We start from the raw sequence: 72,089 nt of genomic DNA on the forward strand, positions 1-72,089 counted from the left end.
ATCCACTCTGTGTGAGTCAGTGCACTTACACCATGGAGTGGATGGAGCAGATCTGCTTTTTCACAGGCTGGTATAACATTAATCTCACTGCTAAGTAACTATGTCAGTACAGATAAGACCATTAACATCACCATTAGAAAATAAATAAAACCAACTAAAATCCTAAGGGGTACTAAAATTAATCAAATAAAAGGGGGTTCAGTGCTGGCTTTTTTAAGCCGGCGATTGGCTACATATAAAACTAGGATTAGGGACTATTATAGCAAACTACAGCAATAATATTAGCTTCTATATACCAGTAGCTTACTCTGTGTTTTGCTTTAATGTGAATGAATGTTGTATGGTTTTGTGAGACGTGTGTATGAGTAAATAGGCCACATTGTAAAAATAAGCCCAAAATATCTAGGGCTGTATCTGGCATAAAATGCATGGTAGTTTAGAAAAAACAGGACAGGGCTTGATTGATGAAATGCTGCCTAGACACCACCTGCTTTGTACCCCCAAGTTTGAGTTAGTAATTTGATCAGCTAAATAGGGTCATCATTAGTCATCCACCAGTATTTATAATCTAAAATCCCTACTGGTTAGGGGAGTATTGCAGCAAATCATGTGTTTAGCCAAGCAGTGCAGGTAGAACTAGCTCTCAATGTGATTTGCCCCAACTCAGTGTATGTGTGAGTGAAAGTCTGTGCTGTGTCTGAATGTTTACCTAAAAAAATCCCAGTGAAGAGCTTTAGGGAACAAATAGGGAATGATTGCAGCAAATCATATGGTTAGCAAAGCAGTGGGATTTAATCCTCCTTAAGCCTATGATCACCATCTGATTTGCTCCAATAAAATAAAACTAGCTAGCTATGTGTGAATGAAATGTAATTCTATGTGTGTGTATGAATGTTTAGCTCCTTGTACCTCTCAGTCATTACTGAAGAGGAAAGGTCCCATGACGGTTTGTCACTCAGTGCTGGACCAGCTAGGGAACTATTGCAGTAAATGAGAGGGTGAGCCATTTGCTGCAATAGGTGTGTGAATGGACAGTAACAAGAGTTGAAGCCTTGACGTGGCGTTACTGCTCATATGGGTAACCATGTGCCAATTCAACCATTTGTGACACTGGAATTGTGGAATGTCTGAGTGACTTGTAAATGTATTTAGACTCTTGAACTAGTCTCTCATTTTCTAATCTACTAATCTTATGTGTAAGCTTTGTTTTTATTGAAAAGGAAATATACAGTTTGCATAGGTATTCATTTACCACATTCTGTAAAGTTGCAGCAATAACAGGTTTAAGCACTTGGATAAGCAAATACCAGCAGGGGGTTGAACTGCTGCCAGAGGTACTGGGCTTCCTACATAATGTGGGGTTCATTGGTTTGTGGTGGGTGAGGATGAGGGGGATGTATTTAAGGATCAAGGCATTTCCAGGTGGAGTGAAGCTCTACAATTCCTATTATTAAACTTAATTGTAGGGCAATTATTGAAGGATAAGGAACCTAAATTCTCTGAGGTGCGAAAATCTCTGGTACCCCTATTTCAATCACTAAGGTCTCTTCTTCTGTCTCCCTATTTCAATCTATAAGGTTTCCCCTGGACTGGTGACCCTTTTCAGAAAGAAATTGTAGTGGCACATGTTACTTTCTGTAGCAGCTACAAGCCACAACTTTCCTTTACTTTCCCACATTTAGACTTGTGTCTTCACAGTAGAGTAAAATCAGTCTTTCCTGATAAAAAGCAGCCCCATAGCAAGGGCAATTTCCATCATGGTTGCAGTCTGCTTACAGGGAGTTGAACTAAACAGAGTATTTCTGATTGGTCTGTCATTGATAACATGAGCCATGGATAAAACGTTACCCGTTCTTTGCCACTGGAAGATTTGGGACATTTTAACACCTCTTTCCTCTGCAAGAACACGTGTGAGATGGACCTTATTGAAAAGATCAAATACAACAGTCTGCTTTTCTTGTCATACTTTCATTACTAGATTCATATTAGGGGTGGATGGATCACTACAGTAGTTAAAGGGGTTGTTCACCTTTAACTTTTAGTACTATGTAAAGAGGGATGTTCTGAGACAATTTGCAATAGGTTTTGAGTTTGAGTTATTTAGCGTTTTATTTGGCATATCTCCCGTTTGCAATTTTAGCAATCTGGTTGCTAGGGTGCAAATCATCCTAGTAACCATGCATTGATTTCAATAAGAGAATAAGAGAGACCTGAATAGAAAGATGAGTAATAAAAAAGTACAAATAACAACTAGAAAGGGAAGTTTGAGAACAAACTTCATGTTGGTTTGAAAAACATGGTCACTGAATGAAATCTGATTGGCTGTTGGGGGCTTCACCCAATTTTTTTCACACCTAAAACTGCTGGGCCCTAGTGACCAACCATGAAGAGTGTAGGGACGCTGGCGTTTATACTGTGAGAATGGCAGCAGGTTAAATTTCCCCATAAAAAGTCAATAGGTAAAATCTGATTGAGTGTTGGTGGCTCCTCCCACTTTTGGATAACCAACAAATATCATCTTTTCATTCTGGATGACCCCATGACTATGCGATTCACGTTTGGTGAGTGTAGCCTCAAAGCTGTAAGACTGGCAGCAATAGAAAACCCCCATTGCAAGTGAACAAGTTGGTTGTTGTTGGCTCCTCCCATTTTTGGGCATCCAACAAATGTCGATGTTTCATTTGGTGTGACCCCATGATTATGGTAGTTAAGTTTGGTGAGGGTGGCTTCTAAGCTGTAAGAGTGACAGCAGTTTGAAAATCTTCCCTGTGAAAGTCAATGGACAAATTGGGGTGTTTGGAGTGTCGCCCCAAAAATAAAGAGGACTGGATCACTTAGGAAAGCACAAGCAACCTGCTCCACTGAATGACAAAGAAGTGCGGAGAGTTTGGGAGTTGTACCCCTAAACCTGTAGGAGGAGAAGTGTTTAGAACAGGGGTGTCCAAACTTTTAACGAGGGCCAGATTTGATGAGGTGAAAATGTGTGGGGGCCGACCAGTTTAGCCTGACATTCTTTGACTCGAACCATTAAGTTTATTTTCATGAAGCTGCTGGATCCAGGCAAAATTAAATGTGAAGCTACTATGATATGTTAGTGCCCTACTGCACTGATCTCCTTCTTTCCCCATAGCCAGCAGGCCCGGACTGGCAATCTATGGGTTCTGCAAATACCAGAGGGGCTGCTATATGGTTCCATAGAAAGTTACCAAATAGTGGGCTGGTAGGGGGCTATTTGGGCTGGTAGGGGGATGTTTGGGCCTCTGTGTACTTGGAATGGCAGGGCCTATTTTGACTCCCAGTCCAGGCCTGATAGCCAGCCCCCACCCACTCTCTGTAATCTTGTAATTTTTTATTCAACTGTTCATTCTCTCTCCGTTACACACTCACCTTCTGTAACTCCCCCTCCCTCTCAGAAACCAGGCATGAAAAAAAAGCTACACTACTAAAAAACCCTTTCTATCCCCTGACTCAACCCCCCCCCCTCGATAGTTTTACAACTCTAGTCTCCGTTACACACAAGCTCCTCTCCTTCTGGAGCAGCCAGCTGCCAGCACCCCCCTCCCTCTCAGAAACTAAAGGTGGACTCCTTAACTGTGACTTACTTCCCTGCTGCCGCACATTCATTTCTATGTGATCAGAGACACTTGTTAGATAAGCAGGATCAAGCTGCAGCAGCACATTTTCAACACTTCTCACGTGTCTCAGTGATAACATAGAAATGAATGTGCGGCAGCAGGGAAGTAAGTCACAGTCAAGGACTCCACCTTTAGTTTCTGAGAGGGAGGGGGAGAGACAGAAGTTTAGTGTGTAACGGAGAGAGAACGGAGAGCTTTAAAAACTCACGGAGGCTGGCTGCTGCAGTGGGAATGGGGAGGAGGTCGAATCCCAGTCGGCAGCAAGTATTCTCAAGTGCAGCAGGTGCGCGTGTGACCTGCTGCGACGTTCTGCTCCTCTTCCGGCTCCCTCTCTGGCACTGCAGCAGACTTCCTCTTCACCGCTGGCCACTTCCACTGCACCGACTGGGGAGGGGGGTGGTGTGAAATGCTGCGGCCTGCGGGCCAATTAAAAATGAGTCGCGGGCCGCAGTTGGCCCGCGGGCCGTAGTTTGGACACCCCTGGTTTAGAATATGGGCGGAGCTAATAATAAGAATTAGATGAAGAAGTAGAAGAATAAGCTGAAGTCAAAGTACAGTATATTAATATGTAGCCTTACAGAGCATTTGTTTTTAGATGGGGTCAGTGACCCTCGTTTGAAGAAGAAGGCAAATAATTAAAAAAAAACGATAAAAAAATAAAAATAATGAAGACCAATTGAAAAGTTGCTTAGAATTACCCATTCTATAACATACTAAAAGTTAACGTAAAGGTGAACAACCCCATTAAATAACTCTTGCTGAGATATGTTATTGCTATTTCATTCCAATGTATTAAATCCCCAGCTCTTTATATCATACACCAATACTCTCATCTCTGACCTGAAAACTCTTTCAATCCAAAAAAACCCTGTGGATTTTAAAAATCTGGTTGTATCAAAATATTTCTACAATGCTAAAAGACCATCTCATATCTGGACAGTATAGATAAGCTGTGTGGATGTAAAAAGACTTAGTTTTCAATAATGTTAAAAAAAAGTTGGGCCCTAAACCCTTAATAGGTTGTGCAGGCAACGAGGAGAGTGGGGGACACACACTCAGATTCGGAGAGATTAATCACCCAGCGACAAATCTCCTCTTCTTTGGGCGACTAATTTTGCCGGCGGGATGGCATTCAGAGCAATTCGTTTTTCGAAGTCGCCCGCAGTTTCCTCGTGAGGCAACTTCGGGGCTAATTTATGAGATATTTTAGACCCTAGCAGCCAGATTGCTGACATTGCAAACTGCAGAGCTGCTGAATAAAAAGCTAAATAACTCAAAAACCACAAATAATAATAAATGAAAATCAACTGCAAATTGTCTCAGGATATCCCTCTCTACATCATACTAAAGGGATTTTAAAGGGGAACAACCCCTATAAGTTAGAACTACCACAAATTTGCTTGGGGCTTCTGGGGCCCAACAAGTGGATCTTTGCCCTGGGCCTTAAAGTAACCCTGGGTGTCACCATCCATGCTTGGGGAGGTGGTCTGGGCAAAACGATATGCATACCTCCCAACATTTCAAAAACAGAAAAAGGGACAAAAAGATTTGCCCATGCCCGTATTTGCAGGTTGAGCTGTCAAAATCAGGACTGTCCCGCGAAAAACGGGGCAATTGGGAGGTATTGGATATGTTTATTTTGAAAGCCTTTTAATACTCTTTCATACCTCCCAACTTTCCCGTTTTTAGAGGGACAGTCCCTCTTTTGACAGCTCAACCCGCAGTCCCTCATTTGTACGTTTTTCTCTGCACTGAACAGCCAGAAAAAGAAACAGTGTCTAACTTAATTGGCTTTTGGCAGAGAGCCCAGAACAGCCACCAGCTGCACTTGGAAACTTTTGTAACAATTACAGATAAGCAAATAAGTAATTGTAACAATATAAGATAACAGGTCTCTTGGGAAAAGTTAGACTCACAGCTTAAAGGTCAATTCACCTTCATTAGCAAAACTTTAATAACTGGGGGAAAAAACACAGAAATGTGTTAAAACTTTCATAACCTTCCAAATTTTGTAAAATGAATATTGTAATTAGGGGGTGTGGCCACAAAAATGGGCGTGGTCCAAAAATGTTTGCCACGCTACTCGCGCAAACTTTTGTGTCCCTCTTTTTGATTCCAAAATGCTGGGAGGTATGCTCTTTGGGTCTCCCTTCTTTTAGCCCTGGACTTGGTGCATGTGCAATTGTGCACTACTGTAAGGATCCCATTATGGGGAATCTTCTCTCACTGTTTTACCCCTTAAAGACAATAACTATGACCTTTAATATAATCTTACCAAAACTGCCGAAACAAAAACAAACTTACACCCCCCCAAACAGATAAGAGAATACTCCTTCTAAATTCATTATTGTGTGATTAGCTTAAGGCAGGAAGAATCTATATATATGAGATACGTTATCCAGAACCCCATTATACAGAAAGCTCCGAATTATGGAAAGGCCGTCTCCCATAGACTCCATTTTACCCAAATAATCCAATTTTGAAGAATTTCCTTTTTCTCTGTTATTATAAAACAGTACCTTCAAGTTTAAATATCATTTTAGTAGACATAGGGGCAGATTTACTAAGGGTCGAAGTGAATTTGAGGGAAATTTCAAAGTAATTGTTTGGATACTTCTACCATCGAATAGGATACTATGACTTCGAATTTACTTCGACTTTGATTCGAAGTAAAAATCGTTTGAATATTCGACCATTCGATAATCAAAGTACTGTCTCTTTAAAAAAACGTAGACTTCAATACTTTGCCAAATTAAACCTGCCGAAGTGCTATGTTAGCCTATGGGGACCTTCTACAACCATTTTCTAAGTCTTTAGAGGTCGAAGGGAAATCCTTCTATCGATCGCTAAAATCGTTCGAATCATTCGATTTGAATGATTTCATCGTTCAATTGAACGATTTCATCGTTCAATTGAACGATTTTTATTCGACCGCAGTATTGCCAAATTTGTTGAAAAACTTCTGATTTCGACATTAGAAGTTTTTTTTAATTCGATGGTCGAATTTCGAAGTTTTTTGTACTTCGGAATTCGACCCCGTAAAGTATGAAGATCCAAATTACAGATAGATTCCTTATCTGTAAAACCCCAGGTCCCGAGCATTCTGGATACCAGTTCCCATAGCTGTAGTATAATTCTTATGTGTTCAACTACTAATTTCTATAATCAATTTTGTCTAAACAAGAATATCTTGTCGTTTGTCTATTTGTATTTTATCAGCAGTGAGTTGTGTCAACCACAAGAGGGAGACATTTAACTTCCTGCACAAACCCAATATACATCCAGCTATAGAGGCAAGATCTGTTTTTAAGCTGCTCAATTTATTAAAGTGTGTGAGTCTATTTAAACAGAAAAAAGTATATAAATCAACCATGAGCTAAAATAATGATTAAGACAATAGTGAAGGCAGACTGGAAATAACAAAATGCTAAAACGCTTTACATCCCAGTGACCCAATTACTAAACTTTGAGTTGGCAGGTATTGTGCAGAATGTATGTCAGTTCAGTAAATCTTGTTTAAATGCCCACATAAACCATGGGTAATTAACAGTCTGTAAACATTAGCTGACAATATGCTTGGCCAAATGTGCGTCTTTATGATTTGTTCATCAGGGCCGCCATTAGAAATCATGGGGCCCCGTACACCAAAATTTTCGGGGCCCCCTGGGCCCTGCCCACCCCGGCCCCCAAGCCCCACCCCAGATCCCGCCCACTCTACATCACAGTTAAAAGACCACACAGACATCCGCGCTAAAAAAGGTAACCCCCCCACAAACAAGTTACAAAAAGCTATTGGTGACCAGGGCCCCCCTATAAGTAAAAAAAAAAACATTGGCGCCAGGGCCTTCCTTACAAGTTAAGAAAACAACTGGGGCCCCAAAGAATATTTTTAAAAAAAACATTGGTGGCAGGGGCCTATAGAGTATTAAAATAATATATTGGTGGCCAGTGGATTAAAAAGAAAAGACTTTAACTGGCACACAGGATTTTTAGCTGCAGGGCAAGCCCTTGCAATTTTTTAATGCAGTGCTATGGAATTTTGAGGTAGCTGAAGCCTCTATCGTGCACCAGGTGACAAGTACAGGAAGGGTGGTGTTGGTGTGCGGTTAACCGAAATTTCTTGGATTAAAAAAACACACATTGGTGTTCAGAGGAATTTAACTCATGGCTTCAGGACTTCAACTTCGCCTCCTTTTGTAATTTTGGGTCTTTTCGCCACTTTGGGACTTCAAGTTTGGCTGTTTTCGTGACTTTGGGCCTTTTCGCCGCTTTGGGACTTCGGCTCCGAAATTTTCATGGCTTCAGGTCTTTTCGCCGCTTCAGGACTTCTGCTTTGGCTGTTTTCGTGACTTCGGGTCTTTTCGCTGCTTCTGGACTTCAATTTTGGCTGTTTTCGTGACTTTGGGTCTCTTTTACTGTTTCGGGACTTCGGCTCCGACTATTTTCATGGCTTCAGGTCTTTTCGCCACTTCAGGACTTCTGTTTCGGCTGTTTTCGTGACTTCGGGTCTTTTCGCTGCTTCGGGACTTCAATTTCGGCTGTTTTTGTGACTTTGGGTCTCTTTTACTGTTTCGGGACTTTGGCTCCGACTATTTTCATGGCTTCAGGTCTTTTCGCCACTTCAGGACTTCAGTTTCGGCTGTTTTCGTGACTTCGGGTCTTTTCGCTGCTTCGGGACTTCAATTTCGGCTGTTTTCGTGACTTCGGGTCTTTTCACCGCTTCGGGACTTCGGGTTCTACTATTTTCATGGCTTCGGGCTTTTCGCCGCTCCGGGACTTCGGCTGTTCGACTTTTCACCACTTCCACATTTGAGACTTCGGCTTTTATGCACTTCAGCATTTCGGGACTTTGGCTTTTCGCCACTTGCGCATTCAGGACATTGGCTTTTCTGCACTTCAGCATTCGGGACTTCGGCTTTTCGCCACGTCCGCATTCGAGACTTCAGAAGGAGGCAGCATGGCTTCGGCGCTGTCAAGGGGGCCCGGCTCTTTCAAAAGTTCAGCACTGCCCAGGCCCGGTACACTTGTATTATAAATGAATAAATATAGCCTTACACATGCATAAGGCATATTCTGTATGTTTAATGTTTGTTGCTATCAGCACAAGTGATTTCCCACGTGCTACATTGTGCAGACCTTGTATTTGTTCATAGAGAATGAGTTCTGTGCGTAAGTGAATTGGGTGCATTGGGTCACTGTGCTAAGGTGTCAGTTCTTTGCTGGCCATGCTATGTCTCTTCTCACTATAAAGTCTGTGAAATTAGCTGAGGAACCTTCCTACCATAGTAGTACCCTCTTAGTACAGAATTGTGTCCATCAATAAGCAATGTATTCACAGCTTGTTTCTGGCTCTAACACAGAATAGCCCCTGTGCCCTTGTGCCCTTGTGCACCTAATGGTTCAACTGACCGCAGTTTAGCCTGTGCTTAACAACTGCCAGGTAATGCTGCTCCTGTATGTGTGGGATGGGGACAACTCGGGCGAAGTGACTGTCGCTAGCGAAAATTCACCAGAAATCTCATCTGCAGGGACAGAGAAAGAGACAATTGCTAGTGCATTTTTGCGCCCTGTCACCAAGCGAATTTTTGCTCAGTCGTACGATCATTACGCCACAAATTTACTAAAGTGCGAATTTTTGCCAGAGTTTCCTTCACCACCTTAGACCAGGCAAACTGATAAGATGAAGCAACATCTTCCTCATTCTTATGTCAGTGACATCATATCCTGTATGCGCTAGCATTTTTTAATTTTTTCATTGTCTTAAAAAGTTCTAAATATTAAAGATTTTTGTGTTAACATAGTGTTGACGAGCGCCAATTTTGATGCGAGCAAATTTTCGGACGCGCATACAAAAAATTTGGAGGCCAGCGAAATTGCGCCAGCGAATTTTCGTGGGAGATTCACAAATTTTATTCGCCAGTGGTGAAACGCGGAATTCGCCCATCATTACTAACGAAGTTTCGCTAGGCAGAATTGAACACTAGCACAAGATCGCTAAGAATGCTCGAGCTGACGAATTACTGCAAGTGAAACTTCGCCAGCGTTCGGCTGCTGAGACGCAACTTTGCAGTGAACTTTCTAGTGAATTGGCTTAGTGGTAACGAATTTTAACCTGGCAGAGCATTCACTGGCGAAAAGTCGCTCTTTATTGAATTCCCCCCTTTGTGTTCATTTAGAAGCAGGGTGAGACTGGAGGGTCCGAGGCCCACCAGGGCTTCCTCCACAGGGTCCCCCCCTCCACTCCCATCCCCCCCTCCACTCCCATCCCCCCCTCCACTCCCATCCCCCAGATCCAAATTTTAACTGATATCCAGTGATGGGCGAATAAATTTGCCTGGCATGAATTCGTTCCAAATTTCCATGCTTCACCCCCGGTGAAGAAATTTGTGAAACACCCGCAAAAATTCGCTGGCGTTAAAAAATTTGGGACACACGTCTGAAAACTCCCGTGCGTCAAAATCTCCAGGCGTCAAATGCTTTTCATTGACTTTAAACACCAACTTTTGGTGGGCGTCAATTTTCGAGTTTCACAATTTTTTTCGCCGTTTCGCGGATTTCACAGGAAATTCGCCCATCACTACTAATATCTGGACTCAGAAAGGTCTGCTCATTAAGAATGGCTGTGAGGGAATGTGCTTTATGTTGCTTCATACAGTGCCTGGTGGTGCACTAAGAGCCCACGGATGCACCTGAAACACAGAACATCTCTCATCCAATGTGTTTGCTTGTCTGATATTTCTACTGTGGAACTGAACAATTCCAAAGGCAGATGGGTCAGCCCATTAGTATGCAGGCCATGTGTTGCTCTCTATTGGGATTCATTCCAAGTGGGAATTACCCAGATTTCAATTAATAAACCATTTGTGCTTTATTCACTTACAAGTTGGCTAGAAGATTCAGCTGGAAAGCTTTCTGAGCGCCTGAATTGTTCTGACTGTCTAATTACGCTTTTCTTGTGTCTTTTTAACTAGACGTCAGCAGTTGATTGTGGAGTGTCCTGTTGTCTAAACTAACAATGTTCGCTCTGTTTGTGCCAGGCCCGCCATTAGAAATCACGGGGCCCCGTACAAAAATATTTTCGGGGCACCCTGGGCCCCTCCCACCCTGTTGATCAAGACCTGCCCCAGACTCCGCCCACTCCACATCACAGTTAAAAGACCACACAGACATCAGTGCTAAAAAAGGAACCTCCACACACACAAATTATAAAAAGCTATTGATGGTCAGAGCCCTCTTATAAGTTTTAAAAAAAAAACATTGGCGCTAGGGCCCCCCCATAAAAGTTTTTTTTAAAAAAGCACTTGCGCCAGGGACCCCTTACAAGTTAAAAAAAATCGGGGTCCCAAAAAAATATTTTTTAAAAAAAACATTGGTGCCAGGCCCCCCCTTACAAGTTAAAAAAAATTGGGGCCCCAAAAAATATTTTTTAAAAAAAAAATTGGTGGCATGGGCCTACAGAATATTAAAATAATACATTGGTGGCCAGGGGATTAAAAAAAAAAATATTGGGGGCAAAACAATACTATTGGGTTTATTTAATGTTTACATTGGTTGTTCACCTTGAAGATGAACCACCCCTTTAAGGTGTGGAGATCCAAATTATAAAAGACCCCTTATCCAAAAAAAACCCAGGTCCTGAGAATTCTGGATAATAGGCCAGTTCAGTTGTTTTTAGATTGTTCCCCAGAATTCAATTACTTTCCATCATTTATTTTTGACTGTTTTTCCAAAATCTAAGTTGAATGTTCGTGTCTCTGGTGTTTCAGTCTGGCAGCTCAGTAATTCAGGCGCAGACTCTAAACTGTTAAAATTTTGCAACATTTAATTTATACATTTCTCAGCAATATCTCTGGAGTATTAGCAACTATTGTATCAAGTCTAACAGCTGCCTGTAATGAAACCCAGAGATTCTGCTCAGCAGGGACAAAGATAAGAAATGTATCAACTAAATGTATTACAGTTTACAGGGTCGGCGACCCCCCTCCCAGAACTGCTTCAGAAGGTGAAAAATGACACTTTACACTTCAATATTATAAAAACGGTGACACATAGAAAATAGAAAGTAATTGGAAAAAGTCACTATTTCTGGTGATCTATCTGAAAACAACCAGTTGTTTGAAGGTGAACCACCCCTTTAAGGTGTGGTGATCCAAATAAAAGATCCCTTATCCAGAAAACCCCAGGTCCCAAGCATTTTGGATAACAGGTCCCATACCTGGACTATGTTTTGGTTGTTGAGCATGTAAGTGCTTTGGAAGTGTCTCCAAACCCAGCCTGCCAATAAGGTTTACTGATATGCATGTTTTATTTGTACTGTTTATAGCATAGTTCTTCTTTTCTAATGCCTTTACCTGAAAAGCCTCATCCAGATTTTTGAAGGTTTAGCAAATAAAACCCTAAAGGTTATTTGTCTATTATATTTTGACACAGTAATCTACAATTTCCCCACAACAAATGTTAATATAGAATGTTGATCTATTTGTGCAGTTTTAATGCAATATTGTGTTACTGTACCCTGCAATGTCCCAAGGAACCCCCTGAATTGTGATTTAAAGTCTGCACTTCTGACATTGCAGGTTTAGCCTCTCATCCATGGCAAATCCTTAAAATGTTGACACAGTAAATAGAAACATGAATTATAGGTAGAGTAGAAGCCCTATGAATAAAACAGGGAGATGGATAGATATTAGTGATGGGCGAATTTGGGGCGTTTCGCAGATAAATATGCGAATTTCCCAGTGAAATTCGCAAAAGGGTGAAACATTTGCAAAACGGCGCGGGCGTCTCGTTTTTGATGCCGGCGTTCGTTTTCACTGCGTTTTTGCGAATTTATTCACTGCAAATTCTCACCTGGCGAATAAATTCGCCCATCACTTATAGATATAAAGACAGTTTAGGACAAGTGGGAAATGATATATATATATATATATGGTGTGCAGACTGTCCAGCATAAGTAGGAGGAATTCCTCATGAGAGAGAGAATAGGAAATAAGCAGCTAATGAAGAATTGAGTGACATCGCCGGTGTATATTTTCATTGCCAGAGACCAACCAATATCCAAATTAGGGATGCACCGAATCCAGGATTCGGTCAAGTTTTGGCCTTTTTTTAGCAGGATTTGGATTCGGCTGAATCTTTCTGCCCGGCTGAACCGAATCTGAATCCTAATTTGCATATGCAAATTAGGTACGGGGAAGGAAATCACGTGACTTTGTCACAAAACAAGGAAGTTACAAATGTTTTCCCCTTCCCACCCATAATTTGCATAAACAAATTAGGATTCAGATTGGGTTCGGTATTCGGCCAAATCTTTCACGATGGATTTGGGGGTTCGGCCGAATCCAAAATAGTGGATTCTGTGCATCCTTAATTCAAATTCATTGCTGCTGCCTGTCAATTTTCTTGTCTTCATGATTGAAAACCACTGCTTTATCAATGACGGCAAAACAGATTCTGCACGGAAACGTTACATCTGGAAAAGTTTTATTGCTCTATACATAATAAATATAGGATCAAATATACCAAACATTATTTTGGTAAATCCCAGTTACCAAAGTGCTTGTTCAAGACATAACCGTGAAAAGGCTATGAAAAGAGCCCAACATTATTACAATATATTTTACAAACCATTAAGATAATTACAAAACATGTGCTATTATTTATTTACAAAATATAGATTTTTTTTTTAGAACTAGAAATAGAAATAATGAGATGGGACAGTAGGGGCACGTATCTTATATACTGTATGTAACATTTGCACACTGCATCCACTTAAAGTCACAGTACCAATGTCCGCTGTTATCTGAGCTTAATGGAAACATATAAAACAACAACAGGAGCTGGAACGAATATATTATGTCAGAGCTACATCTTTATCTGGAAGGCCTGGCACTTATTTTTCAATAAAATTATTTTCATGAATTGTATTTCTGTTTCTTTGATTTATTTCAAATTATTTGTGCACGCACTGAATTATGGAGCAAAAAAGTTGTACAGTATTGGGACTGTTATCCAGAATGCTTGGGACTTGGGGGCTTCCGGATAACAGATCTTTCTGTAATTTGGATCTTCCTATCTTGTCTACTAGGAAATCGTGTTAACATTAAATAAACCCAATAGGCTGGTTTTGCTTCCAATAAGGATTAATTATATCTTAGTTTGGATCAAGTACAAGGTACAAGTCAGATTTTATCTCAACATTTTCTACACTTATTTATTATTACTTTTTCCGAAAATTAGCTTTGCAGGAAAAAATTCGATTTTCACAATTTTTTCAGGTTTTTCACCCAGAAATGTCAATTTCTTACGCTTTTTTTGCCTGAAAACTTCGGGGTATTGCATGATACCCAGTGCACATAAAAAATTCATTGGGACTTCTCCCGTTGACTTATATGCAGCCTCGACAGGTGCTGGATTTGCTAATTCAGACTTTTCCATCCTCTGGGTTTAATAAATTCCGAAAAATTTGTGATTTTTTAAAAGTCAGATTTTATGGAAAAAAAAAATCACAAATTTTTCGAGATTTATGCATTCGGGGGTTTAGTAAATAACCCCCTAAGTGTAAAACATGTTTTGTATTAGAATAACAAATTCAATATTTTCTAACTGTGTAATAGGAAGGCTTTAACTGAACTGTGATACTGTATATAGCGAGTTCAAAGCTGTAGAGAGTTTACAGAGCTCCATAGACAAATGACATGAAAAAAAAACCACCGCCTTTGTATCCGAAAAATATGAGGATAATAATAAATTGACTTGGGTTGGAGTGGAGATTAAATTGTTATCAGAAAGATGCCAGGGGATGCTGGGAGTACTAGTACAACAGTAGCATAAATAAGTGTGGAAAGGAGGTACCAGTACACAGATACTGTTAATCACACAGTATGTTTGAGCTATACAGCCATATTGGTTAAACACTTGAGAAAGTGCCTGTGTAGCCTGAAACATGTTGTGTTCCTGCATCGTTAGGACCCCCATCTAACGCTCGCCCTTTCTGACCAATGTCCAATTGCCGTTATTAACAGACAGTTGCCCTTCGTTCCTCCAAACATACTGAATGGCGTACAGCAGCCTTAATTAAATATAGCCTTTAATATGCTATTGCTATTTCATTCCAACTGCAGCTGTTTATATTATGCACCAATAAATTGATCTCTGACCTGAAAATTCTTTCAATAAAAAATTTAAAAAATGCATTAAAAAATCTGATAATATCAAAATAATTCTACAATAATGAGTGTCCATGATTGTTTGATGTTTTATCATCAGCAGAGCACCCATTTTTTTCTCATTATCGACTTCTCGTCCGAGCTAAGTACCACCCTGTTCAGTGCTCACTGTCAGTAAGGTTGCTCTGACTGTCTCTAATGGAGTTGTGTCTCACGCTAGATTGGTTCTCTTGTTTTGCCGTGCTTGAGAGATCAATGGCTCTCTCTTCTGAAATGTCCATTGAGTTGCTCTGTTGCTGTGGGCTTCTGTGGGATTCAGAATGTCGGCTTGTGAAATCATCTCCCTTGGAACGCTCTATTGCAGGGTCATCGGCGTCCGCTTTCCTGGTTATGTCAACAGACTTTGTGTGCATCCCTGTGAAGACATAGACATGTACCTACTTAGGGTTAAAGTTGCCGGTTTCATTCACACAAAAGGAAAAAAGTGGCATCTGCGCAACAAAATCTTTCAGTTATATAATACAGGACAAAATGAAAAATTTGCCAAAATCAATTTGCTGTAGTCAGTCAAATTTGCTTCTATTGGTTTGATGGTAATTTCTCAGTATGAAAAATCCTGGTGTATATACGTATATGTAATTGGAAAAAGAAGTGCTCCTTATAGGATCCAAATGTTTGGTTGAAGATCAACAATATTTGGCGGAATTGCACCAGATCTCATCACTTGTATCTTTTAATAAGGTATACATATCACCTTATCCATGCAAACTCTGTAACTGGACATATATATGTTGACTACCACTAATAATGTGCAGTTACACAGACATTGTGTCCATGGAGCAGACATTGGTTTTCACAGCACAAGATTGATTATAGCAAATGTCTCATTATTGGCTCTGTGCTTTACACCACCGGGGAAGAGGAGTGTGTATGTCAAAACTTTGAAATCGTCTTTAATGTAAAAAAAGTGCTTACCGAGAAGCCATGGAGCACAGGAACCTACAAGTCCATTCTTGGCTGAGTTGACGATGGATTCAGGTAGTGGAATGGAGTGTCTCACCATTGCTCCATAGAGACCATATTCTGCCATAACACTGCTTCTCCCCCAGCACTTCTCACGCTTCCTCCACTTAGCTCTTCTGTTCTGGAACCAGACCTGCAACAAGAAGCCCAGAATGATAATTAGCCTTTATTTCTATATGAGATAAAGCTATACTGAATGTAACCACAATGTAACCTACATCAGTGGTCCCCAACCAGTAGCTCACAAGCAACATGTTGCTCACCAACCCCTTGGATGTTGCTCCCAGTGGCCTCAAAGCAGGTGCTTATTTTTGAATTCCAGGCTTGGAGGCAAGTTTTGGTTGTATAGAAACCAAGTGTACTGACAAACAGAACCTCCTGTAGTCTACCAGTCCATATAGGGACTACCAAACAGCCAATAACAGTCCTTATTTGACATTCCCATGGACTTTTTCATGCTTGTGTTGCTCCCCAATTCTTTTTTACATTTAAATGTGGCTCAGGTTGGGGACCTGCATGAACCACAACATATGCCGTGTATTCTGTTCATTGAACTACCAGGTTGAAAGAATTGCATATGGCTTTATATTATAATTGTTGTATAAATCACTCTACAGGACTCAGAGTTAACAGATATGCTTTTTATATATTCTTTGTACCAAAGTGATGCCAAAAAATCCTCAAAATGCTCATAATACACTTTGTTTGTTTATGTGTTAAGGCATAATGCTTTATGGGACTGTTCTCCTAGGAGAATTAAAATTCTGTTTATGTACATGCTGATATCAGTGCTTTACTTAAAACGTTAATTTCTATGGATGATATTGGAATTGTATCATTCCATACAATGCAAATTAATAGTGTGACATGGCATGGGGGGAAGAATCAAATGGGAGCGTTGTCTTCAAAATTAAACAAACTTTAATTAATGAAATCATAATCAGCATGGCCACAGTCCTAAGCTAACTGATGATTGCCTTACTTATTAAAGAAAAAGTCAGTCTACCTGTATTCTGTCCTCAGGGAGCTCTGTCTTTAGTGCTAACATTTCTCTGGCATAAACGTCCGGATAATGAGCTTCATTGAAAGATTTTTCTAATTCCTCCAGCTGATGAGCAGTAAACACAGTCCTGTAGGAAAAAGCGCACGTTTAGCTATTACTGATAGTCAGCCTCGCCAAATAACTTTCTCACCAGTTATTGTTACAGTTAAGGAAAAATGAAAAGAAATTCAAATTCATTGACAGATATATTTGAAATATTCTGTGCCAAATAATATGCAGATTTGATTAATTATCCAGATATATAAAGTAACACTCTGTTCTAGGTAAACATTTTGGCTTTATGTTTTAACTTATAAATAATAACTACCACTGAGCATAACTGGTTGTTATCTAGCTATTGGGAAATACTTCTAGTCCTAGAATTCTTACTAAAATAACATATTTTAAACATTCCAACAAGGTGCATTTTTTGTGTTACCTGTGTCTTCTTTTCTTTCTTTTGGATTGGGAGCTGGATGCCTTCAGATCATTTTTATCCCCCAGTATACTGTCATCATCTATGAATAAAACAGCAATTTGTAAAACGTTGCAGCGTGCAGTAAAGGGGGTGCATGTATATATGTGTATATGTGTTTGTTATATCACTTTACTACAACAACTGTTGAAAAAGAGACAATTCTAAATCTGATCATTAACAAGGAAGCTGAGATTACCAAGTGTGCATTAAGGAAAGAGAAAGGGATGTCCAAGTGCTTATTCAGCACCACCAAAGAGTCCTTTAAGCTGGACAGCTCACTTATAAGCCTTCCATTTGCTCCCTGTAACTTTCTCCTGCTGGGGTCTGCCAGCCTCCCTCAACTAAATTCTATGGCAATGTTCATGTACAGAATCTTTGGAATTGTACTATATGCGTCTCTTTTTATTATTTGATCATTTTATTATTACTTATTTTTGGAAATTAGACGTACTATTTTGCTTTAGTCAGTGATAAGGGTATACTATTCATTCATAGAAAAAAATAGATATATAATAATAATAACAACCCAGAAACTTGATTAAAAAAATAAAATTCTTTATACTTGAAGTGCCTCTAAGATGAATATCAACGTTTTGGTCATATGCAGAAAGGAAAGTTTCGATGTTACCTGAGATGTTTTCCTTGTGCTTGTCTGACGCGTGGAGATACTGGTGGTCCGCCCTGGGCTGTAGAAAAGGGATATGAGTTGGGAGAAGGCATGTAGTCCCAGGGGGCTGCTGAGATGCAAAGCCGCACAGAAAGCTCAGCCCAAGTGGGAAAGAGCCATTCGACAGGGCTACCCCACCTAGACTGGCTCCTCGACCCTCACAGCTGGGCAGAGATACTGATGGGGGCTGCAACTCTGTTTCCAGACCAAGCAGGTCAGTGATGGCAAAACTTTTGGATCTCATTGCAGGTCCATGGAACCTCCCCAGTTTCTCATTTCCCACACTGGGTGCCAGGATCTTCCCCTTTGATTTTGCTTCTGAGATGTCATCTCGCCCGGTCATGTCTCAGTTATTGTAAGTCTACTTTCTCCTTCTAGTTGATCTGCAGTATGGAAGAAGCCAGGACTCTCTTGGGGGTTTTATGTAGCTCCCCAGCCTCAATTATCTGTTGGACATGCCCCTCACACAGGGCATGGACAGGGTCCCACCTCCTCCCTTGCAATCCCAAAGGATTAATTGGCACTAATTTCTAACTCCCCCAATCTGATAAATTCCCTGGCTCTAACCTCACGGCACCTCCCCTGTCTCCCTCCCTCCTCCCCAGCCAGCTCCCTGTGGTCATTCCTTTTTCGTCCAGAATGACAGATTTCACTTAACTTTACATCTGTTGAGGGGACCTTTTGTCTATTAGTGAATGGCATATAGGGACCTAACACAGAGAGTTAAAACTCCTCCTTTCCATTCATGTCTGATTGATTCTGACACATAACTACCAGACCCCAATAGGGGGTACTAATATTACCAACACCATCAGAAAAGGAAAGGATTTCATTTAACCCCAAACAACTCAGGTGACCTGCATTAGAACTGCAATGTACTTTACCCTTGGGTGACCAAAATATTTTGTCACAGGGAAGGCCTAATTTGGCCAATTTAGATCTCATGTTTTTTTAAATTCTTATGTTTTTTTCTCTTTTTAACCCAGGTTAAAATCAACACCATATTTTTTTCAAATATGCAGACTCATTCTATTGAATATTAAATACTGGGATATTTCATTTATTATTGTTAATAAAACAAGAGCTGACAATAAAAAGTTTTTTTTTTCTTCATGTTTCCAAAAAAAGTTCTAATGGTGTCCATTGTTTATTTAAATATTAAACATGATCTATCCTAGAGCCTTCTAATAAGTTGATAGTCCCCTCTATTTTCCCATGTAGGAATAAATGGGACAGACGAGTCCATGCAAAGTATATGTACTAGGCTACCGGAATCCACAGGAAGTGTGCCACTGAGATTCCAGTATTCAGATGAGGCATTTACTGCTCTAGTACATGGAATTTAATATATATTTTTGACATCTCCATATTGCTGTGGTCATGGGGGTTGGGGAATATATATGAAAATAAGTTTTTTATTTTCACAATACACAGACATGTCCATGGAAACCACAGATTGACAGCTGGAAGTAGATCAGAGTTGAGTGGGTTCTTTGGATAACACCAGTAAGTAAAGCCATACATAGAGCCACAGCTGAAAGTGTGAGTTTACTCCAGAAAGAGATTTACCAAAAAGTGATTAAAAATTCAAAGCCATTTATTAGGACATACAGATGAAGACCTGTCGCGTTTCCTGCCTATTGGGGCACTTACTCATGGGCACCCCTAAACATTCCACTCCAAGTATCTATTTCCATACAGACTGTTCCAATCACAGTTATGAAAACAAATTACCACTTTAAGTATCCATACAGACTGATCCATGGTGAGTGACAATAAAGCCCACACAAAGGCAAACAAAGAATATGAAATATATATAAAGATACATATAATATATATTTTTCAAATTTATATATTTTTCATATTTTTTGTTTGCCTTTGTGTAGGCTAAATTGTCACTCACCATGGATCAGTCTGTATGGAAATAGATTAGAGTGGTAATTGTTTTTACAACTGTGATTGGTTGAGGTACACACTGTTTTGAAGAAATAAGGTAGGGATCCACCAAATCCAGTCCTTTTTTCAGCAGGATTCGGATTTGGACTAATCCAAGAGCCTAGCTGAACCAAATTCAAGCCCTAAAACAGCATCCACACCAGCAATTTCCAACTGTTAATTTCCAGTCTCTTGGAGGATTCTGTTTTTTTTGCCAAATCCAAGGAAGAGGATTTGGGATTTGGCAGAACCCCGATTATCAGGGTTTGGTGCATCCAGAAAGTAAAACAAACTTCTAACAATTTTTTTCACCTCATTTCCATATTGTTGTTTTATGGCCACCTGTTGAAAAATAGAACTTGCGCCAAAATTTGTATTATTTATACCTTTATCAATCTAATGTTACCTTTCTGATCATGCCCAGCAGGACCGCCATCAGAAATCGCAGGGCCCCATACGACAAAATGTCCTCGGCCACCTGGGCTGCGCCCACCGCAAGCCCCACCTACAGGTCTGCCCTCCCCAACCCACAGGTCCGCCCCCCACCACACAGTAAAAAAACAAAAAAAATATTGGTGGCTAGGGTTCCCACATGTTAATAAAAATATATTGGTGGTCAGGGCCCCCCATAAAAAAACATTTGTGGCCAGGGACCCCCCATTAAAAAATATTGGTGGCTAGGACCCCACAAGAGAAAAAAAAATTGGTGGCCAGCCCCCCCCACATTATAAGAAAATTGGTGGCCAGTGCCCCTTAAACGTCCATGCCTTCCCAAAGTGAGCAGCTCTCACAAAGGGGCCCGGATAATCAAGTAAGTGTGGCCCCCTACAAATCTCCCCCCTGATGGCTGCCCTAATGCCCAGTAATGCTCTGTCTAAAAGCTCACACACTTTCTGATATGCTTGCCATTTTGGATTGTAGCCCCCAAATAAGGACAAATTAAAGGTTTGCAATCTCAGTAATTATTTAAGGGAATAGATATTTGTATTTATTAGTGTCCGTGAATAATAATGTTGTTTCCCTTTTCTTGTAGGGTGTCTGTACTAAGTAAGTGCATCATGCTGTCTTCCAGCTGCTGTTGGACTACAACTTTTTAATAGTGATGGGCGAATTTATTCGCCATGCACAAATTTGCGGCGAATTTGCACGTTTCTCCGCCAGCGAATAAATTTGTGAAACGCCCGCGAAAATTTGCGGCAAAAATTCGCCGGCGTCAAAAAAAATTTTTCGGGAAAAACGGGCGCCGGCGCCAAAAACGGCCGCCGGCGTCGAAAAAACGAGCGCCGGCGTCAAAAACGAGACGCCGGCGCCGTTTCGCGAATTTTTCGCCGTTTCGCGAATTTCTCGCGAAATTCGCAAATTTTTCGGCGAAGCGAAACGGCGCAAATTCGCCCATCACTACTTTTTAACATTTCTGAAAGAGTTAAAAGAGTAGTCATCTGCAAGGCCGTAGGTTCATATACTCTGCAGTGGAAGATCAAAGTACTTACATCCAAAATCTGTTGTAGATCTAAGCTCATTGTACTTGCACTAAAATCACCCCTGCTGAAATCATTAATGTCACAGGTCAGACTTCCAAGCTCTGTGCCATGTGTTCTCACCATGTAAAGAAAGAGAAAGATTGCGCTGCATAACCCCATACTGCATGCACCCTAATAGCATCAGTTTATGTGATTCCAGATCTTGCACCTGGATTGCAATTCCCCGCTTCATCTGTTTATGCAAACGATTTACAAACAGCTTACACCAACTGCTCTAAAGCAGATCTCTTTTTGATTTGGTCCTTTTTCTGCTAAACATGCAGATTAAACAAGGGCCTTCTGATAAAGATAATTACAAGAGGACTACGTATTAACTTTACATTATTAAAGAAAGACCCAAATCTCCCGTTGCAAGCTGTTCCTGGGATTAGCAAAATAATAACTTTCATTTAGGATAATTGTCATTGGAATTGCTTGGGTTTATTGTTTGGCTCTGACGATTACAATTTATTCCAGGCACTGGAGGGAAAGGAAATTTAATTATGCAGGTATTGCCCCAGGTACCAATAGGATATATCATTTTCCGTTAAATTAATGTTATTTATTTAACATTTATAGCCACTTTAAATATCCTATAGAAAGTTTAACATGGCTTGGAATTAAGTGCCTTAGAAGACAGTGCTATTTCAAAGTAGGAAACAATGCACAGAATGCCAGAAAAGTATTTAAAAATTAATGCGGCCCATATATAAATGGCTCAGTTATCTAACTGAAATTTCAGCTATAGCCTGTTCCTGTTGCCTCATATTCCCTTCAGATGCAGTGTAAAATACATTGGCAGAGGTTAATCTGAGCAATAAGATTTTTTTAATCTTTGTATTCAAGTTTATTCTTATACATAGGAGCTACCATACTCACTGCTCTAGCAATGTTTAAATATTAATCAGATATGTTTTGGCCATGTCTGGCCCTAGCCATAATCTTAATCTATTGGATGTGCAGAGGGTAAATTCTGATCATGGGCGCCATAACATGTCCAAAATGAAACCTTCAGCATATAAAAAAACTGAATTATGAAGATGCCAAGAAGGCACAGTTGGTGGTATTGATGGTGACTGGGGAAATGGGTGACTAGGGATTACAAGACACAATGGCACATACAATGGGTAGAGGGAACAGGATTAGCAAAATGGTGGTGGGAGGAAGACCTGGTTACACCATCTGCATTTGGCAGACAGGGGGTGGCACTTAGGAATTCCCCTTATCCATCGCCTACCTTACATGTGCAAGTTAGGGAATCCTATAGCAGAAAGGAAAGGGTCGGCCAGCAGAAACTATTGTTGTGCTATGTACCTCTGGCACAAGGTGCAGCCAGACACCGAACAAAAGAGTTCTTGCACTTCTGCTCGGGGTCTTGTTAATAATCGATACAATGGCCTACTACACAAATCACTGTAGATCTGGGGCAAAATATGTAACGTTTATTACTCCCTCTATAAATCCTAGGGTCTGTTGGATTTTGGCTGTGCAAATCATTGATTGGCTGGGGTACAGATGCTTCCAGTTCTGAAGATTTGCTTTGTTCCGTTACCAACCTATAGACAAATATGTGAAATAATTTCACATATGCTAGTGGATATGCAGCTCATTCCTCATTTCTATGGTGTAAATACTGTCTCTAATTTGGGACCCTTCTACAACTGCTTTTGTTGAAACTGGATGCCAACTAGAAGACTTTCACTTCTGCATATAATAGGAGATCGTCTGTCGTAATTAGACGTGGTAATCTAGTCTTCCTCCCACATCAAATTTCCTGTTTGACCAGATATTAGTGGCTAAAACCCTAATTTGAGAAGTTGCACCAGAATCAGCTTAATTTCAGTAGTTTAAAGCTGAGCTGCAAGGGATCAAAAAGCCCTAAACATACATATATATAGGCAAGTTTCTTCTATAAAAATATATAGAGCATATATATAAAGGATTAAAATGATAAAAAAAGCATATATTCTGTGCAAAACCCAGAAGAGAATATCAAATGAATATTTACTTAATCCAAAAACACCTGTAATTATGTAAAACAAGGTAATCCCTATCCTGCTTGTTGGCAAAAGATTATCCAGCTGTGTGCTAAAGTATATCACTAGATATTGGGGCTTCCATACTCATCTGAGAGTAACTGCCATGATTATAAACAACACGTAAGAAACCAATTTCAACTTGATATGCTTAAGGCCATTCATATAAATGATGGGTAGATCCGGTTGCCCAAAATTTGCAGCTGATAGTAAGAATGGGATAATTCTTGGAGCGTTGGCTAGGAACAACAGTGATGAAGATTTCTCAGCCTGCTCCTGTGCTTAACAGTGGGTAAGGGGATTTGTCCACCTGGGGATTTAGGGCTGACTATTTATGAGAGCACACACACTGCTTGACCATAATGCCCATGTATTGGTTGTACAACAAAAAATAAAGTTGCATTCATACATTAATCTAGTGCCTATGAAAGAAGTGTCATGGGGTACAATCCACAAATAACTCGAATAGGTTTGGTGCATTAAAAGAGATATTTAATACTAAGGGGGATATTAACTAACATTTGGCTTCCCTTTTTTCATGAATCATATTTTTTTTTACATTTCAAGTTTTATAAAGTGTAATGAACATGAAAAAATTGAATAAAGTAAGTAAAAGCCATTCAAAGTTTGGAGGTTCTATAATTTTTTCTCACTAGTGATTTCCTAAAAACTAAAATTTTTAAAGGTTTTAGAATTTTTAGTGCCTCGTTCAGCATTTTTTCCAGTTCATACTTTTTTACTCTGACTTTTTCACTACATTTCTGGTTTTAGAGAACGTGTTTAATCATGGTTTCAAAAAGCTCTAATACCACTAAAATGTGACCTTAAAAAGTGGGCCTCTTTGGGCCAGTTCTTTCATTTAAAGGTTATATCTGTATATCTAGAAAATAAAATATTCCTTGGCAACGGTCCTTTTTGATATGAGAAAGGTTTGATTCTGTAGGTATTGTAAACAACTTACCTGCTATCTACTACATAATGTGATCCTTACAGCCCTGTTTCTACTTGAATGGCAGCTACCTTGGCTTTAAATTAGCACATATATATATATATTTACATTATCATCATTACTTATATTATGATGGTTATTTATCAAAGGTAAAATTTTAGGTAAAATTTTAGAGTAATGTGAATTCTTTTAAACTCTGATAAATTCGATTTTTGAGTCTATGGCATAATTTACGAAGTGAAAGTTGGCAAAAACTTGGCAAAAATTTGGCTCATCACTATATTAACATCTTCAGATAGTTCAAGGGACCTCTGCCATTGACTTTTACTTGAGCTTGGCAGGTTTTAGGTGGAGAATAGTCGAATTAGAACTGTTTCCAGGGTCGAAGTGTGATGAATCTCACATTCAAATTCGAATTTGCGGCTGGCGCATAAATTCACCCATCACAACTGGCCAGTCCTATGCTAAACTTGTCTCTGATTCATTAAGAATTCTATTGCTTCATTATACATTTTACACAGGGACTAAGTTTTACCTGCAACTAACTTGCTGCTTACTTTAACATTGTTTGTAGCATGTAAATAAAAAGTGTATAATAAGATTGGAGTGCTGGTCCTTTTCTGTTGTTCTCTGCAAATCCTTGACCCTGCACACACTTCATTATTCAGTAAGAGTGTGAACACTAATTTCCACATTGCATGACATTTCTTTTGGTTTCCGTAAAAATGTTTTACCTGCAACTCACTAGTGCTATCTTTCCCAAGTACCTAAGACCTTAAGACCTTCACATGAACATTTCTACCATGGCAAAAAGACATCTGATCACCTTTTGATTTCGATAAATGGCTGAAAACTTGCTACAGTCTACATAATTGACCCTAAGAAAGAGAAACATATCTCCTAATTCAATTTTCCATTTTCCCATAGACTTCTAATGAATTTTAATGAGCCAACCCGTAAGATAATTCTTTTTCTGGCCTTTTGGGAAATACCATCATGGAGGAAGAAAAAACACAGAAATATCTTGTTCTGAATTTGACTATTCGCGATTAGGAAAAATATTCAATGTTCAAAATATTGGCAATTCCCATGTTAAACAGCCTGACCCTCTATCTATATGATCATATCAATGCATAATCAGTCTGTTTATACACATTTACTCCACTATAGAGTAAGTGTAAGTGAAATCTGGAGATTCCATTCATTTATTTCCCCCATTGATATATTTCTTGTGCAGGATACACAGGAGCTCAGCAGCTTGTATTTATTACTAGGTCATTTCATTACAGGATTTGTGCTGTTTGAGTTGAAAGGAAACCTGCCATAGCTACAAATCTGAGGCAGGTATCACTGAAATCTTGAAGAAAGGCATCCTTTATACAGTCTGTGATCTAGTACATTTTTGACTTTGTTTTCTGCATATCAAACAATTATATTTTGTCCTGTGCAAAGCATAACTGATTTATAGGATATCTTGATATGAGTTCACCAGATAAGATTATCTGGGATTAGACTAATCAGTAAATGTTTCTCTGTTCATTATTTTACAGGGAAGATTTTCAGTCAATTCTCCAGCTAAAAGATTATTAATCTCCTAAAGAGTATAAACGTCGGGGGGGGGGGGGTTAAATCACTTTTTGCTCTAATTTTCCAGCCGCATCCTCTATTTATGGCACACGCGTGCTCCACTGCTCCCGGGAGGGTTGGATCACACTTTTGCGGTGTGGGTAAGATGAAGACCATCCAGATGGCCACTGATCATGAATTGTGTTGGTCCTTTGTAAATAAGAGTAATTGTTGCACCTATTTAATAGCTTCTTGTAGCTTCTCTTTAGGACTGTCAGTAATCTCCAGTGGCCTAAAGTCATCACTGTGATGTGACCAGGCTTTTGATCCAATTTTTTCCCCCTATAAACCTGATTTACAACCACTTGCAAACATACATTAGCCTCTAATGACCTCAACTAGTGATGATGATGATGATTTGATTGCTTAATACGTAAAGTGTGCAGGACAATAATGTTTTTTTTTCCCTTTGGACATCTGTTAATGCAAATTTCTTCATACCAAGGCAATTTAACCCTAAATGGTTGATTCTTATTTACTTCAAAAGAAATATTTTTACTTTGGAAAAAGAAACTGGATTCAAACAACCGAGAATAAGGACGACTGAATATATACTGTATTTACCATTCTTTTTTCCATTCCAAAGCACCAGTAGAAACAGCTATAGCTATAGCTATTAATGGAAACCACTTGATTAAAAAACAGTCATTTTTCTGAAAAGGCCTTGTCAATAAGGTCACTGTGAGGGGCAAAAAAAAAAAGAATTGTATTCAATATGTTTTTAGTCTTTTTCTTTTCCCTACCTGGAATTCAGTTAAATGGGCAGTGTGTAGACAAGAACAGGAGGACACTGAAATACAGGTAAACCAGAACCAGCAACCAGAAAGTCTGCCATAATTAACCCCTAAATATTCCCCTTTAACAATTCTTTCTTTAAGCCATTTTTTTTAACTTTATAAGAGTCAGTCTCTTTAACCAATAAATCTCCCCTTTAGTAACAACCAGCCTGTTTGTCTGTAAACTTTAAGCCATTTGGATTTATGTTTTCTATCATAAGCTATTTGGTAGATCTTTTCTGTCTATGAATGCAGTTTACATACCTCTAATATAAGCTAATGGCATTTACACACTTCCACACTTCGCAAAGGGATGGGAGCGCATTGGCCTTTCTCAGCAACAGCTTTACAAATATTGATCATCAGCTCTTGTGCCACTAGTAGGGATGTAGCGAACTGCCGATTTGGTGTTCGCGAACGCCGATTTTCATTCGAATCGAACGATCGAAGCCATTCGATCGAATGCTTTTCATTCGATCGAATGCTTACAATCGTTCGAACGAATGGAAATCGTTCGATTTTTAGCGGTCGAAGGAATTCGAATGGTCGAATGGTCGAACGATCGAACGCGAACTCAAAATGCGAACGTTCCCAAACGTTCGCGAACATTCGGCGGACGCGAACGGTCGAAGTTCGCGCAAACTAGTTTGCAGCAGAACAGTTCGCTACATCCCTAGCCACTAGCTTAAATTATGCTGATCTGACTTTCCTACTTCTTTTATATTCTTTGAGTAGGTTAATATTTACACCCATTTATTGTACAGTGCTGTGGAATATGTTGTGCTTCATGAATATTGATGCTACTACTACTACTACTACTACAGGTATAGGACCTGTTATCCATAATGCTTGGGACCTGGGGTTTTCCGGATAACTGATCTTTCCATAATTTTGATCTTATACCTTAAGTCTACTAGAAAATCGTATAAACATGAAATAAACCCAATAGGCTGGTTTTGATCCCAATAAGGATTAATTATATCTTAGTTGGAATCAAGTACAAGGTACTGTTTTATTATTACAGAGAAAAAGGAAATCATTCTTAAAATTTTGGATTGTTTGTATAAAATTGAGTCTATGGGAGACAACCTTTCATAATTCGAATAACGGATCCCATACCTGTGCTATTACTACTACTACATATTACTTAAAATATGTTTTTCATTTGATTACCAGTGGGCCTATTTTTCAAACTTCTGATGAATATCTGCTACTTATGCTGAAAGGTCTGGGGCATAGTGATGTAGGGTCCCACATCTGGTCACATTGAATTTATGACTCATTTCTGGAAGTAGTTCCTGCCTTCTTTTCACTATAATTAGATGATAGTGATTAGAATAGAATTATATAATATAATGCAGAATATATTTATCATATGTTATTATAATCTACCATATTTAGAATATCAGCATAAAGTATCATTTTAACCAAACGAATGAGAAAGCATAACGGAGTTTGCACAATCCCCTTCCTCTCATAGGTTAAATAGGGATATTTGCCTCCCAGGTCAGGGCACTAGATTCAGTATGAAAGCTCCCAGGTTGCCATGTTCTAAACATGGCAACAGCATCTCCATCAATATAATACCATCTAGATATCCTTTCTCCCAGCTGCTCAAGGCAGCTCATGTTTGGAAGTCAAGGGGCAGATGAATGACATCTGCTGGGAAAGATTTTTCCACTGAAACAGACTGCATGAAGATATCCTGGAACAGATTCATGAATACGTTCGCCCATCCCTACTGAACCCATTCCTGATTTTAAATTCACCTAGTTCTTTAGTTCATTTAATTACATTTAATTTTTCATCATCTGTAAGGGAACTAAAAAGTATTTCACTTGTTCATTTTTAAATGTTTTTTCTTTAATAAAGACAAGCAAATAATATTGTATGTACATTCACAGAGACCTGCGGCCACCCCTATGAATACAGCACTGCATTTTGGAGTTGGGGAGGCACATAGGAACCCAACCGCCCCCTAACTTGCTTATCCTTCAGAGCATTTGGAGGAAAGGGAGGACAAAGACTGCAAGGGTGACTTATACAGGTATGGTATTTGTTATCCAGACACCTGTTATTCATAAAGCTCCAAATTACTAAAAGGCCATCTCCCAAAGACTTCATTAGAGTGAAATAACGCAGATTTTTAAAAATGATTTCCTTTTTCTGTGTAATAATAAAAACAGTACCTTGTACTTGATCCCAACTATGATACAATTCATCCTCATTGGAGGCAAAGCAATCCTATTGGGTTTATTTTATATATACATTATTTTCAAGTAGATTTAAGCTATGAAGATCCAAATTACAGAAAGATGCCTTATCCGAAAAACCCCGGGTCCTGAGCACTCTGGACAACAGGTCCCATACCTGTACTTGCCGGATGCAAGTGATAAGGAAGCCAACACCTCACCCCAGATTTTTTTTTATCTAGCATTAGGTGCAAAGGGCAGAAGTGATCTGTGCATGAAAACAAATTTGCTCTTGCACTATAAAATTGTTAATAATAAGAACAAGAGCTGAATATTTTTCAGAAACAGAAAGAATAATATATAATATCGGATGCGCAGTTGGATAATGTAAGAAGTGTAAGAAATGTAAAAAGTTTCATTATGGGGCGTATTTGCCACAAAGTGAAAATGGTGTTCGCCACTAACGATGGGTGAATTTATTTGCCAGGTGCGAATTTGCGGTGAATTTCCACATTTCGCCGCCAGTGAATAAATTTGCGAAACTGCCGTGAATATTCGCCACATCCAGAAAAATTAAACTTTAACAAATTGCCGCAGGTGTCAAAAATTGGGAACAAATTCATATTCACCTCCGCTCGCCAAAGGGAAACTCCTCAAATCTCTGTTGAATGAGATTTTAAGTGCACATTTATCAAATGGTGAAAATAGAAATCTCTCTGTATATAAACCTCTAAAAATCCTTTAGAAAATAATAGAACTGTAATATGTAACTTGTATGAACTGTGGGGAGCTCTATGTTGACCCTTCTTAGAAATAGCTCCTTAGATTTCCAGAATAAAAACTGTACTGTAAGAGGCCCAATACCCCAATACTCAATTCTTAAAACATTATTGAGTATAAGGAAGAAAGAGGGTTTGGGATTAAAGGGTTGTTTAACTTTGAGTTAACTTTTAGTTTGATGTAGAGATTGATATTCTGAGACAATTTGCAATTGGTTTTCATTTTTTATTATTTATGGTTTAAATGTAATTTAGATTTTATACTGCAGCTCTCCAGTTTGCAATTCAAGCAATCTTGTTGCTGGGATCAAAATTACCCTAGCAACCATGCATTGATTAGAATAAAAGACTGAAATATGAATAGGAGGGGGCGTAAATAGAAAGACAAGTTATAAAAAAAGTAGCCATAACAATAAGGGGTAGATTTATCAATTGAAAATTCTAATTAAAAAATTTTTTTATGGTCAAAACTGTCAAATTCGACGAGGGAGGTAGTCAAATTCAATTCGAGTTTTTAAAAAAAATTAGATTTTGATTTTCGAGACTTATCATACTTCAAGTTCTCAAAATTGACTATTCGCCACCTAAAACCTGCCTAATTGCTGTTTAAGTCAATGGCAGAGGTCCAGGGATCATATGGCGTTGTATGCAGCCTTCCTGACATTCACAATTTTTATATTCGATTTGAATTCAAATCAAATTTAATTCAAGTTTTCGGGTCGATTCAATTAATCCAAGTTGTAAAAATTAAAATTTTATTAATAAATTTAGATTTGGTCGAATTTATGGGAGTTATGGGGAGTTTTAAAAAACTCACAAGAATTCGAAATTCGACCTTTGATGAATGTGCCTCTTAAATGTGTAACTTTTCAAAGCATTGAGTCAATGAACCCCTTTTGAAAACTGGAAAGAGGGAGGAAAATAATTTAAAAATGATAAAAAATAAATAATGAACACCAATTGAAATGTTGCTTAGTATTGGACATTCTATTACATACTAAGGGGGTTATTTATCAAAGTCCGAATTTATCTCAATATTTTCTGAAAAAAATTCCGACCAAATCCGCACAGATTTTGTGGTCTTATTTGTAAATACACGTTCCCGAAAATTTTGTTTACGGGTAAAATCAGATTTTCATGATTTTTTTGGATTTTTCATCTGATTTTCTAGATTTTTTTAGGATTTTTCACATGAAAACTCAGAATTTTGCCCAAAAACTCCTAAAACTTCGGGGCATTGCCAAAAACCCAGCGCACATCAAAAAATCATTGAGTTATAAGCAACATCGAGGTCTGAGATGCCGGATTTTCAGATTCTGACTTTTCCATCCTCGGGGTTTAATAAATTCTGAAAAATTTGTGATTTTTTCAAGTCCGATTTTATTAAAAAATTTTTTTTCATGATTTCTGCATTCGGAGTTTAGTAAATAACCCTCTAAAAGTTAACTTAAAGGTAAACCACCCCTTAAAGAAATTAGTGGGTGCTTCAAAAAAGGCCCCTGTATTTGCTCTGGGATGTTATAAGTAAATAATACGTACATTAGAATTCCAAATGAAATAAAATACATTTCAGACCAAATAAGTAGCACATTTTTTTCTCATTATCATATACATATAGTTGAGAAGGACAAATCTGCCCTCCATTGTAGGCTCCATTTTTCAATTTGCATAAACAGCGTCTGTCCTTGCTAAAATGACCAAACTTTGCCCTGGGAATAAATAAATATTTAAATCTTGCTAGGAAAGCAATGGGCACTGGGACACGTGCAATTAAACAGTTAAGGACACTAATTAAAAAAAAAACTGCATTGAAATAGGCAATTTCCTATATAGGCGCTGTGTTGCCAATTGACCCAGTTTATGAAATAAGACGTTAGGCCGCGGCAGCATTACATCCATCATGAGGCACGCTGGTGCTTAATTGTAAACCTGTTTTTATGCTAAGTATTTGTACTCCCTAATTTGCTCATATAAATACTTGCATGTCTATTGCTCATTAGGCAAATTGGGACAAAAATGAAACATCTTAAAACTGCTTAATTTGCATAAGCTGATCCACGTCCTGCAAATGGAGGAGGCTTATGCAAATTAATTTTTTGGGCTGTAAATAGATCCAAAAATAAGATGTTTAATACCCTCTTTCTTTTAATTCACTATTTTTGTATTTTAATGATTTTTTAAAAGATTACTTTTACCCATGAAGGCTTTCAGACTTGATGCTTTGGTCCAGTGATAAGCTTTCCTAAATTATAATTGGGCATTTAAGTCTCTTTAATACTTCATATTTCCTATCTAGGTTATTTTGATGCAATCTGGCACGCTTTTCTTTCTGTTGTTATTGAACACGGACAGCAAAAGCTCTCTGTTTTTTTTACTGAACTTTCTGAAATATGATTATAAAAAAGAGGATTTTGACCTTATCTGGAGGCAAAAGATTTTTTTTTCCTTTATTAAAAAATGATCTACAAATAAAGACTGCAGGGGTTAAACAAAATAATGGAGGCACCTTAAAATCAAAACTTTAAAAGGAAACTTTAACATGGAGACTTATTTATTAAAGGTCGGATTTTAGTGGTTTTTAAGGTTTTTGAAACCACGACTAAACTCGCAAACTCTAAAACCACGAATGTCATTACATTTATTAGAAGATCCGAATATAAAAGCTCTGAACGATGCACTAAAAATATGAATACAGGTATGGGATCCATTATCCGGAAACCTCCGAATTATGGAAAGGCTATCTCCCATAGACTCCATTTTATTCAAATAATTCACTTTTTAAAAAATTATTTCCTTTCTCTGTGTAATACTAAAACAGTAGCTTGTACTTGATCCCAACTAAGATACAATTAATCCTTATTGGAAGCAAAACCAGCCTATTGGGTTTATTTCATGTTTACATGATTTTCTGGTAGACCTAAGGTATAAAGATCCAAATTATGGAAAGATCCCTTATCAGGAAAACCCCAGGTCACAAGCACTCTGGATAACAGGTCCCATACCTGTACCTCTAAAACCTCTAAAAATTTGAATTTTTCAGACAATTCGTAGCAAAAGAAAAATCCAAATACAGGTATGGGATCCCTTATCCAGAAACCCGGTATCCAGAAAGCTCCGAATTACGGAATGGCTGTCTCCTATAGATTCCATTTTATCCAAATAATCCAAATTTTTAAAAATGATTTCCTTTTTCTGTGTAATAATAAAACAGTCACTTGTACTTGATCCCTAAGATATAATTAATCCTTATTGGAAGCAAAGCCAGCCTATTGGGTTTATTTAATGTTTAAATGAATTTCTAGTAGACTTGAAGTATGAAGACCCAAATTACGGAAAGATCCATTAACCAGAAAACCCCAGGTCCCGAGCATTCTGGATAACAGGTCCCACACCTGTACTTAAATCTAAAATTCTGATTGGATTAAAAATGGCCCAATAGGAACAGAACTGAATGGTCCAATATTGAAGTTCAGTATTAAATGTTTTCATGGTTTTTACAAATATACGAAAACCATTACTTTTTCTAGATTCATGGAAAAATATTTCAATTTGATTGTTAGTTATGGCCCCTTAGTCCATTGCAGACCTGGCTTGCAATCAAAATACAATGGCTAGGGTCCCAAATAATTAAATTGATGGCTGGATCATGCAGCTACAACGAAAAAGTAATACATTTCTTTCAACCTATGCATCTGTCGTCATATCAAATTGCTAAATCTTTTTCAGTCTTGGTTTTCAGGCCTAAATGTGCAAGGGCTAATCCAAAAGTGGGTGCAGTTTTTGTGGATCAGGAAGTGTTTTTGGTGTGACCAGGGTGGATTAGAGTTGTAGCCTATGTTTTCCTGAGTTCTTAGTCTTGGATACTGTGACACACACCTAAATACAGATGTGAAACATTTTGAAGTCCAGTGTTTGGTTAGGTGCACTATGGCAGAAATATTGTAATATGGTGCCAACTGCAGGGCCTGCTTATCCCTAGTTCTATCCCAAATGTAATGTACAGCGAGGCAGCAGGAGCAACATATCTGTATGGGGGTGGGTGGTGAGTTTGAAGTCTAGAAATGTTGTTTTTATAGAAGTATATATCATTTGATGCTCTCAAAATTCTCTACAGGACAGAGGTTGATAAAAAAATTTATAAAAAAAGTAATAGAATGAAAATAATGGTATATTTAAATATCAGTTACTATACCATACCGAGTACTAGACCTGTAACAAACTTTAGATAATTTATTCCATAACCATACACACTAGGGATATTAGCACTTAAATAACTATTTTATTTAGTGATGGGCAAATAAATTTGGCAGTTGCGACTTCGTGGCGAATTCGTGGCAGGTGGGAAAATTCGCCACAAATTCGCACCTGCCAAATTTATAAAAAAAAAATCTGGACGTGCGCGTGAAAAGTCGCTTGCATCAAAACAAAACAAAAAAATCTAAGCAAGGCTGCCATCTATATATAAATATATATACATATATATATATACAGGTATTGGAGCTGTGGAGAATACTTGGGACCTGGGGTTTTCTGGATAATGGATGTTTCCCTAATTTGGATATTCATACCTTATGTCTACTAGAAAATCATGTAAATATGATTTCCAATAAGTATTTATTATATCTTAGTTTGGATCAAGTACAAAGTACTGTTTTATTATTACAGAGAAATCACAAGTTCCTCACATGGAAACTTCGGGCGACTTCGGAAATCAAAGTGCCGCGAGTGCATTGCCGCAGGCGATTTTTCATTTTAGCAGGCAGAAGAAGAGGGAAGGCAATTGGGAGCGATTGTTGCCCCGAAGAAGAGGCGATTAGTCGCCAATCGACTAAATCTCCCCGAATCTGCCTGTGTGCTGAGCAGTTAAAAGTTCACTGTAAAGAGGTGAATTACAAAAACTACTGTTAAAATCAAGTTGCTTTGATGTTGTTTTAAAATCAAAATGTTTTTAGTTCAAATTGAAGTTTTCAAAGTTTTACAAGTTTTTTACATTTTCATACTTTATAAGTTTTATAAGTTATTACCAATAATTTACAAGTTATTACGAGTAATATAACTGGATGTTACTGGACTCCACAGCAAATTTAATTTGGGACCCCCAAAACATTTGAAAGTTGACCAGCACTTCCAAGTTATATTGAAATCACCCATTAATTAGCACTAGTGATGGGCGAATAAATTCGCCAGGCACGAAAATTGTCGCTCTTCAAAATTATTTTGACGCCAATTGACTTCAATGCTTTTTGCAAATTTTTCGCCAGTACAAATTCATCCACTAAATCGCACCTTACTGGGCCCTCTACACTCCTGGACCCTCCTGAAACTGTGGGGTCTTTGTCCTCTGTAGTTCCACCCCTGGTTATTACTCTCTTACCAATATACTATTACTCTCTTACCAATATATTGTATAGGTTTATATTTTATATATACATAGTTAAATTGGGTTGAAAAAAGACAAAGTCCATCAATTTCAACCCTTCCAAATGAAAACCCAGCATCCATACACACACCCCTCCCTACTTTTAATTAAATTCTCTATACCCATACCTATACTAACTATAGAGTTTAGTATCACAATAGCCTTTGATATTATGTCTGTCCAAGAAATCATACAAGCCATTCTTATAGTCATTAACTGAATCAGCCATCACAACATCACCCGGCAGTGCATTCCACAACCTCATTGTCCTGACTGTGAAGAACCCCCTACGTTGCTTCAAATGAAAGTTCTTTTCTTCTAGTCTAAAGGGGTGGCCTCTGGTACGGTGATCTGGTACGATATATCGATAGATACTGTAGATAGATAGATAGATAATAAATAGATAGAGATAGATAGATACTGTAGATAGATACTGTAGATAGATACTGTAGATAGATACTGTAGATAGATATATAGATGATATATAGATGATAGATAGATAGATAGATAGATGATAGATAGATAGATAGATAGATAATAGATAGATGATTGATAGATAGATGATGATAGATGATTGATAGATAGATAAATAGATAGATAGATAGATAGATAGATAGATAGATAGATAATAGATAGATGATTGCTAGATAGATGATGATAGATGATTGATAGATAGATAAATAGATAGATAGATAGATAGATAGGTAATAGATAGATAGATAGATAATAGATAGATGATTGATAGATAGATGATAGATATATATATATATAAATAGATAGATAGGTAATAGATAGATAGATAGATAGATAGATAGATAGATAGATAGATAGATAGATAGATAGATACTGTAGATAGATACTGTAGATAGATACTGTAGATATATATATAGATGATAGATAGATTATAGATAGACAGATAGACAGATAGATAGATAGATAGATAGATAGATGATAGATAGATAGATAATAGATAGATGATTGATAGATAGATGATAGATAGATATATAAATAGATAGATAGATAGATAGATAGATAGATAGATGATATATAGATAGATAGTTAACAGATAGATGATTGATAGTTAGATAGATGATAGATAGATAGATAGATAGATAATAGATAGATTATTGATAGTTAGATAGATAAATAGATAGATAGATAGATAGATGATTGATAGTTAGATAGATAGATAATAGATAGATAGATGATAGATAGATAGATAGATAAAAACATGATCTAAAGGTTTATAATGATATCAAATAGAGAAGTTTATTATTTTTATTTATTGAGCTCAGGCCTTCCAAAGGGCAAGACAGACTTTCCCACTGATTTAGTATACAGATATCCAGAGGAAAATATACCACGTTGGAATCTAAAAGAAAGAGAAATTGGCTTCAGCGTCGCGGTTTATTAGTTAGGCTGGCTTAAAGCTCATTAAGGCTAATTGATATGACTGTATGAGCTATGTCTGTGGGACTGCCTGCCTGGAAAGTTTTGGGCACAAGACAGAGTTTGGTAGAAGGTCTCCAACTGTGACCAGCCACAAACTAGCATAAAAACTGTCTACTCTGATTATCCCCCACAAAAGCACTAATATTTTATTGCAGAATGCTTGTCTGATTACCTTAGCTTATTATGTTTTGATCTACCCTCCAAAATGTGCTAATTAAACAGAAATCATCAAGTCAATTAGAGAGAAGCTCTCATTAAAGCTAAATTAAACCTCACATTCAGGAAATAGCTTGACGTGAACGCTACAGCCAACTGCAGAGGTCTAACTCAAACAATTAGAATTATTATTCTATCACTGGCGCATTGTGATCAACAGAGTTCTCACAACAGGCCCAAAGCTGGATACAATTTTAGTATCGGATGCTGGACTTGTACACTTCTACAGGGACTCGCAGTTGAAAGTAACATAACCAAAATAATACTGTTGGTAAGACCTATTTAGAACTATATTAATCAGGAAATCCTATTAACCAAACTTAGTTTAATATGCTGTGCCTTGTTTGTGTGCAAATGTATGCAAAAACAAAGAAATTCATGTATTTCTGTAAAGGAGCATTTTGCAACATTTACACACAAATTCATATTGCAATACAGGTATGGGACCTGTTTTCCAGGATGTTGGGACCTGGGGTTTTCCGGATAACGGATCTTATTAATGTAATGTTGCTCTTCATGCCTCAATTATGTAAGAAACTCATGTTTACTAACAATAAAATTTCTGTTTTCTCCACGAATCTCTAATAATTTGTGGTTTTCCTATGTTTCTAAAGAACTCGAGATTTATTAAAGGAACAGTAACACCAAAAAATTTAAGTGTTTTAAAGTAATGAAAATATCATGTACTGTTGCCCTGCACTGGTAAAACTGATCTGTTTGCTTCAGAAACACTACTATAGTTTATATAAACAAGCTGCTGTGGAGCAATGGCAGAAATTGAAAAACGGCTACGTGGCACAGGTTAAATAGTGGATAACAGATAACACCATTAGACAGACAGAGCTTATCTTCTATCTGCTGTGTAACTTGAGCTTTTTCTCCTTTGAATGGCTGCCCCCATGGCTACACAGCAGCTTATTTATATAAACTATAGTAGTGTTTCTGAAGCAAACACAGCAGTTTTACCAGTGCAGGGCAACACTGCATTATATTTTCATCACTTTAAAACACTTTTATTTTTTGACGTTACTGTTCCTTTAAGTGTGAAAAACCCCACAAAAACCCCTAAGGCCAAGTAAAAGTTATTGAGGTGCTATATAAGTCAATGGGAGCTGATCTTATTGGAAAGCTTTAAATCAGACTTTTGGATTATTCTCCACTAGAAATTGTCAGAAAAACTTGCATTAAGCACTTTTTACATTTTATTAAAATTTTAAAAACATCTCATGACATTCGTAGTTTTAGGGGCACTTTTTTTAAAGGTCGAATTTTTCTGGTCTGGCTTTTTGCCTAAAAAAATCCAAAATTGTAGAGGAAAAAAGCGAGCACAACTTTTCCGGGATTTATAATACAGCAAAATTGAGACAAGTCCGAACCCCAAAATACTCCTGCTAAAACGTGTTATGTAGAAGTCAATGGCTTTTACATATTGGAAGATGTTTCTTGCCTTCTTGATCTTCGAGGGTTTCGGGCATTTTGATACTGGTTTTTATGCGACAATCCAAAAAAGTCATGGCTTTTGAGTGACAATTTGAAAAAGTTGCACAATTCAAATTGTCGCACGATTTTGTGCATGTGCTTTTTCATTCTGATTCTTTAGTAAATTAAGGGCATTCGTGGTTGAGAGTTTGGTCAAAAATTTTTTTCTAAAAATGAGGGGAAAAAAAAAAGACTTTTAATAAATACCTCCCTTAGACTTTGCGAGTTTAGTTTTGGTTTAGTTTTGGTTTCAAAAAGCACTTAAATCCAAACTAAGTAAACCTCCACATAAACCCAATAGGCTGGTTTTGCTTCCAATAAGGATTAATTATATTTTAGTTGGGATCAAGTACAAGGTACTGTTTTATTATTACAGAGAAAAAGGAAATAATTTTTAAAAATGTTATTTATTTGGATAAAATGGAGTCTATGGAAGACGCCCTTTCTGTAAATCTGAGTCTGGATAATGGGTTTCTGGAAAAACAGATCCCATACCTGTACTAGGGATAAGTGTTTCTTTTTTTCATGATAACATAAAGTTTTAATGAGGCAAACGGCAGCACGCAGAATACTGTTATTTGTAACAAGGAATACTGCAGGTAGCAGACCAAACAGATATATATATATATATATATATATATATATATATATACATAAACAGGCAAAAAGACAGTGTACCCCGCTCACAGGGGCTAATGAAGATATTTGGCTCTTCTGTGAGGGAGGATCTGTATTTAATAAAACCCCTAAAGGATTTACTTGCATCCATATAATAAAGCACAGGGATTTACAGGCAGAAACAAAGTTCTTGAACAAGTGGTATTTATTCTAGCAATAAACAAGTGGTATTTATTCTAGCAATGATGGCTTCCACTGTACATGGACTCAAGCTGCTCTGCATCTTCCCTAGAGCTGAGTGTGTGACAGATGTCTTGTGTTAATGTTGGATGATTAAATGTCAAGTCAGACACCACTCCCTAGATATATGGAATTCTGCCTCATCGGCCACACAATCTGCCTCCAATCTGCTAAATGATTTAAAGCCTCTTCCTGATTGTAAATAATGGGACCTTCAACAATCCACATGCAATTGCATGGACAGATCCTAACGCTACTCTAATGCCACTTTCCTACTGTCTAGAGTCTAGGGAATTGGTTCATCCTTCAAATAACTATGCAGCTTATTTCATCAAGGTTCAAATACTGATGGATGAGCCAAAACCAATTTGAACTATTCTATCTCTACAGAAGAAGTGATTGCTTGAGCGAACCTTTCTAACAAGGGTCTTGAGCAGGGGGCCCTCTAGCTGTTGAATTACTTTGGCCTACAGCCCACAGAAGATGTGTAAAAATGCTGGAAGTTTTGTAGTTCAGCAACAGCTGTGCCAAGTGTCAGACTGGGATGCCTGGGGCCCATCAGAAAACCTATGGCCACAGGCCCACTCTCCAAACTATTTTTCCTTCCATGTCATTCACTTTCTTTATTCTTTTAATCACTTATCCTCAAATATTATCATCAGTCTCCTCCTCTATTTGTTCTCTTTATTCTTGTATAGAAATGGGGCAATTGCTGTTGTATAGGCCCACTGACACTTTGGCCCACCTGGAGTTTTCCTGGGGGAAATAAGTCTAGCTAGGCTAAGTAGGCTACATTATGTTATGGGCTTCTGTATCAGCCCAAGGCAACCACAGCCCTTTAGCAGTAAATATCTTTGACTCCAAAGATGCCCCAGTAGCTCCCCATCTTCTTTTCTGCTGATTCACTGCACATGCTCTGTGCTGATGTCACTTACTGAGCTTAGAGACCCACTCACAATATACTGTACATACAGAATAGAAAAGTCACAACATAAGGCTGATTAGTAATTAATACATGACAGCACAGAAACCAGTGCAACTAGTATCAGAATGTAATAATCATTCCTGTAACATCAATTTATATTACAGGCCAACCTAATTTTCTGCTTGATAATTTGCGACAACTTGCTTAGCTTCTCAACAGCTGCTTGATAATTTGTGACGACCCCTAAGCTTAGCTTCTCAACAGCTGCTCAGAGCCCACTGAGCATGTGAGTGTCACAGACACTTTCCAAGATGGTGACCCCCTGTGACAAGTTTGAAGTCCTGGATCATTGCTGTTATTGAGAAGCTGAAACTTTACGCTGGTGCAATATGTTCAGTATGTAAAATATGGCATTTTAAACCATATTCATTTTTAGGGTTTAGTTCTCCTTTAAGCAAAGTTAAAGGAAAACTATACCACTCAAACAATGTAGGGCTCTATAAAAAATATATTGCATAAAACAGCTCGTATCTAAAACCCTGCTTCATGTAAATAAACCATTTTCATAATAATATACTTTAGTAGTATGTGCCATTGGGTAATCATAAATAGAAAACTGCCATTTTAAAAAAAAAAGGGCCGCCCCCTGGGATCATATAATTCACGGTGCACACAAACAAACCAAACAAACCATACATGTTAGGTCACATGAGCCAATTAACAGACAGAGTTCTGCCTTTTGCTTCCACACTTCTTCCTGTAACAGTTAGTGTTGTGGTATTTCTGGTCAGGTGATCTCTGAGGCAGCACACAGACCATCACGAAATGGTGGCTCAAGGCAAGAGATGTAAAAGCGCAATATTTACTTAAATATATATTCCGGTTTGATAAGATTCTTTAATATGTCACATAATTTGATATAAACTATCTGTTGCTCAAGTATTCATTTTGGGGGTATAGTTTTCCTATAATCAGGTAGTGAAAACACTCATGCCTTGCTCTGCCAGTATGGTCCATTGCTCCTTTGCATGCGTGGATAAATCTATATGAACTGAAATCAGGTTATTATATGAGGTTGAGCAAAGCTGGGCCAGGCGGGTCGCCAGCTGGTCGCGTGCTTGCGCAAAATGGCACTCGCGGCACGCATGTGCGAATAGACGCATGAGGCACACATGCGGTAATCAACGTGCGTGCATGCGGAAATACACAGGCATATAGATCAGACCGTCGAAGAGAGGGGACCGGACATGGAGTAGGCGACAGAGGAGGTACGTGCCTGGTGCCCCCCAGATTTTGCACCCTAGGCATGTGCCTACTCTGCCTACCCCTAGTTCTGGCCCTTAAGTTGAGTATAACTATGACAGTGTACTGCATTACAGTAATAAAGCTGATGTGCAGGACTTCATTCTGCTCCATAACTGAGAGCAGCCAAAACCTCTCACAGTAGCATGACAGTCAGATGTTATGTAATTAGCATGACAGTAATGCTTTTTAACCTGCCCTTCCACTCGCATGAATATAATTGCCTGTCTGCCAGCAACCTGATTGGTTGAGTAATTGATTATGAAGCAACGTGGGTAGTCAAAGTAATGTGGGACAAACCTGGAAACTCCAAAACTGACTATTCCCCAGTTCCTCTCACTCCCCCTCCTCTCTGCAAGACCCAGCAATCAGTACTGGGAGTAGGAGGTTTGCAAAGGTCACACAAATGTGTTGCAAACTTTCTGGAAGGGGATCTTGGGTTTGGCTACAACATTCTAGGTCAGTAGATGAGTGAACTTATAGGGGTCATTTATTAATTATAGTTCAGCTCAACTGCAGTTAATTCTAAAAATATAAATAGTTATTACTACACTTACTCCAGAAATACTATGACCTGGGTGCAAATCGCGTCCAATCTAATGCATTCACCATTTTTAATGTGTGCTCCAGTGATGCAACCTGTTATCCAGAATGCTCACGGTTTTCCGGATAACAGACCTTTCCATAATTTGAATCTTCATACCTTAAGTCTACTAGAAAATCATGTAAACATGAAATCAACCCAATAGGCTGGTTTTGCTTTCAATGAGGATTAATTATATCTTAGTTTGGATCAAGTACAAGCGACTGTTTTATTATTGCAGAGAAAAAGGAAATAATTTTTAAATATGTGGATTATTTGGATAAAATGGAATCTATAGACGACAGCCTTTCCTTTGAGCTTTCTGGATAATGGATTTCCGGATAAGGGATCCATACCTGTATGTAAAATATGTATATATAAGCAAAAATCACACCTTTAATATAGGACACATATAAAATGCATGCTGTGGGGAAGCATTAAAACCGAATGCCTTGTATTTCTCATTTATATGTTCTTATATTAGACAGATTTTTAAAATAAACAGTACAGGGGTTTTAATTGATCTTATGGGCAAAATCTCACTTTGTTAATGGTTTATCATTAATTATTGATTTCTTGGATAATACTTGTTAAAGTGGAATTAATGCTATTGTTTGAGATGAAATACTGCACAAATGCTGTGTTTAGTGGGCTTGTAATCAGCTTTACCCACTTCTCCTCTAATCTGATTGAAACAGATTTCCTCTAAAATCTTTTTTTTCTTATTATATTGTTGACATTAAAAACGTCACCGTTTTGCAAGTGTTTTCAACTTTCGTTTGAATCCCCATGCCAGTTTGCAGATCGGAGCAACATTCAGATCCAAGCCCAAAACAATAGCAATAATCACATTAAAAAAAAGTAAAATAAGTGTACGAAGCGTGTGACGGAATTTGGGGTAATATAAGGTACTGTATTACTTAATGTATTTTAGCCTATTTTCCCAAGCCCTATATTATGACTCTGTTAGTCATAATGCCTTTTGACCCTCTGCATTTACTCTATCATAATTATCCTTTAATACTCTTATAAATGAACTTTTAGCTTATCTTTCGCTAATTCTCAGGACGACCAAAGCACTAACGTAACAAACCCCCAGCCATCTGAACAAAGTGATTAACCCCTTTTTAGATGCGCAATGTGGACTACAATTCAGAAAAAAACAGAGGCATTTGTTAGAATGTTATAGGCCTTACTTACAGGACATTATCATCATAAGTAAAAATGTTTGTGCCTGATATATATATCTGAATACTGTATATAATGTCCCATGCAGCAGATACAGTAAGTACTAAATGAAATGGTTTACTTTAAGTCTAAAGCTGGCCATAGACGCAAAGATCTGATCGTACGAATCAACGATAATATCTCTCATGTATTGCCGATTGTACGATTTTCAGAGGAAGACTGTCACCCGCTTTGGTCGGACATAACTTTCGTACGATTGGGCAGGGGCAGAACATCAGCTGATCCGTTCTTTTACTACTTTATTTGATCCGAATGGTTAGTGGCAGTTCGGGAGATGGGAAAGTTGAATGATTCGTACGATCAGACGATGATCTTTGCATCTTTGGCCAGCTTTAGGAATACAAAAGGGTTTCAGCAGATAAACTGAGAACTGATAAAACCCAAGGTAGTATCCTTGTAGGAGGCACTGGAAATGTGAGTTAGGTCAGAACTACAGTATTTTCTGGGGATTTTTTAAAGATTGGGATGAAATTTGCATTCATTGTTGATGAAAAAAACAAAAAATCTCTCTGCAGCTGTTTTTGTTTGGTTCATGCTTTCTTGCTGGTTTACACACAACATTTGAATGGAAATCTTTATATTGTGTCACTTACTCTAGAATTATTGAGAGTTGAATTAATAGTAGACTCTATGGGAACTTTGTGCAGCAAAAGTAGCAAAAATTGCTAAAAACACAAAAAACATATAGATGCAAGAAGAATTGCTAAAAGACAAAGAACAAATACATGTAAGAAATGCTATGTGCCTAATTCAGTCTTAAGGTGGCCATAGACGCAAAGATCCTATTGTACGAATCGAGGATTCATGTGATTTTCATAACGTGTGTGGAGAGTCCCGACATTTTTCATCCGGCGGAGATCGGACGTTTGGTCGATCGGACTTGTTTTATTTTTTCCCAACCAACCCGCCGGAGCCCATTGCGCTCTCATGGTAATCTGATCGTTCGACCATAGGGCTGAACGTTCAGATTACCCCCGATATAGCGATGCCCGTTATATCGGGGATATCGGGGAAAGATCGGCTCGTTTGGCAATGTCGCCAAACAAGCGGATCTTGGCCACCTTTAGTGTGGCTCTAGAACACATTTTGCTAACTTTTGAAAAATTTGGCTAATGCAAACAATACATTGCGTTTGAAAAGGAAGAATACCTTAGAAAACAGTCTATTGTTATGAAGAAGCACATATTGTGAGTAAATGTGTCACTCTACTAAAAAACCCTATGGGGGAATGTAATAGAATTCGGTAATGGAATAACTATTCACAATGTGAAAAAGTATGCCGTAATATAGCTTTTTCGAAACCCAGAAAATGTTTAGTGACCAGAGTGGAAGAAAGATTGCGAATGTTACAGTTTGTGGCAGATCGCAGGCTATGGAATAAAATTTGTCCGTTATGTTTGCTCCAAATGATTAGCAGGGGAATGTAATATGTTTTGTTTGCGCAAAGACCATTGGGAATGTTAACAACCCTGTTGGTGTCCTTTTTGACACACACACAGACTTCAACGAATTCCTCGCAAAGTTTTGCGATCTGTAATAAAATCTCTGCAATTGCAAAGCGTGTTTTCCGACTACATATTTAACAAAACTCCAGAGCAGGTGTTAATGCTAAACTTTGCTTAGCGATGTAATATTCACCATTGAATGGTATTACATTGCGTGCTTTGCTAATCATTTGCAAAATGCCATTTTAAACATTGCTTGTGATTTTAAATTACATCCCCCCTAATGACACCTTCAAGCTCTTCTTTAAAGTTTGCAATGCACAATTAAAATTTGCACTGCAATAACAGTCTAACAAAGAATATTACATTGCAAAATGCAAGTTATTATTTTTATTTGTATGAATTGCATTTCGTGGCTTTTACTACCTTTCCACCTTAACTGCAAATGATTGCTTAAAGTGATACTGACACTAAAAAACGACTTTTTAAAATATGAATGTACATTAAATGTTTTTTGCTGAGAGGTTTATTTTTGTAAGTTATTGTTTGTTGAAGTTTATATAGTGGTGCTCAGTGGAATAACCCCAGGCCGGTGCAGTTTCAGGTAAGTCAATACAGTTACTTGGGGGTGTCTAACATTTGGCACCCCCAAGTGCAACAAGCCTTTCCTTCTCCTTTAAGTTAGGTGTTTTCAACAAAATTACCAAAACTCAAAATAAGTATTTTATAGCATCTGACTTCAAACTTTTTTCTTGGGTACAAGATCACTGGTATCAATAACCGGAGTCTTCTGGGGTATTTAATGCAAATTTACATTGGATTACAAAGATATGTGGCATGGAGATACCCCAAAATGAGCAACAATGCATATACACGTAATACAGGCAAACACAAATTCAGAATTCAGAAAATAAATTCAATAAAATTACTCAAAGCAATATAAAAAGAATATTTCACAGTGAAATCAGCGGCCAGATCTGGAATTTCGACACCCCAGACAAGTCCTGACCAACTAACCTGCAGGCCAAACAAGTGAATAATGCAGGTCCATACACTGTAATGGCCAAATACTTTGCAGGATACTGTTGTTCTGGAAGTTGCTGCTCCTGTGACTTCCCTATCCAAACAAATTATATTTTCATTTGAATAGAATGACTACAACTATAAAGGATGGCTGAATGATTGGATAAATTGACCCAGTCAATTTAATATACAACCAGGCTGTATGGTTGAAACTGGGCAAACTGTTCAGTGAATGAATCAGCTACATTGTCCAACTGTTTGCCTGACTCCAGCACTTATGCCTATAATTATATCTAAAATAATGGTATAATTACCAGGGCTGGAACATGGATTTGTGGGATAGCTCACAAAATGTAATAATGCAGCAGTTTTACAAGGAATTTATGACGTTGTCTGATGATAATAGACGGTTGCTAACCACGCAGAGAGGTGTTTTGGATGGGACTAGAATTACAGCCACAAAAGGAAAAATTAATGAAGGTTGTTTACTATCTTTACTATAGATAATAGTGATACAAGATGTTATTGCAGAATAGAAATATTCTGCAGTGCAATACAAGGGGAGAATTGTGTGATAAGATAAAATAAGATAAGATAAGGGAGTCTCCTTTCTTATCTAAATGCAACAGGCATGAGACAGGATATCTTCAGCGTACTCTATACAGAACACCCAAACTATACAATTAGTGTTGCCACCTGGCTGGAATTTTACTGGATAAAAAAGATACTGTATATATATATATATATATATATATATATATATATATATATATATATATATATATATATATATATATATATATATATATATATATATATATATACACATAGAAAGTTTAGAAATTTCTTACAGAGTGAAATCTATCAGACCACAACCCGAGGAAAGAAACTAATTTCCTGTATAAAGTCTAATTTGCTCAAGTGCATTTGCAGTAACCCCAGTGCAGTAGATTATATGTTGTAATGCTGCATGGAGCTTTAAAGGAGGTTAATCCACATGTTTGCTTATCAAAGGTGTATTGCTTTTGCCTCAAGCCTCTCTGCAAATAGATTCTGAATAAATAAATAAACCTTTAAGAGCATTAGATGGACAGTAAACCTAGTTTACCCAAAGTGGTATACTTTTGGAGACAAAGTTTAAATAAAATTGAGTCAGATAGCTTTGTCGTGATGGTAGCGCTTCATCATGTCATCTTAAATGAGAATCATGTTTATGACAATGTCACATTATTGTATATATGATTCCAAAGCAATATATTAGCCTCCTGACCTCACCTTGCATGGCTTTGCAGGGTAATGATTTATCATGAGGATATCAAAATGCAGACTTTTATCTATATTTTACTCCAAACGAATCATCCTAAAAGCATTTGGAATCCAAATTTGTTTTCTGCTTTGAGAATGCAATCCCCTATTTTAGCTTAAAGATAAGCGCTTTCCTGATTACCAACGCAGTTGAGGCCAACTTGAGAAATTCATATTTATTTTTGAGAACGTAATCCGCATCCCAGAGAATTTAGCCTTTGAAATATACTCCTGTATAATTCCTAAGTGTTAATGGCTTCAAATGAAAACAAAATCTGAGCTGAAAGGCAGGAGATTTTTGAGATGGGAAATGGCATAATGCTGCCCCATAATCATCCACCAATAAATGAGCAGTTTATCCGATTATATTTCCATGTTGCTGATAAAATAGTTACATGCACTCACTAAGCATTTAGTTGGGCAACCTAAGCTAAAGAGATCTCCTCTTACAATAACAGGAACCATAATGATAATTGGAGTTTTAATCATGTAGAACTGTTACCAGTATCTGTTGTAATACTCACCTACAAAACACTAGCACAAGTCACATCTGGAATTTTTTAAGCAGATACATTTTGTTGGGTGTGATATGCCATTCAGTAGAATTAATGCACCAGACAGGTGTGTATTACAATATGTCAGTGGTCTGTACTGGGCTACCAGCATCCCATCAAAGGAACCTTAAAGGTGGGCATAGACAACAAATTTTCATATGATATTCGGTGCGTGTATGGTTGGAAAAGAGACGACCGATATCGACAGAAGACTTGGATATCAGTCGGTTTGTCGATCGGGCTGGACGGAAAATTTTGATCAGGTGCCTTTGGGCTCCCCTGGGCACCGCCCACCCAGGCCCCACCTCACATACCGCCCACTCCACACTACAGTTAAAAGACCACACAGACATCAGCGCTAAAAAAGTTACCCCCCCCCACACACAAGTTATAAAACGCTATTGATGGTCAGGGTCCCCTTATAAGTAAAAAAAACCCTGTGGTGCCAGGGCCCCCATAAAAGTTTTATTAAAAAAATTGGTGGTCTTCAAGTTAAAAAATTTGGGGCCCCAAGAATATTTTTTTTAAAAAACCTTGGCACCAGGGCCCCCTTACAAGTTAAAAGAAAATTGGGGCCCCATAAAATATTTTTTTAAAAAAAATCGGTGGCAGGGGTATTAAATAAAATAAAAACATTGATGGCCAGTGGATTAACCCCCCCCCCCCCATTGGTGTCAGTAGAATTGAACTTGTGGCTTCAGGACTTCAATTATAGCTGTTTTCATGACTTCGGGCCTTTTCGCTGCTTCAGGACTTCAGTGTTGGCTCCTTTTGTGACTTCGGGTCTTTCCGCCACTTCAGGACTTCGTCTGTTCGGCACTTCCGCATTTGGCTGTTCAGGACTTCGATCGTTCGGTACGGCTTCGAAGCTATCAAGGGGGCCCAGCTCTTCGAAAAGTGCAGCACTGCCAGGTCCCCCTTCAGGCCCGGGACACTTGTCCCCCCCTGATGGTGGCCCTGCTACATATACACACACATACACATATACACACATATATCTATATATCTATATATATTTATGAATGCCCGAGACCATTGCCTAAACAAGAACATATACAATAGGACCATTCAAAAGTTAATCGAACAATAGATAAATCCTAATTAATAAACAGATGCGGCGACCAATCTCCCCGAACGCCTTCCCTCAATCTTGCGCTGGCTAAAATGAAAAATCACCGGGGCTAAAGCACACGTGGCGATTTTTTTTCCGAAGTTGCCCGAAGTTTCCTCGTGAGGTGACTTCAGGCAACTTTGGAAAAACGAATCGCCGCCCGTGTTTTAATGCAGACGAGTTTTCATTTTAGCCAGCATATGCACAGATCAAGGGGAGTGGGGCAGGGGCTCCTGATTCAAATAACTGGGGCACATGGATGACATGGCTATATTTGAATCATGCCACTCTCCATAAACCAACTCTGGGATCGTGTGTGGAGAGTCCCAACATTTTTCGTCCGGCAGAGATCGGTCGTTTGGTCGATCAGACAGGTTAAAAGATTTCTGTCGGCTGCCGATAATATCTCTGCGTGTATTGCCGAGTGGGAGACTGTCACTAGATTTGGTCGGATATAACTTTCTTATGATAACTGTCAGGGGCAGAACATCAGCTGATCTGTTCTTTTGTACTTTATTTGATTGGAATGGTTAGTGGCAGGTCGGGAGATGGAAAAGTCCGATCGTACGATGATTCGTATGATCGGATCTTTGCGTCTATGGCCAGCTTAAGACAATAAGAAATGGTTTCTTCAACCTCCTGCCTTATCCTCCTGTTTAAGTAGCAGAGTGATGTGGTCCTAACCCCAAGCATGCTGGTGCCTTACATGTCTGGGAGAAACCAAAAGATCAGACAGGTTGAAAGAGTCGAATATTTATGCTCCACTGGCCTCAAGACTATTGCAACCCAGGAGATTAATTGCTGCATTGTACAAGTCAAATTACTGCACAAGAGAGTAATGGCTACATTGTAAGAATTACCCAGCAGACACTGTGTTAACCCTTAATGGGTGATTAACTAAAACTAAAAACACTAAAAACTTCAGCTGAATTGTCACACATTGAAACCTTACAAAGCAAGACAAGGAGGCTACTTAAATAGATTTATTGAAATGGCTGTGTAAAGTGCAGTGGCAAGTTATCCAGGACTGTACCAACCACACTGATGCTTATTCTTTTATCTTCTCATTCTAGATTTTCATTATTTATTATTTTGAATCATTTGGGTGCAAAGTCATTCAGCTGAGAAGTGCAGGAAATTGTGTGATATTATTGTTTTTCTTTTCTCCTTTTTCTGTATAATACCATGATGGTTGGAGTTATAGTAGTTCAACCATTGCTTGGAGAGGTACATGTCGAATTAGGGATGCAACCGAATCCAGGATTCGGTTCGGGATTCGGCCTTTATCAGCAGGATTCGGATTCGGCCGAATCCTTCTGCACGGCCGAACCAAATCCGAATTCTAATTTGCATATGCAAATTAGGGGTGGGGAGGGAAATCACGTGACTTTTCTTCACAAAACAAGGAAGTGATTTTTCCCCCTTCCCACCCCTAATTTGCATATGCAAATTAGAATTCGGATTCGGTTCGGTATTCGGACGAATCTTTCACAAAGGATTCAGGGGTTCGACCGAATCCAAAATAGTGGATTCGGTGCATCGCTATGTCGAATATCCTTATTCTACAGTTCATTACACATATTTCCATTGCTTTTTCGTATCTACATTATTTCCCAGAATTCTACTGTAGGTGAGCTCACATCAAATTTATTGTGAAAATTCCACTGCACCCATTTTATAAATTAGGGACAAATGACATTGTTGTCAGAATAGCATCACTTGCATACAAATCATATGGAGCAAATAAGAATTTGTGTACCTTATTGTGTAATGATTGCATGATTTCCAAAGGGAACCTTATACTTACTGCCTGCTCAGATTCAGTATGGGCTCCCTTACTTTGTACCATCTAGATCTAGAAAGTAGATGCAACTGACATATTGACACATGATACAAGACTATAGGACAAGCTTCTCTGTCTGAGAGCCACATTCAAATGTATGTTCTTTTGCAACATAACTTTATTGCTCTCCTGGCAGGCTTTGTCTTTTTTACATGTATCTTGCATTTTGTATATATACTGTATGTATCCTCAGCTGTAAATAAATAAGTGGTAATAATATGTAGAGGTAAAGGTAAATAATAAGTGGCAGAACCAAAAAACAATTTTATTATAGTGAAGATGGGTGAGGAAGAGCTAGAGCTACAGATACCCTAAAAGAAGTCTCTTTTTTTCACTCACTTGCCTGTCTGTTCTAAAAGTGTTAACATAGACAAATTAACAGGGGTCTGAAACAAATTTGCCTGCTTTTGCAATTAAGTGAAATATTACATTAACTAATCACAAGCAGTCCATTAATATACTGCCTCATGATATCATTACGCCTAGTGATCCATTATTAACATTTGACAATCAACTAATAGGTTTGCTTTACCCATTACCATTCTCCATGTAGCCTCCTAGTCCAAGGTCTAAAATGCTTGTGGTGGCCAGATTGCCACATGTGTGACCATTAGTGCGTGAAGAGCAGATTTCGGTGCTAAGGATTATCTGCATCACAGTTTGCCATGGCTGGCCCAAGGATAAATGGCTCCTTGGTCACGTATTGCTGTGCCACCCCTTTAAATATTAAAAAACAGTATACACCGTATGTTTAATTTTGGTGCATGACAGACAGAATGGTTAATATTTAACACATGTGTTTTAAATACATTTATATTATTCCAGCATAATTGCAACTCCAAGGCGGAAATGCGTCTGACACAATTGTGGCTGCTGTGTTAAAAAAAACACAATTGCAAGTTTTCTTTGACTCAAATCAGACACATACATGTGGTGCAAGTATGTTGTGTTGAATCTTGACTCATGCGGGCTGCTGAGGAAACCCGTCAGCTACTGACAACTTCGAGGTGTACCTTGCATGAATAGACTCAATTGCACTTGGCTTGGAACAGGAGGCTGAATGTTGGCATCGCGCTGAGCACAACTACACAGAAGTACAAAGAGTGGCTTTGGATATAAAGGAAGTACTTTTAATAAATGGAAAAATGTCACCCAACAACTGTGCCAAAGTTTCAAGATTGCAACTGCAGTTTTCCTTATAAATGACCCCTACAGTATTTACAGGTGGTATTCTTTATTATTGTATTCTTCAAGTGTCACTCAACCTACCATTTGCTTGTAATACCAAATACTACAAATATGGCTTGTTGACAGCTTGCCAGTGATTTGCATGCAGAGGAAATATAATATATGTTCTCTTCAGGGCCAACATAGCCAACTGCACAATGAAGAAAAGGCTAAATATACAGTAGATGGTGCATTGGTTACTGTCTGAAAAAACAAAGCACTGCAAACAAGGTGTGTGTGAGGTGTTTATGATATCAAGACATGCCATAGTTTCCACAGATTGTAATGGTGGTACTTCTAGAAACTGAGTTGAGTACATACAGTACATCTGAGCCTATGATTAAGGGATACAATCCCGAAATGCGTTAGGAGGTTCACAGCAGTTTTTCCAATAAACCTATCGAGAAGTGCCGTCAGCCTGTGGAATTTTTGATGTACTTACAGTGGGGATACTGTTGATTGAGCACCTGGTTGAAGGGAAGATCTGGAGTGGTCTATTTCTTGGTTTTCTCATACAGTACATATATTTCTACTGAATTATGACATCAGGGTAATGTTGTAAAAGGCTCAGCTTATTCCCAGGTTTAGTCACCTAGAGCAACCAGCTGTAAATCCTACCTGCTCATTGGTTGTTATAGGTAATAGACCAGTAGCAAATTGGCACCTTTTGTTAAATCACTCCCGTTAGGTACTGTCACTCTGGATAAGGCAGGTCTACTAATGTCCTAAACATGATTGCCTTATGAGCCATTGGGCAGAATGGATACAGCTGGTTGTTTCATAGTCATAGTGGTATAGTGACAAAACCTCCTAACAAAGGATTGCTTGATCAAAACAAACTCCATCTCCTGAATTTCTGTGAGTTGGGAAAAGAACCACCATAATCAAAACCAAAACACATTTTGTCTGTTTTATATTGTTGTGCTGTAAAAGGTTTCCCATCATAACATTATAAACCTCATTTACTAGGTGTGGGGTAAGGTACAAAGTGCACAAACATTTGGCACAAACCATGTGTTTTGCACCCTGCATCATGTTCACTGGAGTATTTGGCAGCACTGTATTCATGAGGACCTGGCTGATGTTGGTGGATGCCCCCAATCGTTGATAGATACAGAAGTGCCCTGTACTTGCAACTGGTGCCCACAACGCTGTTTTGCCTTCTGCTAGATTCTGCATGAGACTGCACAAAGTCCACTTGCACAAGTTCACTGTGAATGGCTCCCAATGGGGATCAACCTCTAGCACTTGCATCTGTCAGACTTGTAAATGAGGCCCTGTATATCTATATCTGTTATAAATATGGGTTTAGGATAGATTATAGAGGGCACTTGCACAGGTTTAAGATTTGTATGGACTGTAATAATCATTAGTTAATGTGACACAGGTTCCCCGACCTCAGAGGGAATGTTTTGGACAGAAAATAAAAGTGTCAAGTAACACATTTGAGGCATTAATAATAATAATAATAATAATAATAATAGTAATAACAATTATATTCATATATTTCTTGAAAACTGGCTGCAGTTTCTTCAGCACCTGTGAATGTGGAAATTTTAAAGATAAAATGACTATTGTCCCAAACAAAGGAATCTGCAGATTATATCCAAGAGCTGTATAGGGTAGGGAAATTTGCATAGCCCTTCAATGCATCCAACAAGGATAATATTTCAGCTAATCACATGGCACATACATGTAGACCTGACATGCTAAATGAAGAGCAACCAATGTTTTTTCATGTAAATGTCCAAGGATAAACAGTAAGCGAATATCATTATGAAAGATAAATACACAGGACAACCCATTCCTCAGCAGCATTCAAATGATTCCATTGCATCGGGCTTGCACTGATGGGAAACTACTTAGATCATACTTGTATCCATTTACGTTTACTTTACATGTTCCTAGTGATAAGATATTTTGCTTTCCTATAGTTGAAAAGTCTGCCGTCCCCGTGGATTAAATGACCCTAATTATTCATATGTTTTTTTCCACTTTATTTGATCCCTGTGGCTAATTCATTCATGATGTGTTTTGCAAACTGGCCATTTACAAATTGATTGTCCCAAACAATATGCCCTACAGCTTTTCTCTGCATTTAGGAGGCCTTGTCTTCAATGATGGCTGTTAATGGGCAGTTGGAATGCTTTCTGTGCGGACAATAGAGCTGCTCAAGTGTGTGACTATTTGGGGGAAGCTGTCCCGCCCATCACGGGTGGCAACAGTTTGTGCTGTCTCTGTCCAGCTGCTGTGTGTTGTCACGAGAATACACAAGCCATGTGTCTGCAACAAAGCATTGTCACCCCATTGGCCCTTTCCTTCAAGAGACGCGAGTATATCACTAACATATGGCCTTTTGGGGTTTCCTTTCATTTAACCAACATTGTTTTCCCTCCATTCAAACGGCACAGATATGTAGGTATCTTGAGTCAGACAAGTGAGCAAACTGAATTCCCAGAGCAGCACGATTCAGGATACTAATTGGCTTGGCTCATATATTTTGTGTCAAACTCCCTGAGAAACAGATTGGCCCATTTTTCAAGCTAATGATGGTTATTTGAAGTAATGAATAGACCGGGGGGGGGGGGGGGTGTGGAGAAGAGACTGGTTAATGTAGCCTGGTAAAATTTAACTCCTATTCATGACCAGCCCACTAGAATTGAGGTTTGTTTTTTCACTTAGAGAGACAAGTTGGTGCCATAATTGTTCAAATCATCAAGTCTCGTTAGAGACGGCCAATGAACCTGAGTGATGCTGGAGGCATGTATATGTAAGCAAAGGAGTAGAAAAATACAAACCCACTTCACCATCAGCAAACAGTTTAGCTTCCATGAATAGACTTGTAAGGGTTCACTTGTTTTCCCACTTGTTTGTCAATATTTAGCGAATGAAAGTTTCATATGCGCACATGCTTTTTTTTTTTTAAATAAATCAGATAAATGATTATTACACAATCATTATACTCAAAAGAAATGATTTACATATACAATATATTCCTATAAATGGGGCTTAGGGGTGTCATCATCAGGTATAATTGGTGTGTAGTGGCATGATTTGTTTCCCCTCATTCTGATTTTTTTTTATAAAATGTGAAATTAGAGGTCACCTCCATGTTAATAGCATTCAGCCTGCAGCTTTGTTTATTTATATGGTCATGAAACTTCTGTCAGTTCTGTTAGCTTTATGCAGGGATGGAATCTCATATCCAGAAAGCTCCAAATTATGGAAAGGCCATCTCCCACAGAGTCCATTTCCAGCAAATCATTCTGAGGGCTCTTACTGATGAGCGGTTGAAGCTGCGCTCCCCTGCGTTCTGTTTTTCTGCGTTCAGCCGCAGGAGAGCGCAGGAATAGACGCATTAAGTTCTTTTCAATGGGGCTGTACTCACACAGGCGCATGTAGGCGCCGAACGCAGGTTGAGACGCAACATGCTGCATTTTTCCTGAGTTCGGCGCCTGTGTGAGTACAGCCCCATTGAAAAGAACTTATTGCGTCTATTCCTGCGCTCCCCTGCGGCTGAATGCAGAAAAATGGAACGCAGGGGAGCGCAGCTTCAACTGCTCGTCAGTAAAAGCCCTAATTCTAATTTGAAAAATGATTTCCTTTTTCATTGTAATAATAAAACAGAACCTTGTACTTGATGGTAACAGAACTGGTGGCAAAAAATCCTTTTGGGTTAATTTAACATTTAAATTTAATGTTAAATTTAGTATTAGTATGTATGTTTAACCAAGTTATCCAGAAATCTCCATGTGCCAATTATTCTGGCTAATAGGTCCCATACCTGTGTTTTACATTAAAAGAAACACAATACATACTGTATAGTATTTACTCTTATTTAAACTTTGAATTATATAGTGCTTACTTGTTATGCAATATGATTTACAGAGACCCCCTGGATCTGTGATTTTGAGGTCCCTACCATGCACACACATACATATTTAGGACAATGTCATCAAAGTCAATTGGCCTACATGTAGGTTTTTGTGAGATGGAAGGTAGCATTTATGTCCAATGATACAAAAATATAATTTGAAGTTGAGTATCATATGATTTTTGGGATTTTTTTCCGAAAATCGGGAATATTTTTTTAACTCCTAGAGGTAGAAATGTCAAGAACTTAATTTCTACTTTTGGATTTTCTCTTAGTTTTTGCTTTTCTCTAGATCTTATGATCTTATGTCCCTAAAATGCCCAGCTGTCCATCTAAGAGGGGCCCACATACATAGGAGTGTTATTAGCCCACTGTGTGCCTAGTGAGCCTGCAGCGTGTGCAGAAGCTAATGGAAACATGGATGTACAGCTTAGCAGATGATTGTAACCATTACCACGTCTAATGCTTACACCTGCTCCTTAATAATTAAGGCCTTATGTGTTAATACATTTAGGGCAATTGCATTTCCTGTGCACATTTAAAATCTGAACTGAAATAAATATCCATTGGGTGCCCAAAAGGTAGATAGGGATTTACCAGTAGACCTTTAGCTGGCGATCAGTAGATCTCAAGACACAGGCTTGTCTATATAACTGTCTATATAACTCTCCTGTTTCATGCTTTTCATTCAGATATTTATTACATTAAGGCTACATAAGAATTAGATGTTTAACAATAAAATTATACATTTTTAATCTCAGAAATCAATATTTAAGTAATATTTTCCAGGGAACAGAATGCCAATAATGCTTTTATGGCTGTAGATCATAATGGGGCAACATCAATAAAAGTAAACCTCGCATTAGTAAAGTATGGGCACCCCTGCATTGGATGGTATTAGGTTGCACAATATCAGCATATGACTTTATTCTTTCCTAAAAATTAAAACCTTAAAGGGGTAATTCATTAAATTCCCTGCTGAAGCTCTAAAGCAGTAAAGGGACCAAAATCACAGCCCCTTAATTTACAGAGCAATTATGGATGGGGTCGAGGGCAGCCTGCACTGTTTGCTGAGGTGGGTAAGGTAGAAGACACCAGTGGTGGAACTACCAGGGGAGTGGGGTTTGCGATTGCACCTGAACCCACAATCCCTTGGGGCCCGCCGGTGGTTCGTGCACATGTGAATCCGCTGTAGAGATCACTTTAGTAGGGGGGGTGGGGGGCCTGGATGCATGGTCTGCATGAGAGCCTGGAGATGGGTAGTTACATTACTGGAAGGAGCACTGATGAAGTTTCAACACAGCCTGTATATAACTCCTGCCATAGGTAAGACAGTGCCTACAGGTCCCCATTGTATATTGAGACTACAGGAGCTCCCTAACTTGCGTGTCTGATTAACACGCAAGCTAGGGGATAAAATAGTAGACACTTACATACCATCCCCAGCCAGGCCCTCATGAATATAATACTGCCAAACACAGGCAGCCGTATAATCATGGCTAAGGTCTTTTTAGTTTGGAGTGAGAAGACCTGGACCTCTGGAATTAAACACAAAGCAGGGTGCAAACTGCACCTGCTTTTTTGCACTGGGCACCCTGCCCCACATGTTGTATATAACCCTTAATTCTAAATGTAAACTTGCTTAAATTACACCATCCTCCTACAAGTTTCTATTTATTTGCATCAGTTGAAATAAAGCAAATCTTTATGAAAAAACATCATCTGTTAAAATAAAAGTTATGGAGTGATAGAAAATAAGGGTAACACAGGGCAGTCGTAAGGCTTGTCCATTATTCCTGCTAATCTTCATGAGGTGCCAAGAAGCCTTAGCAGCAGAAATAAGAATTAAGCTTCAAATTCCTGGGTTAAAGGTTAAGGATGTGGAAGACAAGATTTAATTGGATAAATGCATTGTGTGTCCTCTAACACTGGCCAGGTCTAAGTCATGTGGGAATGAATGAAAGTTAAGTCAAGGGCTTTTAATGGTCAATAAAGGAAAATACAGCTTAGTTAATTAATTAAGGAAAGCTTCAACTTTCCTTGGCGCAGAGCATACTTTGCTGCAAATTTACCAAGAAGGTACCATGGAATCATCCTGTTAAATGAGACAGTCAAAAGGCACATAAAGCTAAAGTCAACTTTGACAATGATAACAAAAGCAAATGCAGTATTTTATCAGATTCAATTGTAGCAAGTTACATGACAAAAAGGTTAGGCAACCTCAGAGAATAAAATCGTATTTTACCCCAGGACATGGCTTCATTTTCTCATGAACCCCTTAATGTGCAATAAATTAAGGAGGTGATATTTTGTCTGACACAGATTGCAGCATTATTTGTGCAAATGAGTCCTGTACTTGGCACCTGGCATTGTCTGAGCATTAAAGGAGAACTAAAGCCTATGTAGGGTACAATGTTACGCCTTATTTTAGCTCTCCATCTTCTTTTCTGCTGACTCACATCATTTGCTCTGGGCTACTGGCAGTTACCTGCCACACAATACAAAGCTGATTAATTAATTCAGATTCTCACAACATAGCAGCTCAGAAACAAGTGTAATTTACATCAGAATTCAATAATAAGCCCTGTAGCATCAGCATCTATGACAGGCAAAGCAGCTGCACAGAGCACACTGGGCATGTGCAGGTCACTGTGGCTCATTTACTAACGCATTGCAGAGTTTAGATTATTGTGATGGTTTTGTTTATTCTCATGTTGCAAATATTGGGCAATTAAGACGCAAATAATGACATCTTTCTTGGCATGGCTGTGGGTGTGGCCTCAGTGCAGAAGTTTTTGGGGGATTTACATAATTTGTACAGACGTGCGCAAATGTGCATCTTCACAGCGGCAGTGATGCCTTTACAATTCGTAATTTGTGGCGTATTTTTAATGCAGTTGTGGCCAGTAGCACTGGTATGTGTGCATAATTTATTACAAGTCTTGCGACAGAAAATGCTCAATTTCATGCGACGCTCATTAATTGCACTTTAAAACATTTGTGCGCTACATTATTAAATCTACGCAGTGATGGGCAAAATTTAACCCGCGTGACCTTTTCAGTGCTGCGCTGCGTTAAAAATGACTGACACTTCTAACAAAATCCAACATGGTGGTCTCCTGTGACAACATTAAAGGCCTGGATCATTACTGTTATAGAGATGCTGAACCTTTAGGTTGGGGCATTAAGGTCAGTATATAAAATATAGCATTTCTAGCTATATTTGTGTGTGTTTTTTTTTTAGTTCTCCTTTAAGTCCAGGATTCTTTTTCCATAATGTCAGAAACGGAACTAGAGGGGGGTGGGCCCTGGCGCAGAACGCGCAGCAAGCCCCCCCACCCCTCCGTAAACCCTGAACTGGCCGGGATATGTGCGGCGCGCGGACTGCCGGGGGGCCCTGAGGGGGTGCGGGCCCTGGCCTGCTCGCACCCCCTGCTCCCCCCGGTATTTCTGCCCCTGCATAATGTCCCTATACCTTTTATTTTTCAACAATTGCATGTGAAACCTTGTACACTTGAATTCAGTGAAAAAGAAGCTGAAATGTAGGGAAAATATGGCACTTGCGCAACTTTTTTCCATTACATCGTAAATGGCATTTGCATACAATGCCATTTTTGATGCCACAAATACCATCTTTGTGTTATTCTCAGTTTTACTAAGCTAAAGGATAAGTTTAAACTGTGACTCTTCGGTGAGTTAATAAAATGTAATATATGTAATGGAAAACTGAGGAGCAGTGCACCATGGGTAATTCCTCTTAACTGCATTTACATGCAGATCTGGCGGCTGAACAGCGCAGGGCGAGCAAGATAGCAGCAGGCCCATGCACTGAATTAGAAAGCTTTGGGATAAACGGTTTGAAGTGTTTGGATAATTAAAATGGATTTCCGCACTTTCTACTTCATCCTATCCATCCAAACAATTTGTTGGTAGTTGTGGCATTAATGTTTCATTATACAGTGTGTTACTTTCTGGCTCATGATGAGAGATGGGTTCCTCTAACATAGTTAAGCACAGCCGGGCTGGATAAGAAGCAGGGATAATGCATTTTATACTAAATTCTTAAGAACTGATTCTCCTCTTTAATCATCTCAGACATTTGAGGGTTGGCATCTGTGTACTGGGAAAGACTTGTATTAGTATTTATATAACAGGTTTCTGTATTAGAATTGGGAATCCTTTCTGATTCCCCTTAAACAGTTAGTTTTTCCCCTCTAGGGAGATATTTAGTAATGGAGAAGCATTTGTACAGACATAGAAGGGGTCATTTCCGAAAATAGCAAGAGAAAAGTGTGGCCACTGGCCATGCTAAAATAGACATAAATGCTTATTGACACCATTCATTAAAAGTGCCTACATGTGCTCCTTGCACTTCTGTATAGTTTCACCAAGCGGCGCTGTGTCTGTTTTACCTCTTTTGCTGACTTGTGTGCACACTTGTCCAAAATTTGGTGGGCCTCCTCCCTGTGTACAACTCACCTGCCTGCGCTGCATACCTTACACCTCCTTCCTCCTCCATAACTGCTCTGAATGGACAGGGGAGCATCAGCATCATCCACAGGGAGTGAGTCTGGGTTGGCTGGGCCCATAAAGGCCAGGACCCTCCTGTTTTTTCCCAATGTCCTGCCGACCCAGTCCAACACTGAGTTTGTCTACTGACACTGGAGAACCATAGAGTTTCTGCTACCCTGAACTTGACGTCAATTTCTGGGTTTCTACAGGTTGCAAACTCAACACCAAAAGAATCACATGCAACCCCCCACCTATTATATCTGGGCCTTCTGTTCCATTGGCCCATACAAGTCGAAAGGGTCAGCTCCCTCTATCATTATGCCAATGCCGCAGCAATTTCAGATGCACTGTGCTTATAATTCACAATACAGGCAGTCCTCGAGTTACTTACAGTAATGTACTGTGGTTTGCTTGACTTTTATTAGCATTTAGCTTTAATAAACCATCTGCCCCAATCCCCTCTGGTGTGTGTTGTCTACTGCGGAGCACAGAAAGTTAAAAATACATATGCCCAGAAAGGTAAAAATAAATCTGTTAAGTTGCATTTAATGTTAATGTATATGTTTCAACTTACATACAAATTCAACTTAACGGGGACCCGTCACCTAAAAAAAATATTCAAAATACTATTTTATCACATTAGACAAGCAAAATTAACTTTAATTAAACTATATAATTTATATGAATCTTGTTTCCTTCAGTCTGGAAACTCATAATTATAACAAGCAGGCAGGATCCATTCAGTGGACACTGTTATTAAGACAAGTCTTGTATCATATCAGAATCTTGTTTGTGCACCAGAATGGGGGACCCGATGTCCATCCCCATGCCCTGGTTACACAATGAAATGGTAAAGATTTGCAGTTACCTGCTTTATATGATCACATATATCCTAATTAGCCTTTTATCATGTACATGTATCATGTAGAAGGTATGTTTATGTAGCACCTATTTGGCTGTAACTAGACAAATACCCACCAGTATGATAGAGCATTGGCTACATGCGACCCTCTTTCAGCCAGGATGGGCTTTCGCAATATGGAAAACACGTGTTGATATGGTTGAACTACAACTCACTGCTGCCAAAGTGGTAAAATAACAGATTGTTGGATGCCAGGGGTTCTTTGCAAACAGATGAAACAGGCTTTATTCAATACAAAGCACCACAGGGTTGGTAATACTCACAACTGAGGTAGGTTAAAGCACATGCCAGGTACATTCACAGATTAGCAGACGCAGCATAGAAGGCACCATAGTAGAGATAGCATGGAGCGTTGATAGGATCAGCTTCCAGGGGTTCAATACCTCATGTGGGCCAGATCCCATACAGTAGACATGGATCAGGGTTAAGAACACTGAATTCCCTTGTCAGTACTGTGGTCCCTTCACTACAGGCAAGGAGCTTGAGCTGCTCTTGCTAGCTAAATCTCTCTGGCTCACTCTCACCAGAAAGTGCTATGAGAAGAGATGTCCTATACACTGGCTTTACCTCGTTCATGGGGTCCCTGTACCCCAACTTGGATAAAGGGGATGTCCCTTTAGGGCCTATCACTTCTGGGGCCTTTTTGACTCCAAGCTCAGTGGAACGACTGCCCAGGACAACTTCTGCAGGCCAAAGGGGAAGTGCCCCACCCTGCAAAGCATTTTGTTACAGCACTGCAGGATGTGGTCACAACATAGAGCCAATAAAATGGGTATGCAAACAATGTATAATATGTTACATGGGTGTAGTCCATCAACAGGGAAAGGAGGCACTGGAAGGGAATGAAGCCATAAGGGCCATTACACTTATGGGTCCCTACATTTATATGTAATCTGATCAGAGGGCTCTTTGGTGATGTCTCACTTCCATATAATTTCCAGTAGGGTGTACATTATCCCTAATGACACAAGAGTCATTCTAAGGGGCAGATTTAAAAATCTTCTGGTCTTATCTCATGCAGGGATCCAGAAAGTACATTGACACCCCATATTAATAGGCACTTGCCTCTTAATAGTACATTACAATTTTCATAGCTGGAGCTTTGACCCCTGCTGAGTGTACTTTAAGCCTCACAAACGCAAAATGCCAACTTTGTTTTGCTAACAGAACTAACAAATAGTAAATCTGTACTTAAAGGACAATGTAAAAGTAAAAAGCAAAACACTGGGGGTGCTAATTTGTTAAGCACCCTCTAGTTACTTTCATTGTTGACCATTTATCCTGGGCCTGCCTTCTTCTTTTTTAAGGTGGTAGTTCAGCTTGAAATGACATTTTGAAAAATAATTTTTTTTATAATTTTTTAAATTGTTTTAACATAAAAAAAAGTAAATTAAAATACAAATACTAGTACAAAAAAGAAAAGTAGCAATCACAACAAATGTGTAGCCTTACAGAGGATTTGAAAGCTGGAGTCAGAAGAAGAAGGCAAATAATTCAAGAACTTATATGTGAACCACCCCTTTATGGTACATATAGTGAAATGGGTGTAGCACTTTGTATGAATAGCAAGTGGGCTAGAGTGAGATATATTATAGTTTTTCACATCAATACTGGGGGTCCCTCCATAGCCATTTATGAGCAATAGATTTAAATGCTAGAAACAGTGATTCCCTCATAGATGTAAGCATATAATGATATTTAGTTAGCTGTGTTATAATATCTGAATAGAAAGATGAGTTATAAAAAGTAGCAATACAATTGTAGTCTTACAAAACATTTGTCTTTAGATGGGGTCAGTGACCCCCATTTGAAAGCTGAAAAAGTCAGGACAAGAAGGGAAATAATTAAAAAACTATAAAAAAAAGAAACAATGAAGGCCAAGTGAAAAGTTGCTTAGAATGAGCCATTCTATAACATACAAAAACTGTACTTAAAGGGCATGTAAAGGCAAAAAAATAAAATCCCATTTTTACTTTCTTTAATGAAAAAGAAACCTATCTCCAATATACTTTAATTAAAAAATGTGTACCGTTTTTATAAGAAACTTAACTGTATGCAGTGAAATTCTACCTTCATTAACTGCTGTGGATAGGAATTGTCAGATGGTCCCTAACTGCTGAGCAGGGAAACAATCATACTTATGAACAGCAGGGGGAGCCCCTGCCTTACTTCCCAGCCATGCAGAACTGAAGCAGCTTTGTTTATGACGATCCCTAAGCAGCCCAGACCACACTGAGCATGTGCACAGTCTTGGTCTTGCAAAGATGTTTAACAAAGGTACAAGATGGTGACCCCCTGTAGCCAACTTTGAAAGCATAAATCATTTGTTTGATTAGGCTTGTGGTGCAGTAAGTTCATGTATATATTTAGTATACAAAATACATCATTTCTAGCCTTATTCTATTTTAGACTTTACATGCCCTTTAAAGGTGAACCATGCATTGATATAAATAAGAGACTGGAATATGAATAGGATAGGCCTGAATAGAAAGATGAGTAATAAAAAGCATCAATAACAATAAAATTGTAGTCTTACAAAACATTTGTCTTTAGATGGGGTCAGTGACCCCCATTTGAAAGCTGGAAAAAGTCAGGACAAGAAGGCAAATAACCAAAAAACTGTAAAATTAAAGAAAAAATGAAGGTCAATTGAAAAGTTGCTTAGAATGAGACATTCTATAACATACGAAAAATGTACTTAAAGGTGAACCACCCCATAATATTGATTATTTACACAAATAACCTTAGTAACTTCCATAAACAAGTAGTAAATGAAGAAAACTATTACTTACTGTACTTAGATTTGTGTCAGTATAGTAAATGTCAACATTATAATATTATACAAATGAGAATGTCAAACTAACATGTATCTTCCACTGTTGACACAAGTCTAGTACAAAAATGACATTGTTAAAGCTTCTTATTTTCTACTGACAATCTTTATCTAGGTCTAGGTGTGTAGAATTAAAGGAAGCAACAGTACAAAATATAGAAATCTGCAAGGCTCATACATGGCAGTCAGAATCCATTTGTGTATTTGCATTTGCCATGTAGTTTTGTGCACTCATCACAGGGTAACTCATTAGGTAAGTGCTCTCATTTCACCCCATGTGTCTATTCACATAGGAATAGGAGTAGGAGTAAATGCACATGCATAGACTTGTGTGTATGAGTGAAAAATAATAATAAAACTAAATAATAATACAATCATATACAGGTATGGGACCTGTTATGCAGAATGCTCGGGACCTGGTGTTTTCCCGGATAACGGATCTTTCCATAATTTGGATCTTCATACCTTAGGTCTACTAGAAAATCATGTAAACATTAAATTAACCCAATAGGCTGGATTTGCTTCCAATAAGGATTAATTATATCTTAGTTGGGATCAGGTACAAGGTAGTGTTTTATTATTACAGAGGAAAAGGAAATATTTTTTTTTAAAACTGGACTATTTGATTATAATGGAGTCTACGGGAGATGACTGTTCCCTAATTCGGAGCTTTCTGGATAACCGGGTTTCCGGATAACGGATCGCATACCTGGAATAATAAAACTCAGCTGGGCCGCTGGGGGGCATTTTATGTCACTTATTAAAAAAACTATGTGGTTGATTATAAGTTACGAGGGATGCACCGAATCCACTATTTTGGATTCGGCCAGACCCCCGAATGCTTCGCGAGAGAGTCGGCCGGATACCGGAACCGAATCTGAACCCTAATTTGCATATGCATATGCAAAGTTTTATTAATCCAGGAATGGGATCCGTTATCCGGAAACCCGGTTATGCAAATTAGCGATGGGAAGGGGAAAACATTTTTTACTTCCTTGTTTTGTGACAAAAAGTCATGCGATTTCCCTCCCCATCCCTAATTTGCATATGCAGATTCGGTACGGCCGGGCAGAATGATTTGGTCGAATCCTGCTGAAAAAGGCTGAATCTTGGCCGAATCCTGAACCGAATCTTGGATTCGGTGCATCCCTATAAGTTACAGAACAGTTTGGCTGTAAAATAGCAGTTTCTGAACCTTTTACCCTTTTTAGTGTTCAGTGATCCTAGAAACTACTTGTTCTAGTATTGCTCAGTATGTAGTATTGCTCAGGATTTAGTACTGCTCAGTATGTAGTATTGCTCAGTATGTAGTATTGCTCAGTATGTAGTATTGCTCAGTATGTAGTATTCCTCAGTATGTAGTATTGCTCAGGATTTAGTACTGCTCAGTATGTAGTATTGCTCAGTATGTAGTATTGCTCAGTATGTAGTATTCCTCAGTATGTAGTATTGCTCAGTATGTAGTATTGCTCAGTATGTAGTATTGCTCAGTATGTAGTATTCCTCAGTATGTAGTATTACTCAGTATGTAGTATTGCTCAGGATTTAGTACTGCTCAGTATGTTGTATTGCTCAGTATGTAGTATTGCTCAGTATGTAGTATTGCCCAATATGTAGTATTGCCCAATATGTAGTATTGCTCAGTATGTAGTATTCCTCAGTATGTAGTATTACTCAGTATGTAGTATTGCTCAGGATTTAGTACTGCTCAGTATGTTGTATTGCTCAGTATGTAGTATTGCTCAGTATGTAGTATTGCTCAATATGTAGTATTGCTCAGCACAGTGCTACTTTGTGTGGGAGAGGTAAAGCTTTTAACTAAAGTTCTGAATGCTGATTTAAGAAGTAGTGACTTTTTAATGCTGTAACTAAACTGATTTTCTTTTTAATATATATATATAGATAAAAACAGTCGTGAGATAAAGCCATCGTAAGTACTCAGCTTTAATATTTTTTTAAGCCTTTCACAATTTATTAATTGAATATTTGAGAAAAGGGTATTGGTTTAGTATTGATTTCTATTTAATTTCTAACTTATTTCCTCCATGCCAGATCTAAATCCAATCAATAACTTGTTTTGCCAGCAAATTAGTACAGTACAGTACTGTATATCTGTCCTAGGGAGGGACAGTTATACCCCTCTTTCTCAAGTAGCTTTCTCCTCTCTGTGATGGAACATTACTATACTTTTTGTAAATCTTTATTAATTCTAAGCAAAGAGAGGAAAAAGTGTGGGGGGAGGGGCATTAGTATATTACTCAAACTGAACTCAGGTTTTTTATTATTTTGATAAAATAAAAATCAATCCATGCACAGCGTTGTACGTTGTACAGGTATGGGATCCGTTATCCAGAAACCTGTTATCCAGAAAGCACCAAATTACTGAAAAGCCGTCTCCCATAGACTCCATTTTATACAAATAATCCAAATTTTTAAAAATGATTTCCTTTTTCTCTTTAATAATAAAACTGTATCTTGTACAGGTATGGGATCCGTTATACGGAAACCCGTTATCCAGAAAGTTCCAAATTATGGAAAGGCCGTCTCCCATAGACTCCATTATAATCAAATAATCCAAATTTTTGAAAATGATTTCCTTTTTCTCTGTAATAATAAAACAGTATTTTGTACTTGATCCCAACTTTCTTTGGATTTTACTGTTGGTAAGTAAATTTGGGAAGAATCCCTTTGCCACTAGCACTCTCTAGTGGTAACAAGTAGGTGGTGCTTCTCAAGATCAAAATCTCCTCCAAAACAAGAATTTAGAACGTTTATCTGAATAACATTGGCAACCAGTCTCTAAGATGGTAGTTTAAGTTCATCTTTACTGTTGATATCTAAAGAACTTTCCCTATAAGCCGGACTCTTTGAGCTCGTTCATAAGATACAAAAATCATATAGAGCTGTCTCATAATACAACAGTGGTTTTTCAGTAACAAATGGAGAAATATATAAACAGTTTTATTTTGCTAGTTATAAATTTTGCACATGAAAAAAAATGTACTTCAGCATCAGGGAAGTATGATGCCAGGACTATTTATAAATGTATCATGTCTCTTCATTATCTTATAGGACATGTAAAGCCTACATTGTCCTACCATTTATATAAATTGGGCATATTTTCCCCACCTAAGCCACATCATTTGTACTGCATATACCCCCTCCATTTGCCAGCGCCATCACATTTTCCTAAAACAAATATCAGCTTTCTCCCAGCAGCCATTTTTCCTCTGACACATCATCAGTAACGTTGAGACATGTATGCTGTAAATTTCATGCAATGCAGAATGCAGCTTTGCACAGGCACAACATACTTTGATAAAAAGTTCTGCTGGGGTTGAGCACTGCAATGGTTAAAGGAGATGTAAAGGCAAAAAATAAAATCCAATCTTTACTTTCTTTAATGAAAAAGAAATCTATCTCCAATATACTTAAATTAAAAAATGTGTACTGTTTTTATAAGAAACCTGATTGTATGCAGTGAAATTCCCCCTTCGTTTTACTTGCTCTGACTGCTGTGGATAGGAAACGTCAGATGGTCCCTAACTGCTCTGCAGGGAAACAATCATACTTTCAAATGGCTGAGCTCCCCCACCTTACTTCCCAGAACTGTAGCATCTTTGCTTGTTTTCCTGTAGAGCAGCCGGCAACCGTGTAGAGATTTGTATCCGTAAACCCCTTGCAGTCTGCATACTCTGATTATTAATCAGTCTTGCTGTATCAGCTTCTATGGCAGATATTATTTGACTTGTGCTGTTTTGATAATTTATGACGATCCCTAAGCAGCAGGCCAGACCACACTGAGCATGTGCATGGTCTTGGTCTTGCTAATATGTTTTACATAGTTACAAGATGGTGACCCCCTGCGGCCAACTTTGAAAGCATAAATCATTTGTTTTATTATGCTTCTGGTGCAGTATTTTCATGTTTATATTTAGTAGACAAAATACAGCATTTCTAGCATTATTTTATTTTAGACATTAGTTCCCCTTTAAGTTGAGTCAGAGGAGGTGGTAAGGAGAAAAAAATAGAATCAGACATCTAGAGTTTCTATGGGAACCAGCAATGCTATCTCTTCATTGGCTGTTAGACAGGAGCGTGTGTGAGATGAGAAGAACAGAGGATGCTTGTGAGCCAAAAGCCAAAGTAAATTCCTGAGGGAGGGGGCAGAGTGGGTTAGAGGAGGAGAAGGATTTCTAAGTGATGCTGCAGCCTTACTTTTAACCTTTTAAAACCAGAGTGGTAGGCATCTAAAGATTTTCAAGAGGCTGTTCACTGATTACATTTTTGTGGGAGGGGGTTACATGTCTGTTCTTATGTATATACCAACTTTTTTTGTATTTTTGAAAAATGGATGTGTTAACTTATGAGGTGCACTTTATAATGGTAAAACAAGTGTAATTTTTTATGTTTTATAGAATGTATAGACTTATAGAAGACTTATAGAAGAGGCACCAGGAGAGAACCCATACCTATATATGGATCTTACATATATAACCCTGCTCCTGCAGGAGCCTGGTTTCTCAATGAAGAAGGAGCTGAAGGTAATGTACACGTTAACATCATTATTACTAAAAATATGTGGTTCTCAAGTTGGATTAAAGGAAATGGAAGCCTAAAAATTTTCTTTGGAAAATTGCTCTTTAAAAAGCACATTTACATTGAATTTATTTTTCTTCAGAAACTTTACCTTAGTTTATATAAACAAGCTGCTGTGTAGCCATGGGGGCAGCCATTCAAGATGGAAAAAAGGAGAAAAGGCACATGATACATTGCAGATAACGGATAAAACACCATTGTATTCAACAGGGCTTACCTGTTCGCTGCTATGTGACCTGTGCCTTTTCTCCAGCTTGAATGGCCCCCGTGGTTAAATAACACATCTTTAATTGTGTAGGATGTTAACTTCTTGTAAAGTTTGTGTGGAATTATAATGAAGGGAAACTAAACTAAGTATTATTTAATTTGAGATGCTGAGCTGTAACATCTCCTAATCCCACAGATTTAGCTGGAATCGCTGTGCATTAGAAGGGGGCATTGTTCCTGACATGGATGAAGTATTACTACTTTAATATTTATTAGGGATGACCAGTTTACGGGCAGTGGCATACAGGGAGATTTGTCCCAAAAATGTCTCTCCATTCGAAATAATTGAAAACGCTGGTGCTATGACCAATATGTCACCCAAAGTTTTCTCCAGAGACAATTTTGGTCATAGCACCATTGATCTCACCGTCTGCCACTGCTAGGGATGCACCGAATGCAGGATTCGGCCTCTTTCAGCAGGATTCGGATTCGGCAGTATCCTTCTGCCAGGCCGAACTGAATCCGAATCCTAATTTGCATATGCAAATTAGGGACAGAGAGGGAAATCAAGTGACTTTTTGTCACAAGACAAGGAAGTAAAACATGTTTTCCCCTTCCCACCCCTAATTTGCATATGCAAATTAGGATTCGGATTCGGTTCGGTATTCGGCGAATCTTTCATGAAGGGTTCGGGGGTTCGGTGCATCCCTAGCCACTGCCCTAAAGCTTTGTCTGGCATTCATCCAAATTCCAGCTCTTTTTGCAAGATTCAGTCAGATTCAAGCCAAACCCTTAGGATTACTGTACCCTGGATGATCTTAAAGGAGAACTAAACCCTAAAAATGAATATGGCTGAAAATTACATATTTTATATAATGAACTTATTGCACCAACCTAAAGTTTCAGCTTGTCAATAACAGCAATGATCCAGGACTTCAAACTTGTCACAGGGGGTCACCATCTTGGAAAGTGTCTGTGGCACTCACATGCTCAGTGGGCTCTGAGCAGCTGTTGAGAAGCTAAGTTTAGGGGTTGTCACAAATGATCAAGCAGAAAATGAGGTTGGCCTGTAATATAAACTGATGATACAAGGCTGATTATTAAATTCTGATGCTAGTTGCACTGGTTTCTGTGCTGCCATGTAGTAAATATTTGTATTAATTAATAATCAGCCTTATATTGTGACATTTATATACTATGTGTACTGTATATTTTGAGTCGGTCCCTAAGCTCAGTAAGTAGCAGCAGCTGAGATCTTGTGCAATGAAGCTGAAAAATCGAGTAAGAAGGCGCACATCCTTAAAATAAACTATAAGGTGCTAATCCATGGGAGGCTCCCCATGAGGGTCTCTAAAAAAAAGACAGTAAAACAGAAATGGATTGCACACTCAATTTCTAAAAAATGTATACAATATTTATTACATCCAAGAAAAAAAGGGGTGGTTACAAAAAATACGAAAATAAAAGGTGAGCCCAATGCGTTTCGATCATAGTGGTCTTCCTCAGGGGCACAAATAATAAATAACGTAATAAATATTGTTTACATTTTTTGGAAATTGAGTGTGCAATCTGTTTCTGGTTTCTTGTGCAATGAATCAGCAGAAAAGAAGATGGGGAGCTACTGGGGCATCTTTGGAGACACAGATCCTTACTACTAAAGGGCTACATGTACAACATTTATAGCTACTTCTTTAGGTAAGCTTTATTTCTCATTTAAAGGTAACCGATTGAGCTGAATAGATGAATATTGTAAAATGTGGCTATACACAAAATACTGGTGTCTTATATCTGATGGGTTGAACAATCGGATGTGACAGGAAGTGCTGATGAAGTAAATCTGACTTCCTTATCTGTCACATGTCATACATGTCCGGACAGTCGGGTAGTAAGGTCAATCAGCCCTACCAAATCTGGGCATGTATGACCTTAGTATTATACTCTGAACCAAGGTCCTGTGACTGTAAAGTGCTGGACATTTGGCCAAATCTTTTATAGAATATTCATTATTTGCCTGTTGGTGCATCCCTAAAAATAATAGGTAGACTTACTGTATATCTTCCATATATTTTGCCCTTAAATAGGCATTAACGTCGATTGATTAGATTTCTAGGTGCACATGTCTTTTCCATGAGTGCAGATCATGGACTGCAGATGATTAGGAGGGACCACACTGCAAATCCTCAATTTACTTAAATGACAGGTGTGTTCAGAATGTTGCTACACATCTATTGATTCATACCTATTGAAACAGATTTTTCTATATTCAATTTTGAAATCTGACATGGGGCTAGACATTTTGTCAATTTCCCAGCTGTCCCTGGTCATGTGACTTGTGCCTGCACTTTAGGAGAGAAATGCTTTCTGGCAGGCTGCTGTTTTTCCTCAATGGGACATGGGTTTTTACTATTGAGTGTTGTTCTTAGATCTACCAGGCAGCTATTATCTTGTGTTAGGTAGCTGCTATCTGGTTACCTTCCCATTGTTCTTTTGTTTGGCTGCTGGGGAGGAAAAGGGAGGGGGTGATATCACTCCAACTTGAAGTACAGCAGTAAAGAGTGATTGAAGTTTATCAGAGCACAAGTCACATGACTTGGGGCAGCTGGGAAATTGACAATATGTCTAGCCCCATGTCAGATTTTAAAAAAAATCTGTTTGCTCTTTTGAGAAATGGATTTCAGTGCAGAATTCTGATGGATTAGCACTATTAACTGATTCATTTTGAATTTTTTTCCCCCCATGACAGTATCCCTTTAAATAAACCGAATAGGCTGGTTTTGCCTCCAATAAGGATTAATTATATCTTAGTTTGGATCAAGTCCAAGGTACTGTTTTATTATTACAGAGGAAAAAGGAAATCATTTTTAAAAATGAAGATTATTTGGATAAAATGGAGTCTATGAGAGAAGGCCTTTCTGCAATTTTGAGATTTCTGGATAATGGGTTTCTGGATAACAGATCCCATGCCTGTAATAATAGTAGGGCTGTTATCGCTTCTGGAAATTGATCAGATTTACCTCCTTAAACGGGTTGTTCACCTTTCAAAACTTTTTTTTCATTTCAGTTGCTTTCAGATAGTTCATCAGGAATAATGACTTTTTCCAATTACTTCCCATTTTCTATTTGTGACAGCTTTTCTAATATTGATGTGCAAAGTGTTATTTTTCACCTTCAAAAGCAGCTCTGGGAGGGGGGTCGCCGACCCTGTAAACTGTTCTAAACTGATACATTTCTTTCTCTTTGTCCCTGCTGAGCAGAATCTCTGGGTTACATTACAGGCAGCTGTTAGAATTGATACAATAGTTGCTAATACTCCAGAGATGCTGCTG

The 72,089-nt window shown here is 38.4% G+C and overlaps 1 protein-coding gene across 1 annotated transcript; it reads right to left on the bottom strand.

The window, feature by feature from the left end:
- Positions 1 to 13,819: 13,819 nt before the first annotated feature.
- On the bottom strand, positions 13,820 to 18,440 carry vsx1.S (visual system homeobox 1 S homeolog). The gene is made up of 5 exons (XM_018265130.2): positions 17,975 to 18,440; positions 17,308 to 17,386; positions 16,833 to 16,956; positions 15,779 to 15,959; positions 13,820 to 15,218 (listed from the first exon to the last, which is right to left on the bottom strand). The coding sequence occupies exons 1-5, from the start codon at positions 18,354 to 18,356 to the stop codon at positions 14,962 to 14,964; spliced, it is 1,023 nt and encodes a 340-aa protein (XP_018120619.1). The 5' UTR covers positions 18,357 to 18,440; the 3' UTR covers positions 13,820 to 14,961.
- Between the last annotated feature and the right edge of the window lie 53,649 nt (positions 18,441 to 72,089).

The sequence above is a fragment of the Xenopus laevis genome, chromosome 5S, assembly GCF_017654675.1.
Source record: "Xenopus laevis strain J_2021 chromosome 5S, Xenopus_laevis_v10.1, whole genome shotgun sequence".
NCBI lineage: Eukaryota > Metazoa > Chordata > Amphibia > Anura > Pipidae > Xenopus > Xenopus laevis.

Coding starts and splice junctions, on each gene's coding strand:
- vsx1.S (XM_018265130.2), bottom strand. CDS start 18,356: ATGACCGGGCGAGATGACATCTCAGAAGCAAAATCAAAGGGGAAGATC. Junction 17,387..17,974: donor GCACAAGGAAAACATCTCAG/GTAACATCGAAA, acceptor TTTTATTCATAG/ATGATGACAGTATACTGGGG. Junction 16,957..17,307: donor AGAAAGAAAAGAAGACACAG/GTAACACAAAAA, acceptor TTTTTCCTACAG/GACTGTGTTTACTGCTCATC.